Raw genomic sequence first — 72,089 nt, 5'->3', positions numbered from 1 at the left:
GCCTACACTCACCCACCAGAATGGAGAGAAATCATTGCCAATGATCATGACATGGAGCCTTGTTTTGATGAGAGGTCAGTCTAGGGTTTAAACTAATAAACCACTTTTTATAAACATGAAAAGCAGAATCTCAGAATGCATAAGTCACTGAGAAATGCTTTTCTTCTCACTGCAGATGTAAAGGTTGATTATTTTAGTTTAGTTATTTTAGTTACTCTATCTTTATTTTTTTTCCCCTTCAAAAAAACAACAACACTTTTTTTATGTTATCCTGCATTTGGGTCTTTTTATTCATGAAGACACCCTTGTTCCTTGACAGAAGGACTCAGCCATAGACAGACCCAGTGGGATAACCTCAAGGCATTTTTCCAATCATGGAGCTTTTACTCTGGGTTATTTTTCTGGCCTTCAGGATTTTTTTTCCTGGATTTTTATTTTCCCTGTGGACTTCGCTCTGCACCTGTTCCTATCGGGGACATCGCTTCACTTCCTGTTTTCATGTGGAGGATGCTGCCTCACATCATGCCTGCGGAAGATGTTGCAGGCCCGTATCTGATTTGCTTTATTTATTTTTTTTTGCTCCTCCACCTGCCTCACTCCCCCACCTCCCTTTTCAGGTTTCGCTCCCGCACCTGCCTTGCCGTGTGCCTTGCTCTCTCCACCTCGCTCGTCGTGTGCCTTGCTCCCCCCACCTAGCTCACTGTGTGCCTCTCTCCCACCACCTGCGTCGCCATGTGCCTTCGCTCTTCCCCGATTCTGACTGGGATCGTTTCCCCTTTGGACTTTGGACCTTGAGGGGGTGGTTCTGTTGGGAATGGCTGTGACTATTCCCTACCTGGACACTATTTGGACATTCTGGCAGTTTTTGTGTCTTGTTCCATGTGCTTTTATTCTCTGTTTCACCTGTGTTTTCCCCGTCCGATCCTTTATCCGTTCCCACCTCTGCACACATGTTCTTTTTGTTTCAATGATTCTTCTCCTTATTTATACCAGTCGTCTTGTCTCTTGTTTGTCTTTGTTTGCTTTGTTTATTTGTGTTTCTGGCCCTTTGTTATTTTTTTTCACCTTCAATAAAACCCCCTTTGTTATCCCTGTTTGGGTCTTTTTATCCATAAAGACACCACCGTTCTACTTACTAGGTGCCATGTTAATAAGGTAATCAGTGATGTTAATGTTATGGCTGATGTTTTTCATTTTTTTAATGTGTTTTTTACATTTAGAGATAAAAAGGCAAACATGAAGAGTCTGACGAAGTCTGGTTTTATATTTAATTGTGCTCGTCCAACAGCAGTGCCTTATTTTATCGTGACATTTGTGCAAGATGCTATTGTTGTATTTGCTCAGATTTAATGTTCTGGATCTTTAGGTCTCAGCTAGTAAACCAGAATAGACTTCTCAAACAGACTATTTTTTTTATCAAATAGATGTGTTGCCATGCTCATTAGAGTATAAATGCACATGATCTTTTCATGTTAGGTGAAAAAGCATGAAATAGCTTCAGTTTCTATAGGTTTGGTGAAATGAACACCGAGCTGAGTTCACCAAGGATGTCGTGTGGGTGGCTCGATGCCAAAACAAAACAACCTGTCTTCTGTTGATCTGTTGACAGAAAGAAGAACGGGGAATCATCGTAAAAAAAAATGAAACCATTGACTATATCTACAACACATTAATCCAGCTCAAAATAGACTTTATTTTTAATTTGACGTTTAAAACGTCACTGTTAGTGTTTTTAAAATTGTATCTTATAAAGAATGAAATAAAAAACCCAACAATTAATTTAATCTGTAAGTCATTGTGTTTACAATTACTACTGTAGGTGTTATGAGTGATGAACAAGGGATCAATGACATCATATACAGAAAAAAGAGGGGTTTGGCCTGTGACAATTGGTTTCAGTAGTCATGGCAACAACAGTGTTCAGAGACTGGCAGAAGAGTAAACTGAAACAAAAGAGTTTAGAAGTGCATTTTGTTAATTAGTTCCTTCAGGATTTTGCGATTTTGTGATCACAGAAATGAACAGAAAAGCAGGTCAACTTCACGATATTCACAGGAATTTGTAGTTTTTCAAAATTACCACCGATTTTTAGCAGATTTGGGCTAAGACATGACGTTTGACACCATCACAACTCGGTAGCAAATCAAGGATTTTTGGCAGCAAGAATCATAAAAAGTTTGTAAAATCCTGCAGAGACCGATTAATCATAATGTCGATTTTTTTCTACTTAAATGGCTCTGCTTAAGTCACAAATATCTGATATATAAACAAGCTAATTTGGGAAATAATAAGTTTTACTAACACACACTCGTTTTATATAATCTTATATAAGCTTTCTCATTATTTAGATTTATATCTTGTCTGTAAGTAGCAGAAATGTGCTTTTGCAAATGTAATATCTGCAATTCATCTGTAGTAACTGACACTTGTAATTTGCCTTGTACAAACACTAACAGACTTGGGCTCATGAGAAGCCCGTAGACCCTTCTGTTAAATCAGCTTGTACGTTTCTTTGATAATAATTGTCCTTGTATGGTTCGTCTCCAGTCTATTCTTCATAACATCATTGTTCTAACTTCAGATCTGATTTCTTGATTATTTCTGCAAACCAAAAAGGTCATGACAAACCTCTTATCCCCCACCACATATGGTTGAAGGTTGTAAGTTCAAATCCCAGCTCTGCCTAACTGCCCCCACTAGGCTCTAGAGCAAAGCCATTAATCCTCTCTGCTTCAAAGGCTCTGAATCATGGATGACCCTGTGCTCTAAACTCAGCTTCCTAACAAGTGTGGAGGAAATCATTTCTGTGCTGTATTTCGAAACAATAAAAGCGTGTCTTTTCTCTTTCGCCTACTTTGTCATAATAAAGACTCTTTTGTTTCATTTTTTTGTCTGATTGCCCTCTGCAGGAAGTAACTGTATTTTTCAGGGGTTTTTTCCATTCTTAAATTATTCTAAAGTGTCAATAAATTTGCAATGAAAAGAAGGCGACGGCAGACGCGAGCACGGAATTCTGTCAAGTGCAAAACAATTAAATTTGTGAGCACAAAACTTGTGGACCATAAACCTGAACAGAAGATACAAGGCGATACAGAAGATTCCTAATAAAATTTCACCTTACATGCAACTTTAGGTGGATCACAGGCATAAATAAAAATATTCAGTGTAGACTATAATGATTTGTATTTAGAGCTCTTTGTTCTAACTACTGATTTTGCTCCAATTGCTTCAGTTTTTTACAAAGGCTGATTAATTGCTTATTGTGATTAAGTTAAGCAGAATTCATTTTCATAAACTGTTCTAAATATTTTAGTTTCGGGGGAAATCAAGGGGAAAAAAGAAAGGCCTAAAAAAACCCTATTATTGTATGTTTACAACAATTGTTTCTCTTTTCACATTACTGCTGCATTTGGATTATTTAAATTCTTAATTTTAGGTTTTAGCATAATACTTTTCTCATTATCACCTCTCCCAGGTGGAAGTGAACTGCAAGGCTTTGAGTGGTGAAGGTGTACATTGTGGCAGGTTTTTGTAGCACAGGCAGATCTTCAAGAAGATACCAGTAAAATGAGAAGTTTAAGATGCAAATTTCCAGTGAGTGTTAGTTGTGTATCTAACGACATTTTATTTGTTTGTTTGTCTCAAGTCATTGGTGTTTGTTACGTTGGGATTTTTTTTGGAAACCTACATGTCTGGTTGGACATATTACATTAATCCACTAAAGAATTTACTCGCTAAATTTACTCAGATTAAATGAATTTACTCATTTGTAAATTCAAATGAGTAAATTTGAATGTACTCAGATCAATTTGATCTTTCTTGTTGAATTTACACAGATCAAATGTGTACATCGATTCAGTGTGAATTGAGTACTGTTAACAACTGGTTTCTGTTTTTGGATTTTCAGACATTTAATCTTTCCCAGGCTCTTTGTCTGTTTTTAAAATCCTCCCAATCTTTAAATGGCTGAATAAAATATGCTGGACACCAATATTTTTGTAACCTTCCTCTTGCTTTAGACGTAATTCTCCAGTTCCCTCCTGGCCCCTTAAAGCAGCACGATTCATCCTGCCGTGTCCTGCTCCAGGCCTTTCCCTCGGGCTGGATCCATACGAGGTGAAGGAGCACAGCTGATAGAATTCAGTCTCAGTGGGGACCCTCATTCCCTAAGGCTTGCCCAGAGGACATCTTTATTTCTGTACAATGTTGAAATGCTATCCAAGAAAACTTTATAGTCTGAGATAACTTTATGGACAATCTGCAGGCTCCGATCCATGTATATGTCAAAAAAATAAAATTCTCAGTTTGTATTTTGTGGCATTGGAACTAACTTCTCATGGGTCACTACATAAAATATTCTATAGTCTAAACACTCAGGCAACCTTTGAGGGAGAGTTAAATGTTTAAGTAATTGTATTTCTTTATGTAAAATGCAGAAAAAAGAGGACATAAGTAAAAGATCTCACACACACACACACACACACACACACACACACACACACACACACACACACACACACACACAAAAACATTAGCAAACAGAAACAAGTACAAGACAAAGTCAGAAAAAGAACCAAATGCTCTAAAGCAAATACTGCACAAAGTTTAGAACAAAGTAATACAGTATATGATTTCCTTAAACCATCAACAACAGTATGACAGTATACCTAAAAGAACAGATGCACTTTTAAGGCCCAGCTTTAATTACACGGCCCTACCAAATACCAATTTTATTAGTTTTGTCATTAATTGCCCTTCCTGCTGCAACCCTTCCATTTTCTACAGGCTTTAGCGACTGGAACAAGAACTGGTTGCTTCCCTGCCCAGGAACCAAAGCCAGCACCACGGCTATGAGAGTGAAGGTTTCTTAGCCATTGTACCACCAGTGGTGCACTGTTTTCTACTCCATATATTAATTTATTGTCTGGGTTTGAATTATTTCGCATGCAAAAAAAGGCTGGTAGCATGGTAGCAAGCAGGTTTGCTTCACACCATCAGGGTTGATTCACACCATTAGGGCTTCTCCCTGTGCTATGGAGCGTTTTTTCCAGATACTTTGCTATTCCAAAGACATGCACTGTAGTTGACTTGCATCTCCAAATTGTCTGTAGTATATCAGTTCATGTGTGTGAGTGTGCTGTGAGATTAGTTGGCTCCCTGTTTAGGATATCCTCCACCTTGTGCCCCGAGTCTCCTGGAATAGAGCCCAGGTTCTCCCCACAACCTTGTGTAGGATAAGCAGATGGTTAAATACATACTGGCTGCATATATCTTGCCATCTTATACTGTACACTTACTGGCAAGGTTACTGTTGTGTATCTTTTTTTCCTGGGTTTGTCCACATAGGTTTCCTCTAGGTTCCCTGGTTTCCTTTCACCTCTAAATCTTGGTATGTTGACTGGGCACAATAAATTGTCCATAGGTCTAAATATGTGTGTGTGTGTTTTCTGGAATCCATCAAGACCTGTACCAGAATAAAGTGTTTAATAAACATGGATGAATGATAAATTTATTGTGTATTATACATATTTCTGAAAAGATATACAGTAGGAAGGACACCAGATATGCCAGTGAATGATATGCCATGAATTTATTAATTGATTAATTTATTTTTTAAACAGAAAGGGACTTACTGCACACAAACAATGAGTACATCATAAGCTTCAACTAAAATCCCCAGCTTTTCAATAGGTCCCACTACAGTGTGCTGAAAACCGTTTAAGTCTTTTTTTATTTTCCTGCTATAAAAACTGTATTAACGTTCTCCAGTGAAGAATAGCTGACAGGAAGTGCCATGCAGAAGTATTTTGGAGTTGGATAACAATCTCACTAATTAGCAAAGCTGATAATGAACTAGTGACTCCATAGTAAGCTGAACTGTCTAGAAGCAAAATGTGTTAGTGTAACAAATTCACAGCTGGGAAGATAAATAAAACATGTGATGCTCCTCCAGGGACATTTAGTAATTGAGGCTGTATCATTTAGATGTAGTAATATTCCAAAAAAATCCCTGGTACAGCTTTTGATGCTAAAACATATAAGGGCATTTTTTGTATTATTATTTTGGATTAAAGCCTGAAGCCAAAGAACAAATTATAATTACTACCATTTATGAAACAATTACTGACTTAAACCAAAAGTAATATTCAGCAGAAATGATAAAGATGTGTAAAATAACTGCTTTCATTTCTCAGCATTAATGTACAACCTCTCCTATTCTGTATAATTATGAGCAAGGACGATTCTTACACTTACTAAGCACTTTCCTTCTTAGTAAGTGTAACTTTCTTTTTTTCTTTTTTTTTTCTTATTTATTACATAATGCATTTCAGTATAACAGGATGTTAAGCTACGATTTTCATCTCAGACTGCCTTGCTGCTTAACGTCTTACATATGCACCCTGATCGATCTCTCATGGATATTAGTCATAAATTATACATGGATAGGATGTCGGCCTTCCTGGATTCACATAATACACTGAGGTCAAGGGAAAGGCGATAACACGTCTGAGATATGCATGCCTCATCTAACAGCATAATATTTTCAGTAACTTAAGAATTGACATTCTAATCAAGAAACACTTTTGTAGGTAAAAGCAAAGCAAATAGTTGTTGTTGTTTTTTATCCTTTATAGCACTGTTAAATTCTCTTCAGTTCAGTTTTATTTGTATAGCACTTCTCATAATGGAAACTGTCACAGAGCAACTTTACAGAAATATATCAATTCTTGATATAAATGTTAAATATATCTCTAATGAGCAAGCCAGAGGCGACAGTGTGAAGGAAAAACTCCCTGAGACGATATGAGAAAGAAACATTGGGAACCCATCGTCATCTATGTGACACTCCATAGAGTGATAGCATCATAATATACATAATGTAACCAGAAAATTCATTCCATTTCAAACATGAAGTCTGTTGTGTTAAAGTTATGAACTGTTCACTGATGGAGACTTAAGTCAAAACTCTGTAGTAATTGCAGTCCAAAGCTTCTGTATGGTTTTTAAGTAGGACCATATACAACATTCCCATATCTCTATAGACTGTAGATGTGGATCCATCCTCAGCAGTGAGTTATGTGACTCCAGCCAGAAGTGGGGCATCAGGACGGATCAAGAACACTGGAATCTCAGGAGTAGCATGTGTAGCTTGACAGAGAGAGAGAGATAGATAGATAGATAGATAGAGAGAGAGAGAGAGAGAGAGAGAGAGAGAGAGAGAGAGAGAGAGAGAGAGAGAGAGAGAGAGAACAAACTTTTAGGAACGCATATCACACACTGGTTTGTAAGTTTTCTAAACCAGCAAATCACTTGAACATTAAAAAGATCAGATGTGCCTGAAGATAAGTTGAACTTTTTTTTGAGGAGATTTTTACTCAGCATTTATAAAACGAGTCTCTGGTGTTTGTATTAGTCAGAAGTCAAGCTATAACTCTTCTGGACAGTTAAAAGACCTTATATAGCACGATGAGCTTTATAATTTTGGTCATAACAACTACAAGACAGGAAAAAAAGCTGGTGAGGTAAAGGCTATAAGTGATATAACTGAAAACAGGATTTCAACATTATATAAACTATGAATGGATAAAAAAATTCTGTCATTTTGGAATAAATAAACAATTAGCATTGGCTATAAACTGTATACACTGTCGTATACATCAAAATACTTCCCAGATATGAAAATAATCATCTTCGGTGTGGTAACAGTAACTCGATTTAAGTGAAATTTAAGTTCATTTCTAAAAGATCAGAATTAAATTAGAGCCTGACATAAAAGAAGGAATGTATGAGTTGTTTCTGCTGCTATATGTCACATGCCTTATAAACCGGCATCTGGCACTGTACAGGAAAATTCAGGAGAAAAATGAACATACACTCAACATTTTTTTTCTGTTTAATCTATTGACAAGCATCCACAAGCTGGCATTATCTCAGCCTGGCTGTTTCTGCTGCCAGGATCTTATCACCGCTAGCCAATTATAAAGAAAGCAAGTTAAGCTGCTTTACGCAAATGTCAGTATCTCAGTAACCTCTAGCTTCTTTTATCAGCTATCAGCAATCCCACATGATGGGTTAGAGCTATGGTTCCTCTGCATCTAGAGCCAGACCAGCAAGGATTATTTAAAAAAGGGGATATATTCACAAGCCACCTTTTGAAATTTATCTCCACTTATAACTAAGAAGAAAAAGCATGAAAGCTAGTGAAAGGGGTTAAGCGTACAGGAAGCGCTGATTAAATGTGCCTCACGGTGAGACTTTCAAAAAATTTGAGACAACCTTCCATTTGTAACTTCTGTTCCCCCAGCGGGCAACACAGACTACAGTGGGCAAAAGTCATTTTCTTGTTGGAAAATATTGGGTCCAGTGGAATGAAATATTAGCTTTTACCTGCATTTACCTGTCAGTCAAATAAGATATGACACTCACCATATAAATTCTTATGTATGACTTGTTGCCATAGGAACAGTACTAAAATGAGTGCTTTCATGTAGAGTAAAGGCGATTTGAAGTAGCGTTAGAGCTGCTGCTTTTGAAAATGATCTTGATAACCAATCAGAATTGAAAATCCAACAGTATTATGCTTTAATAGTACTTGATACATAACCACTTACACAGGCTGATTATTCAGTACTGCTGTATTAGACTAATCTACTATACTGATTTCCTGGACCAATGTATTTGTCCATTAATATACATTTGTCCTTTAAAATATATGTGATTATTAAAAATGGTATAATTTTACTCTGTTTGCTGATACATCATAGCGCAGAGAAAAGAGCCTGTTTTTGCTGTGTCATACCCAATATATGGCAAGAGACAAGCTCACAACTGGCAGGTGACCAGAGGGAGATAAAAACAGACGTGGCGGACGGCAGTGTTTGAAATGAGATCCGGAAGCTGTGATTCATTCTTAAAATGCATTTGACCCTCAACAGCTGAGCACAGTTAGTAATCTGTCACAAGGCCAAGATTTAATACATGTTCATTCTTAGTCATTCCACGACTAATTATATAGCAAGCTCTGCAAACGTGTTAATCTGTGATATATACATAATATGATATTGATAATAACAGTCAGAGAAAAAGAAGAAAGGATGCAGTGGGGAGTTGCAGCTGAGACAGACGTCTCCTCAAAACCCACAGTCAAGAAGAGGTCGAAGAAACGAGGATAGAATGAGGGATAAGAATAAGAAAGGTGCTCATTAAAATGCCTGGATTGCCTGATGTGGGTCAGCGTTGAGGCAAAGCACCGAGAGACAGGAGATGCTTGCAGCATTCATTTCACCTGTCACAGGTCACACAGGAGAGCAGCTATTAAAAATTCCTAAAAAGTCTGCAACGATAGCCTCATCAGTTGCTGGGAGTCAGAGACAGTGAGATAGAAGGAGGAAGAAAACCGGTAGCAGAGGCTAAATTCATTATTTTAGTCCTGGACACATGAGGGATGAGGTAGCCCACATACTATACAGTCACATCACACAGCACAAACAAATGGTGTCAAGTGAAAATCGGTGAGTTGTTGAATTTAGATAATACTGTATTTATCACTATGGCATTTTCATCAAGTATAAGCTTAGTAAGTGATTTTCAAACATATGCATATATTCATTCTAAATATTTAATGGTACACAAGTTTGATATGTTCTAAACATAAACGCTAGACATTTATAGAAGAAAAGATAGAAATACAAGCCAAACAATCAAAGGATTTTCCAACCTGAAACAAAAACATCTTCAGCCTGTTTTAACAAATTTTATAATGAGAGATAAATTCAACAATTTTCAAGATTAGATCAATTTTAAATAAATGATATTCAAGTTTAAATAGATGATATTTAAGAAGTTCTGAGAAAATTCTGAGCTTAAATGATTAAACACAAAGAAAAAACGAACAAAACAACAGAAAAATAACAAAATCATTACAAAACCACCAGAAACCAATTGCCCTGATAATATCTGATTATAAGTAATTTTCTTGCAACTATTTTTTACTACAAAATTACATGACCTATCTTTAACACAGAAGAGAGCTTTCACACTTTACAGATAACATCTGATAATATTTTTAAAATGTTTCAATGGGCTACTAGAAGAAATTTAGCTAACGAAGCAGAAGAGACTAAATATTCTGTTAATAATTAATAAGTCAAGTGAAGAGACAAGGTTGAGGCTGTACCTCAGGTAATAAGACAGAGAGTGATATAGGTGATGATGATGATGATGATGATGGTGGTGGTGGTGGTGGTGGTGATGATGATGATAAAGTAAGTAATTCTTAAATTCTTATTGTAAACTTAAATTTTGACAGCGATGTTATGTCTCCATGTAAAAAGGTATAATTATTCTGAATAACAAGAAAGGTATATTTTATCCTGAATAACTTCACTTGAAGTGTGAAGAAAAAGAAACATTGAAAAGAGAACTTGAGTGAAAATCGAAAAGTATAAATTCAAAGTAAAAATGTTTACACTCTATCACATGAGATGATCATTTGAGTCAGCACTTTATTGTAAAACACAATACTATACTGAAAATAAGAATGTGCTCTGATTGGCCGTTGAAGCTGAGTGACATCATTCAAAGTGAAAGGTGCATCTATAATAATAATAATAATAATAATAATAATAATAATAATAATAATAATAATAATAATAACAACAGCACAGAGTGTGTTCAACGATATTCACTCTACCTCATGGATATTGGCTCTGCTTGTGTGGGTTTTGGAAACCAGGATTAAAATTCATTCTGACACCCTATATAATAAACCAGATTTCCGCCGCATACAACAATTTGTTTGATTTTAATATTCCTAAGAGGCTATGAGTGAACATTTTGTCTGCATAATTTCCTTTAATGAATAAAAAATGCCATATCCTATAAGATCAGTGATTGCTGAAACAATATCTTCAATTTTCACTTCCAGGTTTACTTCCAGCAGTGAGTGAGGAAAGTACATTGGACCTGCAGGCAGGTCATTAATAATAACAAAACAACTGTTTAAGATATCAGCTGCTACAAAAGGAGGTTAGGATAGATCAAATAGCGACTCTTGCAATCATAGAGTTTTCTCTTCTCTTCTCTTCTCTTCTCTTCTCTTCTCTTCTCTTCTCTTCTCTTCTCTTCTCTTCTCTTCTAAATAATAAAAAACTCCCTCAATGCTTGAGAGCTTCCTATTTTATGTCTTTGGTGGATTAAGCCTCTTTCATCATCATTGGTGGTCCATTCCATTTCCATTGCAATTTTCAGCTTCAGGTACAGTATCTGTTTGTACGTATGTGAGTGTGTGTGTGTGTGTGTGTGTGTGTGTGTGTGTGTGTGTGTGTGTGTGTGTGTGTGTGTGTGTGTGTGTGTGTGTTGTTGGTGGAACTTTATATAAGCTTTGATGTATGGTGCTGTGGTTGTGGTGTGCCTCTAGCCATTGGTGTTTTTATGAATTAATTGTGGAGAAAAGCTGGCAGCAGATCATATTCGTACAATGAGTAGTAATTACATCAACTGTGCATGAAGATCATTAAAAACATCATTTTCTGAATGTCTTTTCACTAAAAGCCAAGGTTTTTTTTTTATTTTTTGTGTCAAGTCAGTTGAAAAAAAAAAATAGCACTCATGGATCTATCATTTCGTTTCCTATCCGATGACGCCAAACAGGAAGCTCATCTACTTCAGCGTTGTTGCCTTTAAAGTAATACGACGCTCTTGCAAACTTTCAGCTTTCAACTTTTCTTTTATTCAGATTCATTTACAAATCCACAAATCCTAGCAGGTGCTTATCATGGAATATGTTGTTAAACAAAGATCGGAAGAGAAGCCATGTGACTGTACGTGATGTAGTTGGTTTATCGCTGAACTTTAATGAACTTCTGAAGATTGTATTTGGCTTCACAATTTGTAAAATCTGTGTTTATTTTTTTCCTAATGAACAGATTTTCCTAATGAAGATTTTTCCTAATGAACAAAATGTGATAAAAGTTTTCTGCAAAAATCCAGAAGGCAGAAAAAAAAAATCCTATTGGATTTTTGTCAAGAGAGCCAGGTGAATACGAACTTCTTCTTTGGCCTACAACAATACCTCATCCCTGCAGCACTCTATACATGCCTAATGAAATATATAAAAACAATTCTTCAAATGGACATATAATCGGGTAACTCTTGAGAACAATAAATCATTTAAAACATGACTTGGAGCTGTTTTGAAGCAGAGCGGAGATTTTTAGTTAAGGTTTTTATTTCCTTTTTGTACAATTTAGCCACCACTACATTGAAAGTACATGAGTGATCACTGTTATTACAGTTACTAAAATGTGTAAAACATAAAGGAAACGCCTTAAACGTGAGTAATATATGTGCATATTTCAAGTAATTTCTAAATAAAACACTATTGCACATAGCAAACAGTGTTCTCAACCACTATAAACTGTTCACATGCCTGAAACATCCCGTTTCTTGAGTCATCCATTATAAGTTAGGAAAAATGGTCATTTTGAGTCCCACAACATTCATGCTCCATGGGATACTATTCAAATGACATGAAATTTACCAGGACATTGCATCATCTGACTTTCCTGAAGATCAAGGGAGGAAGAAAAACAGATCATGCTCATGATTTAACTTCTATATTTTCATCGGCACTATGATATCGGTTTATTAGGTCAATTTGATCATTACAGAATGTATTTTGTGTCCTTGTGTAATTAGTATGAATGCTAGTTAACTACATTTTGTGTATTTGCGATTTACAAATTTTTGCAACAAAATCATGACATCAGTCAGTACAAATCAGAAATAGCAGCCTTACTTTTTAACTTAGACTCGGCTACTTAGATGGTTACTCTGATGTTCACTAAAACCGCCTGCTAGGTGAAGTGGTAGCTCAGTGGATAAGATTCATCCATCCATTTTCTACCGCTTGGATAAGATTCAATTCAATTCAATTCAAGTTTATTTGTATAGCGCTTTTTACAATAGACATTGTCTCAAAGCAGCTTTACAGAGCATAAACATAGAGCAGAAGGTAAACATAATTAATGATAAAGGAAATTACGAATAATAAAAGTAAAAGAATTGACAGAATAAAAAATTCTAGATTATTATTAGATATATATATATAGTTCACAGTGTGTATGTATTTATTCCCCTATGAGCAAGTCTGAGGTGACTCAGGCAGCAGTGGCAAGGAAAAACTCCCTTAAATTGGTAAAGGAAGAAACCTTGAGAGGAACCGGACCCAAGGGGGAACCCATCCTCGTATGGGTGACACTGGGGGTGTGATTGTAATATACAGTCAGTTAAATGTTGTATTGGTGTAATGGATCATGGACTTCGGATCTCCTTAGTATCACAGAGTCTAACTGGAGATGTCTCAGGATTCTTAGATCGGCCTCAGCTCAGTGGACGTCCAAAGGCTTCGTCCCACAGAGGACGTTAATGTTGGAAACATGTTGATATTGAAAAATGTAAAGATGTTGGACTACTGCTCGAAAGGTTGTGAGTTTACATCCCAGGTCTATTGATGGGCCCTGGAGCAAGGCCCTTAGCCCACAATTGCTAAGTTTTATAAAAATTTGTTTAAAAAAAGTTGCTTTGAGTAAGGGCATCAGCCAAATGCTGTAAATGTTTATATGGATTTTAATCATGTGCTTTCCATGTTTTTGCGTACTGGTTCAGTAAGCAGTCCTGCCTTATGAGAAAAAAGATTAGCATTACCAAGACTAAGGGAAAAGTAATAGTTAGTCTCCAAGTTTATTAGCCTGTAAGAACTGTAGTGTGTAAGTGGGATAGTAGACAGGAGCATGAAGACAATAAAGCTTCAAAATGATGGTTATAAGAAAAGCTGTTAAAATCACTGTTTATGATTTGCTTCACAACATTAAAATACTACTCACCTTAACACCTCAAATTGCTAGCTAAATTGTGTCAGAAATGGGAGAGCAAAATGTATGCAAATGCTAAGTGAGCTGTGATGAATATTTTGAATGATACAAATCCAAATCATGAAGTAAACTCAAAAGCAGACAAAGGCCAGGTGATGTGCAAAAAGGCCGGTACAGATAACCAGTACAAGACAAAAAAAGACAGTGAAGTACTACTTACTGAGCGTTTCTGTTGTGTGTGAGACCTTTTCATGGTGTCTAGTGTAAGGGGACACAAGCGTGAATGATTAGAAGTCTGGTGACTGCGAACGTGTATTTCAATACACGTGATCCATTATGACCATGTGTGTAGGCCACAGTGTATTCATGGAAAAATAGTTCTGACAATTTGCAGTTTCTATCTGAATATATACTGTACAAATGTACACATATAAAGACTTTTTCACTTAATGTTAATATAGATGCATAATTCACATTCAGTGCTTATTTCTACTTATCCCCACTGTGCGCTGTATCGATCTCATGTATCTGAGATCATGCAGATATCGCTTAAAGATTTCCTCCTCGAAATGCAATACCAGTTAGACGTTTATCTACTATGTGGCACTGGGCAGGTGGCTGTTGGAAAACCGAGCAGGTTTGAATTAATTGAGGGGAGATGAACCCAAGGTCAGCCTTATTCGTGTGGAACCACACTCCTGCATTTGACTCCACTTTAGAACAACGTGACCTGTGTGTGATGCATAATTCAGCACAAAGACCTACCAGGAAGAGTGTTATTCCTCTGGTACTTAAACATTATTACAGAAAGGGTGCTTTAAATCAGATCTCATACATATTCATCTGAATTCCACTCACAGATGATTGGGTGTATTTCACTCTGTTTAATCTTTATGGGTTTTACCACCTCATGCAGACAGACACATCTCATCTCATCTCATCTCATTTCGTCTCGTCTTATCTCATCTTGTCTGATCTTGTCTCTCACATATTAGAGCTGTCAGTTATAAAAAGCCAGGGGCAGCTCTCTTTATTTCCCAGTCTTAGCATTGTGAGTGCCATAAAAATGTTCATCTGACACATTTTCTTGTGTTTAGTGACGTAATGTTTTTTTAACGCTTTTAAAAATTTCCTTTGCAAGCTGTCTATTGTATATTCTGCCCTAAATGTCAAATGGTTTTCATCATGTCATACATCAATAAAGTACATCTTTCTGGAGTCCACATGAACCGGAATTACATTTCAGATTGGCTCTGGGACACCTGGATAGTGTCTAGATGATCTCCTTGTGCTGTCTTCTACACGAGTAATGGATTTTGACAGCTAGATAAACACCTTTCTTTCACCAAGTCTCCATAGGTAGAATGATTGCTATCCATGGGTTTATTATTTACAGTAGGATGAAAATGGCTGGAACTGAAATAATCCAGAAAGTATAATCACTTCAATTGTCTTACATTTGACAATAAACTAACACAAGCCTGGCTTAATAAACATCGTTTTTAACCAACATGTCTTTTTAATGCACAGTGTGTACCGTATGTGCTTGACTGGCATGGAGCACTTTAATCTCCAGATTAATGTAGATGAATCGTTCTTAACATAACATCATGTAGCTAGCATTATAAATTAACTGACAGAGTTTAGCTATGAAATGTAATGAAATGTCACAAAATAATAATGTACATACACAGTAAAGGAATGTATAAAAGATGAAAGATACATACGGACGATGCTACCACAAGCGTTCGATGTAAGCAGATAGATACTGATAGTTGTTGGGGTTTGAAGGTAAATAATATTTCCATAATGCAAAATGATAATTTACTGATTTCCTGTTTGATTAATATTAATTGCTATAAATTCAATTAGTCAAATAAAGTGAAAGCAAAAGATGAAGATGGCCACACATAAACAATAATAAGTAAAATTGACAAGTTGATAGATAGTGTAGAACAGGAGTATTAAAAAACTTCAGATGCTGTACATACTCTGCCTGTGCTGTCCACTAGTCAGAGAATAAAAGGTAAATAAAATTACAAAGCTAATTGATCTTGTTAAAACTCTCCTTTTTCTCAACTAACATCTTGTTACCCTGCCACCCTGTAGCTAGACTCTAGTTCGATTAGCTGCATTCAGATAAATGTTTTACAAAAATGCATATGATTGTCTGCAGCAGAGGATCTGTAATCAGAAGCCACCCCCAGACTTTTTTTTATATGACTATGAGTTTTTCTGCAGTATTTTTTCATATGATAATTTAGTCTGGTCAGATATTTTGCAGGATCTTCATCTGGCCAAAAGTCCACCAGCTGACAACCTGTGATCTCTAAATTATCAATGGATCATCTCCAAAACATCTACACAGAATATGATGGTGTCATGGAATTCCCATGAAGTAAATAGTTTAATGGTTAGTTGAATATCCAAAGATATTGTTTCTCTAGGACTCTTTGGCATATGTCCTTGGTACCTCAGTAACAAACAATGGTACAATTTAGAATCACTGGTACTTTGTGAACTGTCAATGTGGCTCCTGAGTACCACTCCATCTTCAGAAGATTCTGAGTTTGAATCCCAATGATTCCCCAGCTTTCCATGGCTGGGGTTCTAGAGAGTGTAATTGACCATTCTCTTTGAGTGAGAAAGATGGCATTAGAGTTTTCCCTGTCAATCAGATCAACAGAAGCCAACTGTTTCTGTCTGTGAGCTCTTGCATGCCGACAAGGTTAATTAGATGTCTGTATTTGTTGTTGTACAAGCAACGGATTGAAAGACTGTGGTAGCTGGCTTTATTTGTCTCAGAGGAAACATGCAGTGGAGATGTATGTAGTGGGAGGGAAGAGAGAAATGGATGATTTTGAAAGAACTAAAAAAAAATAAGCAAAAAACTAGGAAGAAACTGTGAATGTAATGTCACTCAAGCCTACTTTTTTTCCATCAGACAGCAACACTAAAGCATTAATAGTAAATAAAATTGTCACCCAATAAAGTCACTGATAATCACACATTGTTCAAAGAAACTGTCACAGAACTGTCACAAAAGCGACACCATTACCTTTTACTGAAGACACCCAATATGAAGCTCAGACACTAAAACACTTTCTCTAAGACAGTGCTTGTTTGGTTGAGTGTAGATTTGCAGTGAAGGTTTTATTATTGCCCACTGCTTGTCAGGCGATGAGAGACAAAATAGAAAAATGGGTTAAAGTGACAGTGCAAACATGCTTGCAATATTAAATAAAAATGCAAAAAAAAAAAAAAAATGAAAAAAAATCAAGATAATGTAGCTAGCTAAATGATTTATTTTTATCTTAGGTGAACAATTTTCACATCGCTGGATTTGAGTTAATCTGTTGATCAAAGATAAGATGGCTAGGATAGAATGCTAGGTGATGTCATGAAGCAGACACAGAAAGTTGGATGCTGGTGCATGGTGTTTTATGACAAAAGACACTAAATTAGGAACAGTACAAAGGGTAACTTTACATTTAACTGTACCTTTGGAAATGGTTAATACAATATTTTACCTAGTTACTTGCCATATTAGAAACATACAATGGATCTGAGCATACTGTATATGGTTTCAAAATATGTCCATTGCAAACACTGGTGCACATTTTAAAGTATAAAAGCACTTAAAGTATATACTGTAAGTGCAGTTACAACATGATCTTTATTGTAAAAGCAAACAAAAAAAAGGCTTAAATGTAACCAGGCAATATAAAAAAAGAAAGAAAAAAAAGAAAAGGAAAGCAAACAAAGTCAACTAAGGACTAATACTAAGAAGTAATACATGTATAAAAAGACTGGATGAGCTGCAACTTTCTATTGTTAAACTCCGATAAGACTGAAATACTACTCATAGGTCCAAAAACCAGTGCACATAAACTCTCACAACTTAACTCCCATTTAGAGGGATGTACTATTACAAGTAGCTCGACAGTGAAAGACCTCGGTGTTATATTAGACAGTAACTTGTCTTTTAAAAATCATATCGCCCATACTACCAAAACAGCCTTCTTCCACCTTAGAAACATTGCCAAGCTGAGAAACATCCTGTCTGTATCTGATGCTGAGAAGCTAGTTCATGCGTTCATGACCTCTAGACTGGACTATTGCAATGCATTACTAGGTGGTTGTCCTGCATCTTTAATAAATAGGTTACAGTTAGTCCAAAATGCAGCTGCCAGAGTTCTCACTAGGACAAGAAAGTATGATCATGTAACCCCAATTTTATCATCTCTACACTGGCTACCTGTTAGGTATAGAATTGACTACAAACTGCTGCTACTTACGTACAAGGCTCTTAATGGTTTAGCTCCCATGTATCTAACTAGTCTTCTAACACGTTACAATCCTTCACGCTCTCTGAGATCACAAAACTCAGGGCTTCTGGTAGTTCCCAGAATATCTAAGTCTACTAAAGGTGGTAGAGCATTTTCTTATTTAGCTCCCAAACTTTAGAATAGTCTTCCTGATAGTGTTCGGGGCTCAGACACACTTTCCCAGTTTAAATGTAGATTAAAAACTCATCTCTTCAGTCAGGCGTACACATAATACATCCCATAATATCATGCACCAGTACATCAGACCAGCGCATTTTTATGAACGGCAGATATGTTAATCCCTTTCCACTGCTTTTCTCTTTGTACCCATCCCGAGGCATCCAGACACTATACCAGCTCCCATCGTCCTCTGTGGGACGAAGCCTTTGGACATCCACTGAGCCGAGGCCGACTCTAAGAATCCTGAGACATCTCCAGTTAGACTCTGTGGTACTCAGAAGATCAGAAGTCCTTGAACCTCACACCAATACAACATTTAACTGACTGTATATTACAATCACACCCCCAGTGTCACCCATATGAGGATGGGTTCCCCCTTGAGTCCGGTTCCTCTCAAGGTTTCTTCCTTTACCAATTTAAGGGAGTTTTTCCTTGCCACTGCTGCCTGAGTCATCCCAGACTTGCTCATAGGGGAATAAATACATACACACTGTGAACTATATACATCTAATAATAATCTAGAATTTTTATTCTGTTAATTCTTATTTCTTTTATTATTCGTTATGTCCTTTATCATTAATTATGTTTACCTTCTGCTCTATGTTTATGTTCTGTAAAGCTGCTTTGAGACAATGTCTATTGTAAAAAGCGCTATACAAATAAACTTGAATTGAATTGAAAGTATACTTACTGTACACGTGTAGTTGAATGCAGGATCTGATGTCGATTGAGAATTGGGACACCAGTAGGGAAACCAGAGATACTTAACTAAACAAGGCTAATTATGGTTATTCAATCTTCTCATGCTTCATACATTAGTTTATAGACCATTTCATTGATTAGACATACAGGACCCATGACCCAATGCTACTACAGTGCAGACCAACTTACCGCACCTTTGTAATATTAACAATCCTCAATGCAACCTCACATCTCCCGGTCTCCCAGTTTCTATTCTCCCACATGGCTTTATGTAGAAAGATCTCTTCAAGAGCAAGAAAATTGTACTGTATAACCTTGGTCAAAGAATTCTGCACTCACCTCACCACTCAGCAAGCAGAATAACTCAGACAGCAAACTTCCAAGAAAGCTCATACATAGTGAATGTCCTGTGGCATTGATAACTTCAGTATTCTGCAGAACTCACAGTAGGCAACAGAAGACAGAGGTCAATACTCTCGCACAATACCTGGAAAAGTTTTAAAGTCTTAATATTCCCTGTTCTTAAAAAATACTTAAATATTGTTCGCGTATGTGTAATAGTGTGGCAAGGGAATGCACTTATTTCCAGGGATTTCAGAACAGCATAACGGATATTGCCTCATCGGGCAGGCGTGGCCTATTTGATAATCTAACCCTAACCCTAACCCTAACCATAGTTTTTGGTTGTTTATTTGTTTTTGAAAATAGGTTAACTGTAAGATAATAAAGCATAATAGATATAAAATCTAAAATATATCTGTATGACTAATTGTCCTTCATTATCCATTTTTTTTTTTTGAAAGAGGGTGATTTTCCAAGACTTCCAGAAACACGCCCACTTTACGTCGTGGAAACAAAACACCTGGAATTTAGTGAATGCCAGTGGGGCATGGCATATAAACATGCTTTGCCTCAAAGACTGGATCAGTTAAAATTCTAACACAATTTAAATTATTGTTTGGTGTTTGCACTGACTTGCTTGTGGTGAATAGTTTGTACAAGCTAGATTGTGGTACAAATCATAACCAAAGTTTATTACAGAGGTAAAAGTAGAGGCACAGTTTTATTATGATTAATCAGTAAACAGACACAAGAAAAAGGAACAAGGGGCAAAAACTGTAAAATGCCCAACTAGAAGACACTTTGATATACAAAAAAACAAGACTTGGACTTAGCAACAATAATACGGCAAGACTTTTCTATGATATGCTTACACAACATGATATACATAGCCAAACTAATCAAGCAGTAATACAGAACAGGAGATCACAATCAAATAACAAGCCAAAGACAGAGCAGCAGCATCCTGCCAGAATCCAAAACTCAAGCACAAGATGTTTCTACCCATCCTGAGTCATCCAGAGATTGTGCCAACTCCAGTTGTCATCAGTTTCATGAAGATGAAGATTTTGGACCTTCAGTGAAAAGAAGCCAACCCTGTGAGGATCCTGAGGCATCTAGAGATGTACCAGCTCCAGTTGGATTCTCTTCATGAGATTTCAGACAGTCAAACAGGCTCACTTCAGGCTTGTTCATTAGGCGTAAATACAAACACATTTAAGTATAAGTCTAATATTAATCTTGAACTTTTGTATTTTGTACAAATAAAATTGGATTGAATTGAATGTTCTTCATGAAAAAGGCAATGCAAAGAGTGGAAATTAAAAGTTAATCTTCCCCCAACTTGTCCTATTATGTCTTATGCAATAGTAAGATTTAAATAATGGTAAGCAAATATTTGCTAATTAATTAAGATTTAGTTTGACATGACCATTTTTAATCGATTTTAGTTTATGTCCACATCAGTTGCTCTGCATTTATTTAGCCAGACTTCTAATTTGCAGTTACAGAGAAATCTCCTACTTTAAACACTGCATAACAAGCAAAGCAATTTCATATCAAATCAGAAAGTGAACACAGACTAATTTCTCTTTTATAACCACCATAATGCATTGGAACATATTCATCAGGGATTTTATTCCCTCTCATTTCTTATTCATTATGCAATTTACAGTTTAGAAACTGCTTGTGATAATAAACTACAGCTCAATCTTAAAGTGTCTGTTTTTGATAATAATACACAGGGTAGCCTTTAGAGCAGTGATGTTTTTTCTCGCATATCTTTTCATTATTTTATGCTATTTACGGTAATTCTGCAAACATTCAAAGTCTAGATTATACATAATAACACCAGCCATGTTTGGCACACAGAGGGTGAAAAAACCTACATTTTCAGCTATGAAACAGCTATTAAATCCTGCAGAGGCTAATTCATCACTCTGACTGGGAAGGTGAATATGAAAGTGGACTTGTCCAGCCATAAAATTCAGTTGAGCAGATCTTAATGGAGAACCCTTGTGAGGAAAGTCATTTTTGCTTCATCATGCGATTGAGATGACAGGAACAATTCATTTAATACTAGGATAAATCATGCCCTGTACTACAGGCAGGAGCAGATCAGTGATCAGTTGAACCTCAGTGCTGCTGTTAAGTAATGTGAGATATGAGGACAAGGATGACTGTCTACAGCTTTTCAAAAAAAAGTTTTGCTCAGCCTTCAATACTTTAAGACAGTGCTAGTGTAATGCATGATGAGATTGAATTGTGCCGATGTGGATGTGTAAAGGATGAGATGTTTGAAATGTAAGGAACAAACTAAGAGTTTCTGTGTACAGCCAGCTACAAAATGAAATGAAAAAACAAAGTAGATGGACTTCATTACAGGGTAATAAGGGGACAACTTTGTGTTGACTTGTCTTCACTTTAAGGGGACAAATGGATATAAAACATTGCAGCATAGTACAGCAAATCAGAGTCAATATTTCTGATGCCTAAATAGATAAATATATAGACAGAACCATGGATTTTTGCTATTCATGATCATCCATGCTCTGCTCCTTTATCTCTCTGATTAACTCCCAGCTCCAGTTGTCTTCCACTTCATAAAAATGAAGATTTCAGACCTTCGGTGAGAACAGCCAATCCCTGTGAGGATCCTGAGGCATCTAGAGATGTACCAGCTTCAGTTAGATTCCGCTTCATGAGATTTTGGATTCGTATATTACTATAGAAAGGACATTATTCATAATAACACTCTCTGGTGTTTATAACAATTTATATTCACACCCTTCAATGTCACCCAAATGAGGATGAGGTTCCCTTTGAGTCTAGTTTCTCTCAAGGTTTCTTCCTCTTCCATCTAAGGGAGTTTTTCCTCACCACAGTCACCTCAGTCACCTCAGGCTTGTTCATTTGGGATAAATACAAACACATTTAAATATAAGTTTAATATTAATCTTGAACTTTTGCCTAATATTAATCTGTATAACAATCTTCATGTACAATATTTCTTATATTCTATAAATCAGCTTTGAGAAAATGTCCATTCTTAAAAGTGCTATATAAATAAAATTAAACCGAATGTTCTCCATGAAAAGGGCAATGCAAAGATTGGAAATTAAATGTTAATCTTCCCACAACTTGTCCTGTTATGCTTTATGCAGTAGTAACAGTTAAATAATGTACAGAAATATTTGCTAATTGACCAATTTTAACTGATTTTATTTTATGTCCACATCAGTTACTCTACATCTATTTAGCTATATAACTTCTAATCTGCATTTACATAGAAATCTCTTCCTTTAAACACTGCATGACAACCAAAGCAATTTCTGCATTGCGTCTGTTGCTGTCATGAATGGCAATGACATTTGTTCTGCTTTGCTCCTTTAACTATGTTTGCACTGTTTGGTGCCATTGTTCGGACTAGTCTCGGTGCTGCTCGACCTTCTGTACCGTGATGTGCCTGTGCTCAATTTGTGTGGAGCTTGTGCAAATTCAATTCCAAGTTAACATTTCATTTTAAAACACTCCTTTCCCAGCAGAGCTACGGCTGCTTCATATCTGTAATCCAGAAAAAATCACTTGAAATAAATTTGAATAAATCTTAAATTCCACATGACATAGAATACACAGACAATCATAGATAAATTATAATTAATTTGCTCTTTTGTATATTGTGTTAAGGAAAAGGTTACATTTTTCTAGGAATATAACGCTTTTTTATTTAGGCCACACCCACTTCTGAATCTGAATACTGAATCTCGTGGATGTTTGGACTGATTAACAGATACAGATACAGATTTGCATGCAGTAAAGTAGACCTTAGACCTCTTAGTAAAAGGTTCCAAAATTTGCAATTGTTTATCTTTTGTCTGCTACCATCATAAAACCTTACCATATAGTGGTCATTTATGGTATATTATTGGTCCTTAAAGATCATGATGGACTGTAAGTTGCAATACGTTTGAAGTCTTTGATTAATTTACTGACTTACAGTAACTGATCAGCTCACAATAGTTATTGAAGAGGATCATGGATCAGCAGTGAAATGATTTTTATGGAAATATTTAATTACCTACCTGCAAATACGGTTCAATTAAAGTGTTACCAAGATTTCAAAGTACATTTGGCTGACACCTTTATCTATAGAAATTTACAGATGAGACAAGATCAGCAGTTGAGGGATAAGGGATAACGGCCTTGCTTAAGGGCTCAGCAGTGGCAGCTTTGTGGTGTTGAGATTTGAACTTATGGCCTTAAAATCAGTAGTCTAGTTGCCCAATGTCTTAATCTCTTAGCTACAATTGTCAAGCTGAAGGCTGGCAGATAATTTTTATAAACCATAAGGACAGACAGGTTCAAAGCCAGAAAACATTAAACGCTTTATACCAGACAGAAAAAAATGATAAAAAAAAAAGTTATGTAACTTTTCTTAAATTAAATGTTTAAAAATGTATAGATACTTCATCATGCACAGGTAAAATATATTATACATATACTTTAATTAAACATCAGAGTGCAACATTGGTCCCACCTTTAATGCTGAAATAACCAAAAGCATTAGTGAGATCAGGCACCGATGTAGGGTGAGGAGGTCTGGGGTGCAGTTCAGAAGTATTCCAGTTCCCAAAGGTGTTCAGTGGGGTTAAGGTGCAGGATATTTAAGTTCTTCCACTCCAACTTTGTCAACCATGTCTTCATGGAGCTCACTTTGTGCACAAGGGCACTGTCATGCTGGAACAAGTTTGAGCATCTTAGTTCCAGTGTAGAGAAATCTTAAAGCTACAGCATACAATGACATTCTAAATAATTGTATGGCAACAGTTGTGAGGCTTAAGAACCACACATGATTTTGATGGTCAGGTGTCACAAACCTTTGGTCTTATAGTGTTTATAAAATGGCCAAAACAAAACATACAGAGAAGGAGAACAATGCTAGACATCTAGGACTAATGTAAGTGATTTAATTACCCATATCCATAAATCTCTTTCACAAACATCAAGCAGAGTTTGAACTCCCCTGCTGGAAGAAGTGTTATTGTTTATGGTAAAAATTGTGTTTAACAATGTAACAATGCATTGTGAGCTAGTTAGTGAGTTAAGTGCATTAGTACAGTCTAAAAGAAATGGGTGCATACTATATGACTATTACAGCCCACAGCAACAAAAATGACACCAACAGCCAACAAGCTTGTTGTTCTGTCCTCACATTTCAAATCAGTGCTATTTAGCTTATTTTCATCAGTGGTTTCTACATACATGTTTCTTTTAGGCTCAGAAAAGCAAATCCTAGTGGCTAATTTGGGTAGTGCATCAGGTATTATGGTTCAGAACAAATGACCTAAGCTATATTTTAAGAGATGCATAATAACACCAAAACACAGTAAGTTTACACATAAAGAACAAATGAAAACTTTTGCAAAACCCTAACTCTGCAAAACAGTTTAAAGTACCAGGAAAAGTAAAAGTAATGTTTTTGTTCCTGGTATATAGAGAGCATAATGTACTAATTAAAGGAAATGTGTTATACAGGCAAATTGTCTGGAGATCAAACTAAATCTCTGCAGGTAAAGAGCTAAGCATTGATATGTCAAATGAAGCTGAATAAAAGATGACTATAAGCTGGATTGTTACACTATGGAGTCTATATCTCTTCTGTGCCTGACTAATAAAGTGTGTTATGTAAAACAACCAGATGTGATTCATGCTGAAAGATATGGACTTGATCTCCACTTGAATCTCTAAATTGAAATCATCACACCATTTAAAACGCGTTTCAAGCTCATTGGTGGACACTAATCAGTGTGACAGGTGTGGAAGCAGCCACTGTTGATTTTCATTCATTTTCATTTCACTCAGTGGGCATTCATTCATCCTTTAAAGCCGGGATGATTAAATGGCAACCCACAGACTGGATCCGTTTTTTTTCTGGCTACAACTCATCCTCCTCCAAACTTTACTTATTATATTGAGTTTGAAAAGTGGGTGAAATGTTGAATACAGTCCTTTTACTGAAAAAATAATGAAATGTATAATTACATCTAGGTGACCTCATTAAAGTAGAACTAACGTGAAGTCATACACACGCTAACAGCCGAAAACAGTCTATCATTAGCTGGAAAATACGTTGGATAAACAGCAAGGAGTGAAAATGTAAATTAGCAAGCAAAAGCTGAGGCAAATCTGGATAGGAACATCTGTTTTAAACAGAACAACATCAAGACCAAGTTTAGTGTAAGACTTGTCACACATAGAATTTCTAAAGATAACATTTTAATTTATTTCATGTAAATATGTTAGATGCATTTTTACATTTCATTCAGCTTGTTTTCCACCACTTTTTTCCTATTATTGAATAATGCCATAAAAATATATAATGAACATGGTAAATATTACAAATACTATATCAAACCTTTATATTTTATGACTCTACATAATAATAATCACTCATTATTTAATCACCCATTTGACTCATACACAGAAATATTTGTAATAATTACCATGTTTATATTTTTACAGCATTATTCATATACTCTCTCTCTCTCTCTCTCTCTCTCTCTCTCTCTATATATATATATATATATATATATATATATATATATATATATATATATATATATATATATATATATAGTCATAAAATATTAAGTTTTGATATAGTTGTCAAAGAAATAGCAAGAAATGTTTGTAGTTGGTTGTTATCCAGAATAACTGCATGTTTTCTTAAGTTTTTAATTATCTAGTCCAAATCTTTAATTATCTAGTCCACATCTACTCGTGTGAAAAAGAGACATCCAGTTTGCAGTTACCTAAAAAATCTGAAATGGAAATGACAGCTACAAAATACCAAACACAGTCAAAAAGAGTTTAAAAAAATTCAAAGCATGTCGGTTTAGACTTTTGAAATGCCCAGAAAAACACAGAATGGTAGGCAGTAGTGAGAAAATTTTTTTCTTCTTCATTTACTACTTGAAGTGATGTTATAATATTTTGGCTGTTCGTTTCTTTATTTTTATCATAGAAAACCCCAAATGCACCCCTTACTGTATTAGAGAAAACAGAGACATGCATTATCACTGATGTGAAGTCCCATTGTTACCTACTGTAGCATCCCTGTTGTTAGGATACATAAATTGTGTGTTTAATATCAAGCAGTTGAATTGGAAATTTATACTGAAAACAAACCCATGTGGTCTCATACAGTAAACATCTGCACAGCATGGTAAGAAAAATTAGAAAAAAAAATCAGTTAGTGAAATGTAAACTTTATGATAGTCACCTTATATGATGTCATGATGTCAACTAATATGAACACAAAACATGCATACAGTATGTCTGATCTGGCTCGTAACTAACATTATGTTGCTTTACCCACAAGGTCTTGTATGCAAGAGAATACACATAGTTTATCTAATAATTAACATATTGCTTTTGAAAATGGCTTGATTGTATTATAATGAATTTAAATTTTCAGGTTTAAAGTTTATTGTTGGGCATAAAGAGTGTTTAAGCATTTATATACAATGAACCTCTTAGGTTACGTTTGCAGTCTTACGCAGACACAGTTCAAAAAGTAAAGATGTAAAGATGTGAGTGTGTCCAGCCATAAAGTGTTATAGCGGGAGATAATACACATATTCAGTACTATAAATTGTTAACATAATGTGGAAGGAAATGCACAGGCCTTAAACAGAGATTCAGAGACTGGTATAAGTGCAGAACAGTAAGATATATGATAACTGATATATTTATAATATTTATAGCTTCTAATTTCTTCTTGTACTTTCGTCTTTTCCCTTTAGGGGTCGCCACAGCGAATCATACTCAGCATCCTCTACTCTTACACCAATAACTTTCATGTCCTCATTTAACACATCCATATATCTCCTCTTTGTCCTTCCTCTTCACCTCTTACCTGGCAGCTCCATCTCCAACATCCATCTACCAATATAACATCTCCCTCCTCTGTACATGTCCAAACCATCTCAATCTGTCCTCTCTGTCCTCGTCCCCAAAACAGCCAACCTGAGCTGTCCCTCTGATGTGCTCGTCCCTAACCCTGTCCATCCTCGTCACTCCTATAGAAAACCTCAACAACCTCATCTCTGCTACCTCCATCTCTGCCTCATGTCTTTTCCTCACTACTACAGTCTCTAACCCATACAGCAGAGCAGCTCTCACCACTGTCTTGTTCACCTTTCCATTTTATTCTTGCTAACATTCTTCTGTCACCCGCCTGCACTCGCCTCTTCACCTCTTTTCCACACTCCACACTGGACGGTTGACCCCATTGACCTCAGCCCCCTGTAACCTCACTGTTCTCATTATAATATTTATAGTTGTTTATAAATAAATTGTTTTAAAACTATTTTTAAAAGCATTAAAGGACAACAATAAATGATCAAAATGCTATGGTAATGGTACTAGAGAAAGAAACACCTCAGAGAGTGCTGTTTATAGGAAAAAATAATCATCAATCATCTTTTAGAAGCCTGAGAAATATAAGCATCAGTGATGTGAAGGAGATCAAGTCATCTGGGAATTTCTGGCTTTTTCATTGTCATGTTTTTTTAACAGTAAAGATGCACATGCCTTTAAACATGAAAAAAAGCAATTTATAAACCATATAAACAACACACTAGAACAATATACAACATTGGCAATTATATCTAACACTTCTTAGATTGTTTTATTGTGAGTTGATAATAAATTACATTATCGGAATTGACTAAAGACAAAGCATAAATTGTTGACATATTTATTGATATGTTGATAGGTTGATATTCCACTGTATGGAAATAATTGTTTGTGCTGTATATATATATATATATATATATATATATATATATATATATATATATATATATATATATATATATATATATATAAATATGAATATAAATATATATAGCTGCTACACTCCCTTGTGGTGCTAGGTATAATAATGTTGACCAAGAGAGAAAAGTCTCCAAAGGTCACAAAAATAAAACAAATTTTAAAGACTAGCGAGTGATAAACTATTACCACTTGAGTGACCTTTCTGACAGGATTTCTGTGATTGTTTGGCTCAGATGAAGACCGAAGATTACATCAACAGATGGCCATGGCACACACAAACACACAAACACACACACACACACACACACACACACACACACACACACACACACACACACACACACACACACAAAGCCTCTGGTCGCCGTCTATCTATTAAACCTTCGTGTCTTCTGATTCAGGGGCAATGATAATACACAGTGTAGGCTTAGCGAGAGAGAGAGAGAGAGAGAGAGAGAGAGAGAGAGAGAGAGAGAGAGAGAGAGAGAGAGAGTGTATAAAAAAAATACGCTATTAAATATAGTATTTTGATCAGTTTTGAATACGCTATTAAATATAGTATTTTGATCAGTTTTGATTGAGTTTAAATTATTTACCCCAAAGTATTTTTTCATTTAGACCTAAGGAGAAGCAGTGAGTAGTTTGGTCTATTAGGAAATCCTCCTGGATGAAGCTCCTCATGCAGCTAGTTAATGAGATGCTGAGAGGTTCTTCAAAATCAGCAGCTGTGATGACACGTATAATATTTATGTATTCAGTACATGTTCAAAAAAGGAGAAAATAATAAAAATGAAAGAATGAGCAGGCATGCCACCTCTGACTGGTAGTGTCTGTGGCTCTGTACTGACAGTTACAGTAGTTGTAGCTATAGGAGGACGAGCTCATCTACACACAGACCCTGTGGATGTAATATCATGTCATAACACAGAGCTGTAGAATCTCTTTGGTCAGAATGTGTTGAATCAAATTCTATAATAGCAGCCATCTGAAAAAATAGACTCCTCTCTATTATGGTCAGGGAAGCGTTTTGTCTCCATGAAGACAGAGATGAGGAAGAAGAATGAGGAAGAGACTCAGACTTTCAACCAGAAGAACATCTAGAGCTTGGACATTTTAGGAATTGTCTGCAAAACTCCCACAACCCCAAAATTACCTTTTTTTTTTCTTTTTTTTCATATACTGCACACACATTGCACACTTATGCTCATAAAAGCATTTAAAGGTTTAAAGCACTGCATGTCTTACTGTGTACGATTGTGTCTGTGCCCAATAAAATTTGAAGTTCTGTTTGCAAGACAAATCACAGATATATACAAATTAAGACTTAAGACATTGTGGTTTCTATAGTGACTATATTCACAGGGATACAGTGAAATTCTCTAAGGAGATTTAACATTTATTCATCATTTATGGAAGGAGTCTCCAGTGTCAGAGGTAAGGTTAGATACTGTAGGTAAAGTTTTCTTTTCCGGAATGTCTACATGACAGGCGATTATGCAAGTTGTGATTTATTGAAAACACGACAAGCTGTGTTTTTTATTTGATTCAAGAGAGGAAGAAAATTGGGGGAAATTAAAAAGAGGGAACAAAAAATGTAATCTATAAATTGTCTATAACAAGCGATAATAGAAACTTGTTTCATGGAACTTTTACAATATGAAATTTAGATTCCTAAAAATCTCAGGACAAAATATTTAAGAAATTCGGTCTGAAACTTTGGTGTGAAAGCAGTAACTTTGCTTTGTTACCACTCAAAGTCACTATTGTGTTGGTTGTTTTTCTATAACACATCCAAGTGTCTTATCCCTTACCTTTTAAGATTCAACCATTTCAGATATCACCTTCTGTGGAATTTAAAGCACTTTACCTACACAGTTGGAATGTTGTGCGCTATGCTGCAATTTGCGATCTCAATATTTATTAAGGTACACTGTAATCCTTCACTGGCTTTATACTGTACGTACAAAAAAGATCAGCTGATGGGAGAAAACACTGCATGTGACAAGCTCTTCTTCATTCTTGTGTGTCTTTGTTTGTTTTGGTTTCTTTTAATACATGGATTAATTATGTATTTCAGTTCTATTGTACACTTCATTAAACATTTCATTTCGTCTGTAATTAATACATTAATTTAACAATGAATTCCCCAGAAAGGGAAAATGAGTAGCTGCCTTTTATTGTTTTTACATTAAGAGTACTAGAAGAAAAAAATGCATTATATATTATATAGATAGACATAATTATACTTATAGATAATTCACACATCACTGCCATTTTCAATTGATCATGATCAGTGCATACTAGAACAGCTATTCAATTCAATTCTGTTACATTTGTAAAGCGGTTTAACGATCATCACAAAGCAACTTTACAAGAACTAAAATTTATAGTTTAATTTATCTTTAATGAGCAAGCCAAGAGGCAATAGTGGGAAGGAAACTCCCTGAGACGATATGAAGGAGAATCCTTGAGAGGAATCAGACTCAATAGGGACTCAATCAGGGGGACACCAGAGCGTGTGATTATAAATCATTTTCTTTCCGGAAATGAACACTATATAGTCAAGTGTAATCGTGTAACAAGGAGCTTTTGAGCTGCTTAGAAGTATAAGCATCATCATAATTTCTGAATTCACTGAAGAGTTCACATAAATTCTTTCCCATCAAAGCCATTAAAGTGAAGCAACAGTGTTCAAAGCCACTGCTATGATGTCCAAGTGGTGTTATCCACAACAATCCCATGTATCTCCAAGCTGTCCATGTGGATCCGTCCTCAGAAGCAGTAAGCAGCCGACAGGTGACGAGACTCCAACCAGAAGTAATGAATCTGGACAGATCAGGCAGTTCTGGAAAGGAGAACCATTGGGATCTCTAGAGCACTATAATTTGTGCTTTCTTTTAATGATTAAAGTATGAAAAATACATTTTTTTTTATTCATTGCCAAAACTACATCTTTAAAGCCTCCAGTATACAACACAACCTACATTCATGACCTGAAAGACCTTAACACACAGTTATTTCAAACTCACGTTCACGTTCATCACATTACTGATCACACACACACACACACACACACACACACACACACACACACACACACACACACACACACACACACACACACACACACCTATTATTTAGAGACTGTTATTTCAATGGCACTTGTGGCATTAGTGCTGTATACCCTCTGTGGCAATTTTTACCTAGCCATTGATTGCTCATTTTGATTGCTAACCTGGTTTCCGTCTAGTCTCTGGTTCCTTAACTTGCTCTTTTCTACAATTTTCTATGCTGTTTGTTGATAGACAAACGTTTCACCTTGCAACTTGACCTTGCCTTTGAATTCTGTTCTTGTTGGATTATTAAATAAACCTGTCAAAATGGCTGCATGTGTGTATGTGTGTGTGTTCTAAATATGTGATAAGTTACTAAATATGCGTACAGTACAGTACAAAAAAAAATTGAGAGAGAATCTTCTGAAATTTGTAAACAAGTGAAAAAAAAATCACTAACAGCTCTGATTGCTTTTTAGGTGCTGATAAGTGCAAAGTCATGAAAGTAAACAGCAAAATATCTCACAGAGAGAGAGAGAGAGAGAGAGAGAGAGAGAGAGGGAGAGAGAGAGAGGGAGAGAGAGAGAGAGAGAGAGAGAGAGAGAGAGAGAGAGAGAGAGAGGGAGGGAGAGAGAGAGAGATTTTTGCCTCATAGAAATGGCAAGATCATAAAGTGTAAGCTAATATGAATACATTAGTGTCTTTTTTTTTGTCATTTGACTGTGCAGATTTCATGCTTTATTTACCACTGTGAAATGCTTGTAGGTAAAACATTTTGCATAAAATAATTTACATGCATTTATTTAATGCTGATGTCAAATATTTAGTGCAAAAGGGTTAAAGTAACGTCTAATTCAAAAGACAAACCAGTCTTTATGGCACAAATGAACATGCTTGGCTGCAAGGACCGTAGTCACAAGCTTTTTCCTATTTAGTTATTTGTGTGTGTGTGTGTGTGTGTGTGTGTGTGTGTGTGTGTGTGTGTGTGTGTGTGTGTGTGTGTGTGTGTGTATAAGCACCAGATTGCCCAGAGGAAATGCACTCCCCTTCATGGCAGATGGAAATTATGGCCTGATGAATCAAAATGACAAGCAAGAGGTTTTAATTTTCAGGATCAACAATGTCCGTAATAACTTGAATTTTGTCATGCTATTGATTTTGTACAATGGGGAATGTTGGGATATCATCATGAGAGAGAACACACCAGAATTGGTTGACATGCCAGGCTCAACCCTTAATTCCTAACATGCTTATCTCGGGCGTGTAGTCTTCTTTCATATAGTTTAGATTCAATCCAGCTGCGAATTTAAGAGGAAATCCTAAAGTAATTATAAAACCATTGGCTTTTATTTAGAGAACGCTGCTCTGAGTTGTGTAACAGTGCATCATGAGAACAACACAATGCTGCTTTCCCAGAGTCTAGTGGAGAGTAACGGCACTGAGTTATTCATCGGATAAAAAAATCCCACACTGGCTATATTTAATCTTTACAATTTTAATGTGTCGGATAAAGCGGGAGAAAATGAGTGAGTGAGTGAGTGAGTGAGTGAGTGAGTGAGTGAGTGAGTGAGTGAGTGAGTGAGTGAGTGAGTGAGAGAATTTTAATGTGATCTTTAATGATGTCCAGTAATCATTTTGTTATGAGTTTTTAGTTGAAACATCTTTCAGCATTTTGGACTATTTTCACTCTGGTTATCGGTTTCTGAAATGATCCACAATGCCTTTTACCTACCTACTGATAATGTGCTAGTGATATTTATTTCTTGCTTCTTCTCTACCTAAAGAAAGCAATGCAGCTGCACTAGTCCTTTTTAGTTCGTCTGTCCAGCTCTCGCACATCCTCATCTGTAAATTCTGCTCAAACAGATCAGCTTCCAAACCGTAAACTTTAATGTCTTCATCACCAACGAAGGTCTCTATGAATTAAGCCCTACTTCATATTCATGGAGACATCACAGCACATGAATTAAATAATCTAACATGAACCGAACAAACAGCAACAGTTAAACTCTTAAACAGTGATTCTTTGTACAATGCATTTATGTCTTTACATACTGTAATGATTTTGCATGATTTGGTGTCATGCACTACAATGTGTATAGCAGATTGTTTATTGTGTTGTTTATTTTAATATTTAAAGTCCTTATTTGAAACAATGTCAAGGTTTTGCAGTCATTTTTTGTGTCACCAAACACACAGAACATCAAACCATACAGACTATGAGTGAGGCAGAGCATGACAATGAGATTCAAAATGAGGCAGACCTTAATAGTAGTGCGAATCAAAATGAATCGAGAAACCTTAAGTGATTAGTGTGACAGGTGACAAGGAATCATGTAAGGACTGGTAGGTAATGTAGTCAAGCACCAACCGATGTGGCATAAGAATGACACACGGAGCATACTTCCCATTGATTTATAAATCCAGAGTATGGAAAAAACTCTCCTCAGTCCAACTTATATATAAAGACATTGCATGGCATTGCATTGGATGCTGGTAGAATACATAGTCATGAATAAACAATGAAGTGTGATCCTCATGAAGTCAGAAGCTAACAGGAAACTGTGATTCATACCTATTCTATTCATTCTCCTAAATGATTATCTCTCACTCACTCTCATTTTCTACCGCTTTACCCGAACTACCTCGGGTCACAGGGAGCCTGTGCCTATCTCAGGCGTCATCGGGCATCAAGGCAGGATACACCCTGGACGGAGTGCCAACCCATCGCAGGGCACACACACACCCTCATTCACTCACAGACTCACACACTACGGACAATTTTCCAGAGATGCCAATCAACCTACCATGCATGTCTTTGGACCCGGGGAGGAAAATTATTATTAAAAATTAAACTTCGTGTGACATTTCATACAAGGCCTAATTTCTTAACTACTTCTAAATGACTAAATCTGAATTGAGAAATACGTTGTGGTAGGAATGATTATGCACAGATTTACAAAGCAATGAGGCAAATAAAGCAATTACCCTCTGGCAGAAGGTTTGCAGCCTAGTCTAATTTGAGGAGTGTCATTGTACTCAACAGAAGGCATAGGCTTAGGCATACTCATTGAATTTCTGTCTGCCTGTACACTTGTACTATTTTTTTTTTGTCTAAGCAAAAGCAACAAGAAAGGACTCAAATACCAGGCAAAAGGAAATGAGGAAACCAGGGAAATATTATAGGCCTGCTTTTATATCCGGGCTTTTGTGGTCTGTGAGTTGATCATACATTCATTACTTTGTCATTTTGAATAGAAGTATTACATTACACTGTCACTTATTGAAAGTGGCAGATCATCCTTAAGGGCAGGTTGAGCAGAATCTCAATATTCACAATGTAGAGCCATTCAGCAAATATTAATCTTCATAAATTCCTCATTCACAATTCAATAGACACTGAAACACTCATTACCTCTTTAAACTGACCAATCGTTAAAAATGCCATTTGACACATGTAAGCTGGTGTTCCATTGATTTGTTTGCCTTTCAAAGTGTTGTGCAATCACGGAGCTGTGTGCTGAGTGTATCATTTCGAGTTAATATTGTACCTAGTGGTCAAAATAGGATCTACAACAAACATTAAGCAATAGACCTTCCCGGGGAAGGAATTACGCTGCCCATGCTATCTGTCTAGCTATATACAGTACGCTCAGTAGACTGGACCAATGTTGTTCACCATAAATGCTAAGATTATAAGTTGTTCAAATGTGCATAAGTAACAAAAATTACACGCCCAGCCCACGTCCCACATTCATGTCTTATGTCTTATGCAGTGAGTATGATGAAACACTGGGACACCGGCATACAGACTGGCTTGCAAAATCACTACAATTCAATCTGTGGGAAAACGAGCAAAATATCCAGTCTTTGAAAGTGTTGAGTAAACATTAAAGATTCTCTTTACACAGTGAGTGAAATAAAAGATAACGATTTGATTAGACATCCAGAGAGTCCAAACAGATTTACAGCATTTGTCAGAAGAAATCCACCAAAAAAATGCTTTACTGCTTCTTACTTTAAATGATTTAACATCATCTAAACATGAATGACACATGTAACATACCAATGGTTTCTTATTAGATTTCTTATTTTGTTTGAGGTACCAACCAAAGCTGTATGATACAATACAAACAGATATGAAGGGGAGAACATTGCAAGAACATAGCACTTTCAATTTCAATACATTTACAATTCAATACAAAGTAAATACATAGTAATCTCTGCTACTAGGCATTTATAATTCATAAACATGTGTTTAGCCACATGTGTAATAGCTGTAGGAATAACTACTCACTGTGTAAGAACACTGCTGAATTCAAACCCCCTTCTTTATTCCCAACATTGGGACAAGGTCTGGTCGAGTGACATGCTCACTATAACAGCAATACACTTAGAAACAAGCCTTGAAGTCAAAAACAAGGCACATGGCACAAAAACATTACAAACAACACTTAATTAACAAATGATTAACACCTCTGTGAATCTGGATAAGCCTGAAGTGGGGTGTTAACATTCACTTCCTCTAAAACAAATACAAAAACAGATTCGCAGGTTCCAGGTATTGGTCTTGAATTACATTATATTACTGTAGTTAATGAATAATTCATAGTCTTTATTAGTAGCTATTAAATAATGTACATGGAAATGGAAGCATTCAAATGTATGGAAAGTCTTTGTATAATGCAGCTGCAAATTTTCCCTTCGCCGGGACTAACGCAGAATATTCGGATTAACTGGAATGTGAACTGCTTCTCAGGCTTCCTCGCACATCATCACATCATATATAATCAGAGTTACGAGAATGATTGTCATTAACTGTCTCAGCTAGGGCTTAAAAATGTAATATTGAAATCCTTAACATGATTCTAACTTTAGTTGCTATTAATGTTTCTCTAAAGATAACCATTAGTTAAACTGTGACAGAATATTCCCAAATCCACATAAATCAAGCTTTAATTGTAATAAAATGAATAATAATAAAATTTAAAATACACAATGTGTATGTGTCTCCCAGGTCATTATGTTCTGACCCACCAATTATTTTGCTAAACGGTGAATACGGCTAATCTCATACAGAAGACATGGTCCGTATGGTGATTTGTTGTGTTCTTAAATGAAAAATAAATTAAATTTAATGTCATTTCTTGGCCACTTGAGTCTGCTGAATATTAATACAATGCCACAAGAACAAGCTGGATGCTAGAACACTAAATAATAATCCAGTGAATGGGCAGAAAAATTATGAACCTCAAAATACAGTATACTGTATGCCTCTCATGATTACTATAAGATCCCTAAATATTTGTGTATTTAAACAAATCTTCAAACTTCACAAAAGAAGCAATTTGTGAATTGTAATATGATTAACTCATTTGTTTTTAATTGCAACATGGAGAACGTTCAAAAGTCTGCAAAGGTACTGAGCTGAAACAAGCACAGGATAGAACCAGAGTTAAGCACCAATTCTACTGTACATTTATTGTGTTATTATAAACAAATCCACAAATTAATGTTGTAAAATGTTAATGCAGTCGGTGTGGTGCATGAGACAAGTCCGGTAGATGATTGCACAGTGTAAAGCTAAATTATCCATATTAGAACATTGTGACAATATTTGAAACGATACCTGTGAATTTTCTATTTATTTTTTTGGCAGGGGAGAGAGAGAGAGAGAGAGAGAGAGAGAGAGAGAGAGAGAGAGAGAGAGAGAGAGAGAGGTGCATATGGTGGACAGATATTAGCAGACGGTTGCAATGGAAGCAGGCATAATGTTACTTGGGTGTCTGGGAGTTTTCAAACAGTGTGTCCTGGTGATAAGGAAGCACTCAAGCATCTGACATGGGATTTTGTTATCAGTGTAATGAATTGATTCCATAAAATGCTGAACAGCCTTTTTAAATGTCGGTTTTTCCAAGGGAATACCTGTGGAAGCTATTCAGATCCTATTATACAAAAATGGGCCCCGAGCCGAGAAATTAGCGGTTTAACAGATACCTCCATGTTTTCTCCACCTTTGTGTCTGCGGCCATGGCGCAAGTCTGGGGAAATCATTTTCAGCTGTTTCTAATGACCAAGTGGAGGATTTTGGCAGGTTAAGGAGTTGGCAGCATTCACAGACAACACGTTCTAGCACAATAGAAAATAATGACCGATGGAACAGACAAGACGTAAATCACACCTGCAGCAACGGTTCAGCCATCAAATCCCAACGCCTTTAAATTCATTTTTAATTAGCTGACAATTCATCTATCATCTTCTCTGCCCAGCATACTGCACTTAATCCTTTTACCGCATCTGATTTCTGGGGAAATCCAAACCATTATTAACAAGCAAGTATGATTAGCATATAAATAAAGTTGCTGCTGACTCTTACCTTCTTTTTCATATAATTTTTTTCATGTAAATTGAGTGGTGAGAATGGCTCTGTAGGTTGTTGCACTAATGTCTTTCTGAGAGTTTGCCCACTACAGCTCAAGGTGATTAAAAGTGGAAGGCAAACTGTGGGTGTGACTGAAATGGTGACACAGGGTGCAGCCCAAAACACTAACTAATGCCTCCTTGGTACTAGATTCTGCAACCAAATGGAAATCAATTGACGTGTACTATCTCTAAGGATGTAACAATTCTTTAAATGCACTGGAGGAATCAAGGACAGAAGAGAATTCTAGGACATACATTATAAATGCCCACATTATTCACAAATTCCTACAATTATTCGAATAAATAATATTAAAATAATAACAAATAATAATCTAAACAAAAAATTAAACCTATGGCTCAAAGTCAATTAAAGTATTTACTTTGACCAATCGTATGGTTACATTCACCATGGTGCACTGCATTAAATAAAATAAATAAAAAGTAAACAACAACAACAACAACAACAACAACAACAATAATAATAATAATAATAATAATAATAATAATAATAATAATAATAATAATATTTTTTCCTCTCTCTTTTTCTGGGTTTGTTTGTTTGTTTGTTTGTTTGTTTGTTTGTTTATTTATTCGTTACATATTATTTCCTATTATGTCCCGAAGCAGCTGCAAGAAAAGAATTGAAAGGAAACAAAAACAAAAAAAAACAAAAATGGTGTGTGGTGTTGATACAGAGACTGATGCAAATGCAGTGCAGTGTTTAATAGTTTGAAAGATAGAAAACTGTAGAAAATGAACAATACATTAATAAACATGGAAATGTACATGAGCCATGAAGTAAAGATGACAAAATCTAAAAAGTGAGTACTACCAACCAAAGAATACAAATGCTCATTAGATCATAACCTGTCTCAAGTGTATGTGATTAACGTGAAGAGCCGGTACTGATGGGAAACGTATGTCTGCGTTACTTTCATCACTGAACTGGCAGTAAAATGAATGTTTGGCTCCTTGAAGTCTAAAATTGTATTCACAGGACATTTCTGACCTTTAATCTAGTTTACTACTGTAGTGGATTTTATTGGATTATTGGATATCTATGTAAGATTTATTGTATATTGGATACTCAGTGACTGATTAACTGCCTAGCCTTTCTCCCTTTCTTTTACTTTTATCTCCTATTGTTTTATGCTTGTTTTTATGGTCTCTGGCATGCCATGGACATTATTTACAGTAACGCAGCCCGGAAGACGTAACTTTCAGAATGAACTAAGGATGGATGAAAATGTAGTCTTTTTGTTTTCCAACAGCCAAGAAAAAAAAGACTAAGCAAAAAATAAAGAAGAAAAATGCAGAGAAACACAAAGCAGATGTTTAGCAATGGAATAAAGAATTCTCGGTAGTTATATGGACAGAATTCAAGGAGAGACACAAAACAGGAGAGTGTAATCAGAACAGCAATAATATGACATAATCCTGTGTCTAGTTTGTAGGCAGATGGCAGCGAATGGTGATGAATCGCACACTAACATGACATTAACCAGATTCTACTCTTAGAGTGGATGTCTGGATACAAACATTTATATGGCTAAAAATGTACTAAATGATCAGCTATGTTTCAGCTAAATAAATCATTGCTATTTTTTATAAGCTAATTGAAATTTTAAATGTTTAATGAGTCACACATTTTTTTCAGTAGTAAACACTGTGACAATTCATTCAATTATATTTCTATAGCACTTTTAACAATGGACATTGATGCAAAGCAGCTTTACAGAATACAGAAATTCAGAAAATAAGAAAAGAAAAACTCCCTTAACGATTATGACCTCAAGAAACCTTGAGAGGAACCAGACTCAAAAGAGAACCTCCTCCTCACCTTTTGAACACCAGAGAGTGTGATTATAAATAATTTCCTTTGTAGAACTGTAGGCTACTCCATATAGTGGAACATTAAACATTTGAGCAACTTATGAATATGAGCATCAGAGTAATTTTTGAATGTATCCTTGTTTTACATTATGACATTTCTGTTGAAAATGTCAAAAGTAGTACCATCTACAGTAATCCCATGAATCACCAAGTTGTCTATGTGACTCCATCCTCCATCCAGAAATGAGCAGAGAGTTAGCCAATTAGCACTGATGAGAATCCAGAGGCTGTTGATTGAAGGCTTGCCCTTAACCGTTTCTGCTCCATGGGCACTGTATCATGACTGACCCTTCGCTCTGATCCCAACCTCCAGAGTTCTATCCAAGTAACCAAGTAGAGCATTACGATGATCCGGAGAGCAGAAGCAGTCAGGCTCACTCCTGGTATCTCAGGAGTAGCATGTGTAGTTAGACAGAGAGACAGAGAGAGCATGACACAGAAAGACAGAATATTAAGTATTATACTATAACACTTTTGATCATTTAATGGTTAAGGACAATGTATTTTGTGTGCAGAGTGCAAGCAGGGACTCTGGCACAACTAGCTATGAGAGCACTCAGAAGGTGACACAGAAATTAGGGTGTCCTGGGACCTAAAGTGACCAGCACTCCACTGTCAACAAACCTGAATGAACATGGGCTAGTGTGTATGTGTGTGTTTGACAACATCCAAGCATCCCTCTTCACCATTCATTTAACCACCACACTTACAAATTTGAAGTTACTCATAATTTATTATGACAGATTTCAGATAACAGATAAACCCACAGAGCCTTGGCTTTAACATTCATTTAATTAACACTTGGTTAATTCATAATCTGAGCATTAGCTCAGCATAAAGCTTCTGTTGGTTAGGCTAGGCTAATGGTTTATTGGTGAATGAGGCACTGTGTAAATAAAATGCAGTGTGATTTAAAGCAAACTTCTTATTATTACTTTCATGCATTAAGTAAATAAAAATTTTATACTAAACTCATTTAGATGTGAATATGCACTTTGTATTGAGTAAAGAATGTATCTACTTTTAACACATTTGACTGTCTCTAACACATCCACAGCCACTGTGGAACCTGCCAATATGAAAAAAGGGTAAAACAGTACATTGTTTATAGATGCATTAAAAGCCAAATTTGCAGTAGAAAGTGTCCTTTAGAAAAAAATCTTGAATATTTTTTGGCATTTCAGCTGTTTAAAGTTTGAATAGCTGATATTTACCAACAGAGAGCTTTTCTACCTGCTCGCAACCATCCCATTTTGCTCTGCTTTTAAATGTTCTTGTCTGATCTACATCTGTCACAATAAACAACATAATTAAAGTACCTCTGAGGATTGGGAATTTTATTACATATCTCATCAAGCATGTTTACTGCTATAAATACACAGCCAGGCCTGAAATACAGGCTGAAATATGAAAAACACATAGTGTACACTTTCAACAGAACAGACAGGACTGCATTAGTCAGCTAATACAGCCTAAGAAAGCTCTAATGGGTTTTTAAAATGGTTTTAAGCATAATGGTTATTGACATCTGAAATGAGCTTTAAATCTTCCCACCCTCAGGCTTCCCAGATTTAGTGACTAAAAGGAGATGATTTTAATATTTTAACACATACGTCATATTGATACTCTGTTTTCCTGTAAATGGATACTGATCAATGAAAATGCAGACTGATTAATTTTTAAAATGAGAAACCAGGTTTGTTTATAGCACACTTGTAGCAACTTATATATACAATATATAACACCAAGACCTGCTTTGATAGTCTAGTCGATTATTACGCTATTGTTCTTTTCACATTGCGCTTGATAACAACTCAGATCAATCATCGCTCTAAACCCTGGATATAGGAACAATTCACACTTGTAATTAAAAAACAGGGTTAGCATGGCTTTTTACCCAGTTTTATGAAATCCTGCTCTGAAGCAGCATTAGCAGTTTGCTGTGTTAGCTGTGTTAGCCCCACACTGCGATGCCAAAACGTGTACAGTGTGAAACAATGTGGTGTTAGAATGTTACAGCTACTGTAGCTGCTTAGCAGCAGAATCAGAAATTCGACAGCGTTTGAAAACTAGCATGTAGCAACACTTTACAAAAACAACTCGTTAAATAGAGTCAAGTGCTAAAACACCGAACATCACAGAATTATGTGCTGTTGTGAAAGAGAAGTATATGACTGAAAAATTAGCTGAAAAGGCCTAAAAAGATTAGAAAGCTGTGAAGGACAACATTAACTGTTAAGGCACAAAGCAGCTGATTTTTGGTACCTTCACTGATGCAAAAACGCAAGAAGAGCCATTATTTAAAGCGGTCACATGCTGTATTCATCTAATCATAGTTGTTGATGATGCAAATACACAAATAGCAAAGTTAAGCCAGAGTTTAGGAATATATGATGTGAGCATCAGATTATGAATAGCCAGAATTCATTGTAAAATTATTAAATCAACACAAGATAACTGAGGATTTCTTTTTACTCTGGGTTTTCAATTATCAAGGGTTAACCTTTATATGGACACCTGATCATCCCACTCATATGTGCTTATTGAACATCCCATTCCAGATGTGGTCTCTTGCTATATATAAAAGCCTCCAGTCTTGTATGAAGGTTTTAAACTAGATCTTGGAACATGACTTTGGGGACTTATTCCACTAATAGATCTTGCCTAGTGCACAGGGCCACTGTCATGCTGGAACAGGTACAAGCCCTTTAGTTCCAGCAAAGGGAAATTGTGCTACAGAAATTATAACAATACAATTGTGAAAATTGTAGCAACAATTTGGCAAAGAAAGACATACAGTAAGGGTGTGATGGTCAGGTAGCCACATATTTTGGCTATATAGTGTGCATTCATTCATAATAACTGTAGAGAGCATTCAATTAAATGATGTGGTGATCTGATGTGGCCTTAATCAGTGCAGGTCAGCTCTTAATGATTCAGATTCAAGGATCTCGTGGGTCTTTCATACAACTGCTTTGTAATCAGTAGTATATCCTTAAATAGAGTATTGTGATTCACAGATTTTGCACATTTATTTATTTGATTGATTGTTAACTTTCTTTGTTAAGCGTAGCTGACAAATCATTGGAGCCATAATTTAATTTGTAGTACATGTATATGATTGAGGTCCTTTTTTAGGTGCATTTGAAATTTGAAAGCTGCTGTTAAATATAAAAATAATAATGTCCGAACAAACTTCAAAAACTACTGACAACTAGTTGACAACTTTTCACTTTTAACAGTGCAAGACTGATAAAAAAAATTATTTTTGCAACCTTAATATACAACTATATGTTAGCACATATGCTTACTGTCTCTCAGTAGCACACCTCCTACAGTATAAATATCAGGGGTATTTCATGAAGCTTTGCTAAGATCTCTCTGTCTGTTTTTCTTATTGAGTTTTGCTAGTCAAGTTAAATCTGTCTGGTGATCATCTGATCATCACACCAACCTGTTTACTGACTTTGATTTTAGTTTGCCCTTTTGAATTAATCTGCATTCAATAAAACCCTTTTCCGTGTCAGCAATACAGTGCTAGAGACTTTTATTTCCAAGAATTAGTCAGATGTTCAGGGTGTTGTGTAAATATTTCATATAACTTTTTACAACATTTTATTTATGTAAATTTTACAGCGGTGACATACACATGCAATTGTAGGAAATTAAAAATTTATCTATAAATTGGAGAAAAAAGAAACAATCCTAGAAACATTGAGCATCTCAACCAAGCTGAATGCAATAACAAAGGTTTTAAATATAGAGCTATTCACTTAGGAATGGAATTAAATTGTAGGGGTCAAATTGTTCTCACGTTATACCATGTTAGTCGTTATATAAGATGACTTGCATATTGCTAATGCATTTTGGTCATTATGCAAGCTGTTACATGGAGAATAGCTACAAAAATGAAATCAGAGACATTATGCAGCCACAGTTCAAGGGGCAGTTGTTCACTGACAAATTCAATTTGCCTTTTTAATTTTTTTTTCCTGCAAAAGAAAAGATCCTTAACACTGCTAAGGCTTTTATTAAGCAATAAAATATTACTGGATATTGTGCAAAATATCACTAAAAGGTTCCATAAATAGAAGAAAATAAATGTATTTTATGAAGGTCTTAGCTTCAATATGTTAATACTGTACATTTAGCCAAACATTTAAGTTCCAGAAAGTTCACAGTGTTCATAACTCACAAACTTAATGATAAAATCCTGACATACAACAGTTTATCACATTCTAGAGGCCAATATGTGTATTCCCAAATTGTGATAAGAAATACACCAATATTTGTGGTTCAACAAGAAATTGATCCTGAAAATCTTATAAGACCTCGTAATCTTAAACATTTCACTACAGCTGCCTAAAGAAGATTGAAAATACACTTTAATATCAACAGCGGACACCAGGAAGAGCCTTTCATCTCGCTGTGGTGGGTCTCATAACACATTAGACATGGCACAGAGGACACTGTCGATCTCCGTCTGGCCCGACCGACTGCTGGATTTCATTCCTGTGAATCGTTCAGAATGATTAAGTGGTGAGTGGAATTGAAATGGTGTGGTTGTTGCCAGGGTGGTGCAATTGTACAGGGCGTTGCAATTCTCCAGAGGACAGCATGGACACACATGATGAAATGGAAAAATAACAGCCAAGAAGCCAACATGGCTGAGAACTTGACACGGTTTAGTTTGAAGTGAACCAAATAATGGGATGGTTTGGGGGGGGGGGTTCCACTGACAAATTTTCACTGACAAATTTTCAAACTATCTTAAATGTAGACATTATTCCTACTTCAAAAATAGCTTAATGAACAGCTATCAGCATCATACAAACCACACCTCATAATTATATTTATATATCATAATCTGGCTATCGCATAATGGGAAACATATTACAAGGTGAAAGATTTTATTGCCAAAACTTCCATACAAATCCCTAGCGACTGTAGGTTTGTTCCTGCAACACAAAATCAAAGAAGCATTGTTACAAAAACATTAAACCTACTGTGATATGTAAATAGAGCATGTGTTAGAAATAATCGGCTTGTTGATTTTTTAAATTTGATTAGTCAGAGTTTAATGATTATTGCAGCTCTGACACTAGCACTAGCTGCAACTGAAATCCAGGTTTATATTAATTTTTGTTCTAATATGCTATTATTTCTATAGTAACAGCTTACATAATGTAGGCCTAAAGCTACATCACATCATGTACAGTGATTTAATCGCTGCAAGTCTCCAGTCACTTAACTATGATGTTGTTAGCAGGTTATCCTACTACTGTTTTCCATAGCGATAGCGTTTCTCCGTGTGTGGTGAAGCTAGCTTTTCAATCAACAACAAATTAGTTTTCTTGCATGAAACATTCTGGTTCGAGACTTGTTATTTGTAAGTACTGTATGTGTGCTGTTTGTCGCGAATCAAGTGAGTTTTACTGTCTTTTTAACTTTGCTCAAATTGGTTGCATCTCCAGACATACCCACATCTATTCTCCCATGTTTGCTGTCACTCATATTGCTGGAAGCCACCACCTCTCATTGAGAATGAATGAACCCCGGCAACATGAGTTGTTTCATGTGAATGTAAGGGTGCTTTCACACCTGCCTTGTTTAGTTCGGTTGAATCGTACCAGAGTTTCGTTTGGTGCGGTTCATTTTGGGCAGGTGAGAATGCAGCAATCGAACTCTGGTGTGCACCAAAAGCAGACCAAATAAGCGTACCGAGACCTCCTTGGAGAGCTGGTCTGGGTACGCTTTCAAACGAAATCTGGTACGGTTCGTTTGTGGTGAGAACACGGTCCTAAACCAGCTGCCGTAGTGGGTCGTTGGCAATATTTTCGGAAGATGAGCATGTCACAGTTTCGCAAAGGTAATGCTCGCCGCCTCCTGAAGTGTCTTGTGATGCGTCTTCGCCGTTCGCAGTGCATTAAAATTATATTTTAAAGCCGCATCCGCGCATCATTCTGAAAATTAAAACTTTGCATAGAATGCTGTATACAAGCGATGTAGTAGATTACAACCACGAACATAATTGCAGCGCGCGGTCGTCTTTCCATGGTGTACCGTATGCTGTATTTTCCTGTACTTTCCTCTTTTTGTTTACTTCCAGAGTTTCGTTGAAATTTCCCGCACGTTTATTCTGACCAATCGAGAAGCAGTTTAGGAAATACGCTCAAAGACATGTGGCCAATGAGTGATCTGGATGTTATCACATGACTGCATTTTGGTTCGTTTCAACTTGTGCCGAACAGAACGATCAGTGTGGTGTGAAAAAGAACCAAAACTGCTGAAAATATACAATGTATCATTTATTTGCTTTTGGTTCGGACCAAATGAACCGAACTATAGGTGTGAAAGCACCCTAACATAATAAATGAATAGAACAGTTTGATCGACCAAGTGTGCACACAGTGGGGAATAACACATAAAAATGAAATATAATAAAGTAGAAAAGTGGGGTAAAAATAGAACAATATAAAAAAAGACTTATATAACCAATTACAATATGTCCAACAAGTACTGTACATTAAAAAAAAGAAATATTGCAAAAGTGTCAGTTACAAGGCAGCAGTAATGTATTGCATTAAAAACTAACAAAAAAGCACTTAAAAGAAGATTAGTATCCATAGTAACAGTTCATGAGGAAGATGGCCTGTGGTTAAAAAAAAACAACAGTTTTTTTCCTAGTTGTTTTGGTGCATAATGTTCTTTAGTGCCTACGAGAGGGAAAGAGTTCAGAGAGGTTTTGGCCCGGGTGTGTGGGGTCTGTGATGATTTTTTTTTCTATCTGCTTCCTGACCCTGGAGGTGTACAAGTCCTACAGAGTGGGCAGGGGTTACACTGATGATCCCCCCAGCAGCCCTCGCCGTCTGTTGAAGCCTTCTTTTGTCTGATTTGATGGCTGAATTAAAGTGCACAGAACAGACTCATTGATGGCTGAGTAGAAATACTTCCAGCTCCTGTGGAAGGAGATGAAAAAACATGCCATTTAATAAAGTAAAATTAGTAAATTAACAACATTGTATAAAAAGCATTGTAACTGTAATGAGGAGGCATACAGCTGGGGATCCATTTGCAGCAATTTATTGAAGATATACACAGACGAAGTCAGACAGGCAATGATCAGGACGGGCAAAAACACTAATAGAACAGGAAAAAGGCCGTGGCAGGCATCAAACAATCAGAAAAGTCAAAATCAGGAAACAACGGGGAGAGTCACAACGGGGAGATCAGAACACAGGTAAACGCTCAGAATGACAGTACAAAGACAAGTCAGACACACTTTCCCAGTTTAAATGTAGAGTAAAAACTCATCTCTTTAGTCAGGCGTACACATAATACATCCTATAGTATCATGCACTAGTACATCAGACCTGCACATTTTTATGAACAGCAGATATGTTAATCCCTCTCCACTGCTTCTCTCTTTGTACCCATCCCGAGGCATCCAGACACTGTACCAGCTCCCAACGTCCTCTCTGGGACGAAGCCTTTGGATGTCCACCGAGGCCGACTCTAAGAATCCTGAGACATCTCCAGTCCAGTCCCCCTTGAGTCCGGTTCCTCTCAAGGTTTCTTCCTTTACCAATTTAAGGGAGTTTTTCCTTGCCACTGCTGCCTGATTCACCTCAGACTTGCTCACAGGGGGATAAATACATATAGATTGTGAACTATATATATCTAATAATAATCTAGAATTTATTATTCTGTCAATTCTTTTACTTTTATTATTCGTTATTTCCTTTATCATTAATTATGTTTACCTTCTGCTCTATGTTTATGTTCTGTAAAGCTGCTTTGAGACAATGTCTATTGTAAAAAGCGCTATACAAACAAAGTTCAATTGAATTGAATTGAAGTCGAGACCTCGCACTGGTATGAAGTTCAAGTGTGGTTTTAAATAGAGAGCGGAGATGAGGAACAGGTGGCGATGTAATCAGAGTGAAGGATGGCTGATGGGAAGTGCAGTCCGGAAGCGCGCTAATACTCCGGGGACGTGTCTCTATGGTGACGCTCGGACGGCGGTTCGTTGCTCGTGACAGAGCCCCCCTCCTGCAAGAGGCTCCCGACGCAAGGACATTTGCGGCGCCGGGGAGCTGCTTTGTCAGGGTGCCGTTGGTGGTAGTCGGCGGCGAGTGAAGGATCCAGGATGTCCCCCGCTTTCACCCACGAGCGTTCTTCCGGACCGAATCCTTCCCAGTTGACCAGATACTCTAAGCGGCCCCCTCGGTGTCTGGAGTCGAGTAGTTCGTGAACTTGATATATTTCCTTGCCATCGACTAGCAGTGGCGGCATTGCGGGGGAGCAGTGGCGTTGTCAGGATACTCTCTCGCTCATCGGTGGGCTTCAGCAGAGAAACATGGAAGGTGGGTGAGATGCGGTAGGTGGCCAGTAGTGCGAGGCAGTATGAGACGGGGTTGATTTGCCTTAGGATTCGGAATGGCCCCACGTACCTGGGACTGAGCTTACGGCAGGGTAGGTGTGGGCGAATGTCGCAGGTCGAAAGCCAAACCCACTGGCCGGGTTGGTACTCGGGATGTTCCCTGCGGTGTCTGTCAGCCTGGGTTTTCTCTGTTCTGACGGCTCTCCATAGCTGTCGGTGTGCTGCGGCCCACGTCTCCTCGCTCTGGTGAAACCAATCATCGACGGCTTGCAGATCGGTGGGTTTGTCGGACCACGGGAATAAGGGGGGCTGGTAGCCTAGGACGCACTGAAAGGGTGTCAGGCCGGTGGCGGGTTTGATCAAAGAGTTCTGGGCATATTCAGCCCACGTCAGGTACCTGCTCCACTCGTTTTGATTGTGTTGATAGTAAGTTCGGAGAAAGCAGATGATTTCTTGATTGAGGCGTTCGGTCTGGCCGTTGGACTGTGGGTGATACCCTGAAGTGAGGCTGACGTTTATATTTAACCGCCTGAAGAAGGCCATCCAGACCCGCGAGGTGAACTGAGGACACCTGTCCGAGACAATGTTCTTAGGCAGACCATAGAAGCGGAAAATGTGGTTACAGAGCATTTCCGCTGTCTCAAAGGCGGTAGGAAGCTTGGTTAGCGGGATCAGTCAGCAGGCTTTCGAGAACCGGTCGATGATGGTTGTTGGATCGAGGCAGATCTGTGATAATATCGATGTGTGACCAGGGTCGTTTTGGTACTGGTAGTGTTAGCAACAGGCCCATGGGGCATTGATGTGAGGCTTTGGAGGTGTGGCATACACTCTAAAAAACGATTCGTTGGCTGAACAACCAATACTTATAAAAATAAATAAACTAAACACAAATAACAAAGTAATTTTAACTTTTCAACCTCTACTTAGCATTTATAGTGTCTGTAACATAAATATATAAGTTACAAGGTGAACCTAAGTGTATGCCTAAATATAATGAAAAAACATAAGTCACGCCAACTAGTATTAAAATTACATCAAAACTAAGTAATTATAACATAATATTTTATAACACTTGTTTGTAGTGTTAGGTGAAGATATTTTCTGAAACACAAAGAGGCGAAGACGCTGAAAAGAGGTAAGATTTGTTGTTTTAATGTACATTCATTTATTTGTGTTAATGCGTTTGTGGTCAAGAAAGAAACTTTTTTAAATTGAATTTCTGAATTGCTACGAATTTCGCTTCAACAATTAGAAATGTGTTACTTAAATACTTATGAAAGTCTAGTTTGTACAAATAAGCTATTTGTACAAATAAGGAGGAACGAGTGTGTACGCGATTGTGCGACTAGCAAAAACAGTGTGACTCCATCGAATGAATGTTCAAGTGGTTAATTTGTTTATTTCAGAGGAATATGACCATGCATCGCGTTGGCACGTTTGCATTAAGATAATTCTGTTCCCGCCCTGGTTCGTGTAATATTAGGTCATTTTAGAATATACAATCCTTTACTGAAAAGGTCTATGTTAGTAAGACACTGCAATGTCTTGCCTATTCATACTAAATATAAAACTGTTTTTTTCTCCTTCTAGTTCAGAGCAAGAAAGTGTTGCAAAGGGGGCAGCATGAAGGAAGTGTCCTGTTGGAAGTGATCTTTCATTTATTAATGTGACACATTTGTTGTATATTCATGATGTGTGGTTTTAGGCTTCACCATTGCATTGCAGCCTGTTTCAAAAAATAAAGTGAAATGCTTTATTTTGTGTGATTTGCATGTGTAATTTATTTTAGTGAAGTGACATATGGTGACCCATACCTGTACTAGGAATTTGTGCTCTGTGTTTAACCCATTAAAGCAGCAGTGCAATATGCAGACCAATAGCTGATAATCTACAATAAGTAAAAAATTTTACATTGGTTCAACTCAATTAATTGTCTTTTTTTTAACATAAATGAGCTTAAATTTTAAGATAACTTAACTTGCAATTACTTAGTAGATTCTATCATGTTACATATATTTTTAAATAAACAATGTTGTGTGTACATATAACAACGGTGTTCTTGTTAATTTTTTTCCAAGTTGGGTTTACTTAAAAAGTGTGATGCAAAAATGGTGCATACATATTTTAAGTATATCCAACACATCATTTTTTACAGTGTACCGTGCAGCCTCGGACGTACTCGTGTGTGTCCATGGCCAGTGACGGCCACTAGAATTCATTCTGGACCAGGTGGGTTGTAGCCACGAAGCCGGGGTGACCGGAGGCCGGCTCGTGTATAGCAGTTCAAGGAGCGAAGTGCGCAGGTGCTCAGGCATGTACGTCTTGTCGGTCGGGCATTCGACCGGTGGCTGCGTTTGTGCGTTGGCTTGGGCGATCTTGGTCAAGATGTCCCACTGAATGGGTGCAACAATTCGAGTCTTGGGGATGATAGGCTTTTTGGCCGTTTGTTGGTCCGACTACCGGTGCATGCGTGACAGGGTGTCAGCCTTGGGGTTCTTGCTCATTGGTCTTTAGGTTACTGTGAACTGGAACGGAGTGAAAAACATGGCCCACCGTGCCTGGCGTGGGTTCATGTGTTTAGCAGCGCTCAGGTACTCCAGGTTTTGGTGGTCAGTGAGGACAGTGAATGGGTGCTGTGCGCCTTCTAACCAGTACCGCCACTCCTCGAACCCTGCTTTCATGGCCAGCAGCTTGCAGTCTCCCACATCGTAATTCCGTCCTGTTGGGGACAATTTGCGGGAGAAATAGGCGCATGAGAACATTTTATTGGCGGATCCCTGGCGCTGGGACAGTATAGCTCTGATTCCCGTGTTGGAGGCGTCTACTTTGACTATAAACGGCCGGATCGGGTCAGGGTGGTGGAGAATCGGTGCTGAGGTGAAGCTTTCCTTTAGCTGTTTGAACGCTGAGTGCGCCTCCGGTGACCAGGTGAGGTGGGTTGGTGCCTTTCTTGTCATCGAGGTGAGGGGCGCTGCGATCATGCTGAAGCCATGGATAAAGTGGCGGTAGAAGTTCACAAACCCTAAAAAGCGTTGTAGCTCTTTGATGGTCCGTGGTTTGGGCCACTGTAACACCACCTGCACTTTAGTGTCATCCATGGCGACCCCCTCTGCCAAAATGACGCACCCCAGAAATTACCTACGCGGTCTGACGAAACTCGCATTTCTCCGCCTTGGCATATAACTGATGCTGGATGAGGTGTTGTAACACCGGTCTCACTTGTTGGATGTGTTCTTCCTTGCTTTCAGAGTAGACGAGGATGTCATCGATATAAACGATTACCCAGCGGTCTAGCATGTCCCGGAACACATCATTAATGAATGATTGGAAGACCGCTGGACTGTTCGATAGGCCGAACGGCATGACCAAATACTTGTAGTGTCCTGATTGGGTCAAGAAGGCGGTCTTCCACTCGTCCCCCTGTCTGACTCCCTGGCGCAGCGGAGGTCGAGTTTCATGAAGTACCAAGCGCGACCGAGTTGTTCCAGGGCTGACGGCACAAGTGGAAGGGGGTACCGAAACTTCACTGTTATGTCATTGAGGGCTCGATAGCCCCCCGTCTTTCTTCTTGACAAAGAAGAACCCTGATGATGCTGGAGACACGGAGGAGCAAATGAACCCTTTCTTTAGCTCCTCCTGAATATATTCATTCATGGCTGTGGATTCCGGCTGTGAGAGGGGGAAGATTCTCCCTCTAGGTGGCGTTACCCCTGGCAGGAGGTCAATGGTGCAGTCACAGGGATGATGCGGAGGCAGCTCCATGGCCTTGGCTTTACTAAACGCCTCTGCGAGGTCTTGGTATCCGTGTGGGAGACCGGGGATGTCGGAAGATATTGGCGTGGTGTCTGTGGTGTTGAGCTGGTAGAGCTCCTCCGAGTCCCGGCGGTGTGTAGCACATGCATTGCCGCAGCTGGTGATGCGCAGCTCGGGCCAGGAAATGATTGGGTTATGGTGCTGGAGCCTTGGTAGGCCGAGAATGAGGGCGTGTTGTGGAGAGTGGATGAGGTGAAAGGAGAGACGTTCCAGATGTTGGTCCCCCACCTGCAGGCTGAGATCCCTGGTGAGGGGTGTGATGCGTCCTTCTCTAAGTGGCCGTCCGTCTATCGCCTCCACTACTAAAGGGGACACACAAGGGATTACCGGAACGTTATGAGTTTGAACAAATTTCCAAGACATAACTGAAGCGGCGCTCTCGCTCTTCGGGCGTGAGGTGCGTTTAGTCGATCTGCATTGGCTCAGGGTATTCGGCACGTGCAGGACGTGTAGCAGCACATGTGGGGGCGCGTGGGGAGCACATCGGGTTATCCAGCTGGTGGAGAGATCCACAAACTCAGACAGGCTCCTTCCCTCATCCCAGCAGGCAAGCTCGGCTTGGAGGTTCGGGTTTAAGCCCTTGTGGTAGAGCAGTCGAAGGGGGCATTCCTCCCAGCCTGCTTCCGCGGTGAGAGTGCGAAATGCCAGTGCATACTCCAGCCTGGGGAACCGGCGCCGGAGGATTCGGTGTTCTGGCGGCTCCTTGCAGCCTTTGTAAAGCCGCGGCGAGCTCTTGAGTGCGCTGGGTGAGGCACGTAAGCTGCTGGTTATGGCCGGTGAGCTGTTGGGCCTGACCGGTGAGCTGGGTTGCGAGCTGAGCGACAGTTGCTGGATCTTCGGTCAGCAGGGTCTCCTGTGATGAGGAGGCATACGGCTGGGGATACATTTGCAGCAATTTATTGAAGATATACACAGACAAAGTCAGACAGGCAATGATCAGGACAGGCAAAACACTAATATCAGAGAATAGGCACAAATTGGAATTGAGAACAGGCAAAAGGTCGTAGCAGGCAGCAAACAATCAGAAAAGTCAAAATCAGGAAACAGAGCCGCAACGGGGAGATCAGAACATAGGTAAATGCTCAGAATGACAGTACAAAGACAAGTCAAGATCTCGCACTGGTATGAAGTTCAAATGTGGTTTAAATAGCAGAGATAAGGAACAGGTGGCGGTGTAATCAGAGTGAAGGATGGCTGATGGGAAGTGCAGTCCGGAAGCGCGCTAATACTCTGGGGACGCGTCTTTATGGTGACGCTCGGACAGTGGTTCGAGCGTTCGAAATTCAAATCTTTTGTTGTAGTGCTACTAAAAAAATTTTCCCCACATCTTGCAATGAATCCTGATAAGGGCTTAAAGAAATCTTCACATTTGAACTGTCTGTGTTGGCCTACTGATGTGAGTCTTATTATTGTGGGCAATCTTTTTTCAGCACTGAAGCTGAAGCTGAGTAGAGCAGAGTGATGGAGAGCAGAAGCAATGCAATTACAGCACGCTGTAGTAACTAAGTGCTGGTCTCTGCTGCCTCCCTGCTGCTTCCCTTGTTAGTTCTTTCTGATTGTAATACTGATCGAGTGTCGTCCTACGGGGTTTTTAATTTCCTGTATTGATTCCGTATTGCAGATAAAACTAGATCTACATCTTTAAACAAGAAAAGAAACGACATGTGCTGATCACTCAATTCGATAACAAATAGCAGGAGGATATGAAACCCGGATAATCCTTAGACTTAGGTGTCTGACACGTTATTTCAGAGCATGTTCTTAAAGATCTGAATAAAAGCTTGTCTTTTAATTCATATCCATCCGTTTCTAGTTTAAATGTGATCATTTGTTAGAGACTCAGCTTATTAATAGACTTTAGTATTACATATGATATAAAATATATATAAAGCTTTAGTTAATTAATAGAAATTTTAAACATTGCTAAATACTGTTTAGAGTGAAAGGTTTTTGGTTCTAAAAGATTTCTGGCTTCTGGTGATAAATGAGTTATGACTTAAGGTATTACTGTGAATATATTTTTATTTGACCAATTTTATAGGAATTAAAGAGCTAAAACAAAGGTTTATTTCTTTAAAACTGTTAACATCTTTGTGTTAAACACATCTTCAAGATTAATGCAGGGATTGATCTCAAGTTAAACAGTTATTTGGCCGATTTGTAAATGGCCAATCATGTTATTAAGCCCAGTGCTAGCGTAAATGCCATTCAACCTGTGTTGAATACTGCATACTTCCTTATAGTAGTGTTGCTAGATTTTCAAATATTGACATTTCAGTGCTTTTTAAATACTACGACATGCCAAACCATCCGGTTCAAACTTTTTAGACTGTTATGTTATCTTTCCTGATGACCCAACTTATGCTAATGCTAATTTCACATGTCTGCAAGGGCTACAGTGCTATGAATTGTATTCGTATATAAATGTCCCTAAAAACAGCTTAATCCTAAAACACCATTCTACTTCAGTTTGTAACCTCAGGGGCAGCTCAGGTGTCATTTTTAAGAATCATATAGATCCCATCTTAAATCCCCGAGCAGTATACATTCTCAGAAAACCGCAAACATAGGGCATGCTACAGCAAAAATAGCCCAAGATGATGACCTGACCTGTGACCTATGGTATTATTAGTTTCCATCATATTTTTTAGTCTGTTTGGCATGACCTGGTGCATCAATGATTCCTTCTATGAAGAATCTGAAGGCAATTGTGAGCATGTTAGCTCTAAAAACAAGCATATCTGAGTCGGAATTTCATAGTAAACCAGCATATTGCCTATGAAAATAAAACTTTCATGGGTGTTTTATTGCAGTCCTCTTCTCTGTCCATCATAGTGAGCAGAAAGGTCTAGACTGGACACTTTATCTTGCGAATGAATGTGCTTCACTGTGCGGTCTCTATTGGCATGATGAAGGTGCAAGGGCATGCCTTCACAGATAAATAACTTCTCTGTACTCAGCAATGCTTTCCTGGGTTCAGTGTTTGCTGGCTGATATTGTAGAGACAGCCTCCTCTGTGATTAGCAGCCAGCACTGAGCAGCTCTGACAAACCACACACTGGGCAGCTGGGATGGAGTGTAATATAAATGGATGGATGTGGTTGCAAGGTGGCTTTGGGCCAATTCACTCTTAAATTTTTTTTTTGCAGAAAGAAACTCCATATGAGGCAGCAAAATCATCATGCAGCAGAGTTTAAACTGGATTTATGAGAAATAATAAGACTTCCATAAACATATACCACATCGCTGTCAAATTCCTGATTCTGATCTGAAGGAACAATGTCTGTGTTACTAAGCTATTATTTCTGTTTTAACTCAAAGGCCCCAGCTTATGGAGCATGCTCTATATAAATAAATAAAAAATGCTGAAGGTTTCTGTAAGGACATTTGTTTAATACTGCAAATTAGTGTAATGGAACTGTTAACAGAGATAAAGAAAGGTCTTGTAACATGGCAACTGTAACATGGCAAGCTTATTTTTGTTGTTGTTGATGTAATAATTTCAAGAAAGAGGAATACAATAGAAGCAACAATGTTCTATGTTGTTTTTGTTGTTCTTTCGGCTGCTTTCTGTTTCTGTAATAACAACAACAACAACAACAACAATAATAATAATAATCATCATCATCATCATCATTATAAGAACAACAATAACAACAATAATAATAATGTGATGTATAATTTTTGTTTTTTTTAATAACTAATGTTAAAAACTAAACTTATTTCATAGATGTTCATAAATGTGTCATTAAATGCAAATATAAATAGATAAATAAATAAATAAATAAATAAATAAATAAATAAATAAATAAATACCACAGTGCAATCATTTTAGGGCAGGTTATTACTGGAAAAAATCTAATTCAAACCATGCCATCATTAAATATTTTTTCTAAAGATCACACATCATTATAATTAATTCCTTCATAAATAATGCTATAACTATCCCAAGTATAAATCTAACCTCAACCTCCCTATACTTGAACATATCTCTAACCTTAGCATCAAAAATAAAGCTTTACATTATTTCCTTTTATATTCTTCAAGGAGCTCAGACAATTGTAATAACAAGTTCAAATCTGTCACAGGCTTCATTGTGGGTACATTTGGTTCCCATGAAGCAATAAACAAATGCCCATGATTTACTCATGAAGGTGAATAACTGTCAAAGGGTTTGCTTTTTTTCGAAAGAAAAGTGCAATAAGGCCAAACAGTGGGTAGTCTTTCCAGGCCACATGAAGAAAAATGCACTCAATTGACATCATAAACACATTTAACTTGGTTTGGCACAATCTTTTATATGCTATGAAAGAGAGAAATGGAACTGTCATAGCTGCTTTTTCTGTGACATTTCAGTGGCTGCAGATGCATATGCACAGGTTTTCATGGTTAGATAAGATTAAGTCGAGAAGCCAAACAGCAGGACCTGAGTATGACTATGAGATTCGGCATGAACACTGAGATAAAAATAAACTGAAGAACAGCATTTATTTTATTTTATTTTATTTTTGGTTATCAGAAAGCAAATATTAATGAGTTTGTACAGCAACAAATTAAGCAATAATTAGGTGGCATATAAACAGATTCTAAATTCCTACATTAATTGATCAGCATCATGACAATAAGTTTATTTCCAACTGACAGGAATGGACAGCGAGCGTTGATCGAAGCTGTCACCTATATAGAGCCAGTTGACAGGAACCTATACACTGTAAGACATTTCATTTGGGTTTAACCCGCTGCCTTAAAATGTGAGAAAACTCACAAATAGTCAAGACAATGGATTACTTGAAGTTTAGAAAACATATATTCAGCTCAGTATCAATAACCTGCCATGAAGTATTAAGAAGATGGAGTAAAATAAAATATTTTTTTCTTTGTAATCATGGACGCTACCTTTGGCTTAATTCTCTAATTTGAGAATATAAAAAATATATACTGTATGTGAATGTATCTATTTAAATGTTAAAGGTTTTGTAGTAGGCTTTAATTGGTAACTTCTGCATTAAGTTAGAGCAAAAAAAAATTCTAAATATCTAATCTAAATAAACTCACCAAGCAATTTATTAGAAACACATGTACACCTGCATATTTAAACAGTATCTAATCAGCCAATCAGATGGTAACAGAGCAATGCAAACAAATCATGCAGATACAACTTTCTGTTCACGTCTAACATCAAAAATATGTAAAGGAAAAAACTCCTTTACAACTAAAGAAAACCTTCCCAAAATGAATATCTAGTCTGAGGCAATCAGGGGCGCAGACTCACCCAAACTGGACAGTTATAGATTAGAAAACTCACCTGGCCTTTTTCCAATCTTCAGCTGTCCAGTTCAGAGTCTGTGCCCGTGATTGCCTCTGATTCCTGTTCTTGGCTGACAGGAGTAAACCCTGATGTGGTTTTCTTCTGTTGTAGCATATCCACTCAAAGGTGTGATGTATTGTGCATGCTAAGATTCTTTTCTGCTCACCATGGTTGTAAAGAGTGATTATTTATATCTATATACTATCTCCTTTCTCGCAACTCAAACCATTCTGGCCATTTTCTTCTGTTCTCTCCTATCAAAAAGGCACAACCTATAGCATCGCTGCTTAAATGGTAGAGACGAGCTGTTGTGTGTAATATTCACAAAAGATCAGCAACTTACTAAAATACATATTTTCTCTACAGCATTTCTGTCAGACACTTTTGAACAGGTTTATTTGATTTTGAAGACAAATCTTATATCACCTATGTTTAAAAAACATATTAACTTTTGGCTTTATTGCATCAAAAACATCACTTGCTCAATATTAATTTCTTGGTTACTGAATTGTTGCATAAAAGCAATACCACACTTACTGTTCTTGTCCCTACATTTGTGTTACTTATTAAATTTTGAGCTTTTGACTATTATTTGTCTAACACTAAGACATAACATGCTAACATCTTGGATACTGTCATAACACCACCAAAACTGTTACTTGGATATTTATGACAGATCATACTGTACATGTCATCATGAATGGTATATCCAGCCTTATCAGTATCAGAATGAGAATCAGAATCAGAATCAGCTTTATTGCCAGGCATGTTTTCACATGCGAGGAATTTGTTTTAGTGACATAATCTCCACAGTGTAACAGAATGACATATGTAGTATAGATTAAATTGTATGTACACATATACACATTAGCTTCTGTTCTGGCTAGATATTATGCTCTTTAAAACCGAGACAGATTCGATTCGGATTCAGGCATAAACTATTCTCTCTATTCATTTTAATGCATATTGTTTTGTAGTGTGTGGTGATAAACAACACATGAGTTTGTAATGTGTAATGTGCCACTAAGGGAAAGCTAGATTCCACTACAGGCTCAAAGCTTTGGGGCAACAAGTTTGCTTCCTTTTCTCATACTTACCGTATTACTCTAAACTAGAAGTCGTAATGCATAATGCCTCAAACCAGATAGAGGATTAGCATCAAGTGGACATTTATTTAAATGCAGAAAGAGTTCCTGGGAAACTCTGTGGAGCAAAGTAGAAGAAGAATATAAGAGACAAAAAACTGAAGTAAGTGTAGCCCGGAAGATGGATTAGTTATGACACTGGACACAGGAAATAGAATTTACGGGGATCTTTTTTTTTTTCAGACTGCACGTTAAGCGGTGCAGTGTTAATTATGCAAACATTTGGGGAAGATGCAGTTTGAAAGTTAGGACTAGTGATTAAAATTGTTGACAATCAAAAAGTCAGCTTCCCTCATCACAGTGTGTATATCATTTTTTCCCCATCCCAACAGTAAGGGACAAAACTCCTTGTTTAACCAAATAACATAGACAATGGTAACAGCCCCTGATGTTAGAAAACAGACACATGGATATAACATCTGAATGCACAGAGGACTGAATAAGGCTGCTTAAGTAACATAAGAGTACATGAAAATACAGTCCTTCATAACATTTGTTGTGTGTGATTAATGCATAATACAGCTCAAATATTACAAATATCATTACACAACATAACACTTGCTCTTACACTTAAACCTGGGTATTACAACACAGTAAATATCTTCAAAATGAGTTTATAGAGAGAATGAAATTAATTACAACATCTCAAACTTACCTTTTATCACCACTCTGGCACATACACACACTATCACAGCACATGATAGACTCGTTCCTTCTCCACATATTTTAAAGAAACAGAATACAGAACTTTCCTTTTACATTTGGAACACATGACGTTACAGCATTACTATAATTGCACTCATTTCAATGAAACATGCATGTACATGACAAATGAATTGTGAAATTATTAAAAGTGAACAACACTTACTCTGATGCTTCACACTCACCCAGAAACACACAGAAGGCTTACAAAGCACTTTCTCCCCTCTTGATTAAACAAAATAACTACATTGCAATATCACTGGTCCACATAAAATTATACACCAAACTGTCTTAAAACTCTTCTTATATTGATTATATTTAATCACTCACACTTCTTTGAGAAACAATCTCATGCTTTTCCACACCACACGAGATGTATCCCAACAGAACTTGCTGCCAATCCGCCAAATACACAATCATCCGAATAACAGAAATACTCAAGAGGTGTTTAACTCACTATAGTTTCCTATTTTGTCATTCCTTGTGCTATATGGCTAAATTCTCCACTGAACGTGCACCATTTAGACCACGTTGTGAAGAAGCGCTGTTCACCGGAAGCAAACAACCCTTTCCATTACAGTTCTGTTTCTTAAAGGGCGTAACATTTTAGCAATGCATGAAAAGGGGCATTAGTACACACTTTATGTGTCGCACACTTAACACAAGCTTAAATAATGTGAATGACATGTAATCTTTTTAACCTGGTTACATAAGTTTTAAATGAAATACAGCAAAAGAACAAAATAACTGCATGAGACTTTAATACGCTCCAGCGATGTCTAATCATATATTTTCAATTTCAATATATTCTAATTTAACAAACACATGCTGACTTCTATCACGCTGTGTGGTTTAAGAGTTTCAGAAGCAAACAAGCACATCAGGTATACAGTATTCTGTGAAGTGACTACTGAAAAAAACCAACAGATGGAATGCATCGAGTGGCGAGACACCGATCCTTGGCACTCAGGTGCTCAATGCTTTCACCTCTGTCCATGTGTTTTGACACTCCGAGTGATTTATTTATTTATTTATTTATTTATTTATTTTATGATCCTGTTCAAAGTGCTTCAGGGCTGAGTGGGATCAAGGAAAGCTCCATAAACAAACCGGTTTTGTGTATCTTTTAGAGCAGCTTGTGAAACATTACCATTACCTTTTATTATAACAGCTTTATATAAAACTTTAACTGAGTTATGAGATAGTTCGACTAGTCACAAAAAAACATGCAGCCAATAAATAATGTCAACTGTGACCTAGTGTGTTCAGGTGGACGTCTGTGGAGTTAATAAATAAATACATGGAATATACTACTATCTGTGCTGAGGTGGTCTGTGGCACTGATTGTAGACATAATCCATAGTTATAGGGTTCCCTGTCTATTAAATATCTCTGTTTTAAAGTGTTAGACTGACTACTTGTACTACAACTCAAACCATGTGCAATTATGACATTTGGTGTTTCATAGACAACGTACGTAGATGTGAATACGTCCTGAGTTTCAATTCAATTCAATTCAATTCAATTTATTTGTATAGCTCATTTAACAATTCACATTATTTCAAATTATTACTTTACAGAAGTATACAGAAACATTTTTTTTTAAAGTTTATAGCTTAAAATTACATTATCTCTAACATCCATCCCTAATGAGCAAGCCGGAGGCAAAGGTGGCAGGGAAAATCTCCCTGAGATGATATGAGAAAGAAACCAGACTCAGAAGGGAACCTTATCTTTATTTGGTTGATACTAAACAGTAAATAATACAAATAAAAATAATGTTCTTTTTTTATAAATGTTTGTAGTTGAGTGGAATAAGGCAACCAAGAGCTCGTAAGGAACAATGCAATTTCTGAGATGTTTCTCTTTTACATTTATCTCAACCAGAGGCCTTTATAATTCTAACTTACTCTACTCATTTTACTCTATAAACCTTAAAGAATTTCTAATTTTACAATGAGAAATGTGTGATCTTTGATTATCAGCATCTCATCATCACCTGAGGTAAAAGTTCTTCAGTAGATTTAAACACAAGCCTCATTATCATTTCTTCACTCCACTGATCTCTGTTCACACTAACACTGGTGTGGAAATAATCACAGTGACACTTCATTCTGTTCAGTTCTGTTCTAATGAATCAATTTCTTAAGATTAATGTATTTTATTAGGCCATTAAAACATATAAAAAAGCTATTATTTGCTTGGCAAATAATGTGTAAGCATGCTTCTCTGTTTTGATGATGATGTGCTGGTGCAGGAGTTTCACAGATGTTTTGATTTATGTCCATTTAGAGACTGCACTTTTGGCCGTCTGTGAGAAACTACACTCTGCTAGATCAGTCAAGATTTAATCTGTTCTTATCCTCCTCAACCTTACAGCACTCATATCAGGTAACATGGAAAGGAACGACATCTGCTCCACTTAGACTCTCTACAGGTGTCCCTCAGGGCTCAGTAATTGGACCTCTCCTTTTTCCCATCTATTTAGATGGGTTCTCTTACCACTGCTATGCTGTTGAAATCCAACTCATTTTCTCCTTCCCTATTCTAGATACCATGGCTTCTGCTTAGACATATAACCATGGATGACCGTGATTCATCCCCACTCAGGATCTTTAAAATATCCCTGCACAACAATTTAATCTGCCTTTCAGCCACTGTTTGCAACCTTGGGATAACCATGAACAATCATCGCTCCTTTTCCTCACATGTGGCTAATGTTACATACACATGTCGGTTTCTTCTGTACAATTTCAATTCTGTAAGTTTTCACACACCACCCCACTGCTGCACTCCCTCCTCTGGCTTTTTGGAAGCTACAAGCATCAGATTCAGAAAACTGATGCTTGCAAACAAAGCCAAAAATGGACCAGCTCCCTCTTACCTCAAAGCTCTTATCACTCCTCACACTGCACCTCACAGTCTCAGACCTATTCTAAGTAGGTATACAACAAGACTCTTTTCTGCTCTGGCACTGAGGTGATGGAATGAACTTCCCCTAGACGGGTGAAGACCTACCTTTTCTTTAAACACTTAAACTAGCTCTTATTTTCCCTGTTTGCTCCCAGCAGAGTTTTAGTTTGATGGTATCCTAAGTCTGAAACCTAGTGAACCAGTGTTTAATGTATGTATTCATTGATACAGACTTTACTCTATGTTACTCTGGATAAGGGCATCTGCCAAATGTTATAAATGTAAATTTTGTTATGGCATGTAACTACCAACTTAAGCCAATATGATAATGGTACACTTTGCTATTGAAGTTTTAGAAGCTTTTAGGAAGGCTGACTATTTTTACCACCATATTTAAAATCCCTTTTTGAAAGCAAAAAATGTTCATGTAAGAAAACAAAATGATGTGATATATGAGTGATATTTTTTGACCAAAATCTGATGAACAAAGGAAGCACTACAAATTCTGTCATATGGTTTTGTTTATTTCATTTTCATTTTTGTCTCCACCCCATCCTGAGTGTGATTGTTGTATTCTTTGTTACTGCTCACCAAATCGGTACTGAAAAACTGATGCATTTTGTACTTTGCACTGTTTGATGCTATCAGTCTGTTTTCAAACCTTTGCCTGGAATATTGACAATGATTATCATTAGGGTTACCCCTAAGAAACCTGACACTGACACATACCATGCATATTACACAATGTACAAGGAAATCATAAATCCTTACACATGACTATGATTAAAAATATTTATTAGTCTAGACATCAGTACTGTGAAATTACATACCATAACCTTAATAATTTATGTTTCCCATGTCTAATATCCCCAAAATCATACATACATGCAGTAAAATAAGGGTATGTTCTGGGAAATATTTAAAAAAACAACACGAGCAGAGAAAATCACCCTGAGAGAACTCATTACAGGGTCATTAGTTCTTATTTTAGACCAAATTAATAACTCAGACATTTATTAGAGGGTAATTTATGCTCCGCTGTATAAATTCATAGATTTATTTTTGTTTGAATCCTATTTCCTTGTCATGTGTATTCAAAGAACTGCTATTTTCATTTCACGATTTGTTTTCTCCTTAATGGCCTGATTACACTAATGCTGCTGCAAATGTTTTCCTAGCACCATCTGTATTTTAAGATTTAGGCAGGAAACTGTGTTATTATAATGCAGTATGCTCTTTTCAATAATGTGTTTTTCCCATGTGGGTGAAATCACAGAGGTAGGTAAAGAAAAGGCTTTATTTTTTATTTGGCTTTGTAAGCAAAATACGTATAATAAGGCAATTAATCACACCCGCTTCTGCTCTCACGTGTGGTTTATCTAAGTATGCTCGACAAAACTCCATGGTTTAGAGCTAAATTATTTAACCTAATTGATCAAGATATGTTTACAGTTTAAGAAGATGAAGAACTTGGAACTTTATTCTTACAATATTTGTATTGCAATAATATGGAAACTGTTAGATCTCTAAATGATTCATAGTTTGTCCTTCATGGGATCTGTGTATTGATAGTACCCTTGAACCCTTTTAGCTGTTTGTGTGGGTGGCATAGAGGCATCGCTGAGAAATCAAGTACTTTAAAGTGATCCCTTGCTGCAAGCTCATGCATGGTAATGAGATATAGGCTGCTCTATGTATGGAAAAAAACGTACCCTTGAATATTTAATGTAGTGTGTGAAGGTTAACATGTCAATCTCTATAGTTTTTCATTGGCTGCACTGTGATATTTTTATTACACTTGCCATATGTTGTTAAGCTTTCTTTCCCAAGCATTTACATTTTTTATAATTATGATGACCCTTAGAACCTTGCCCTATAAATACGAGCTTAATTCCAAAAGGCAGTCATGTATTATCATTTGAAATGTAAAGAATAAAACATGACAGGGTGTGCTGTTCTAGGAAAACAATCATAATGTGTGATATGGTCCCACAGGAAGGGGAGTTGCTGTTCTGAAGGTTATTTTCAGCATGTCCTAAGAAACTTTTATTACAATTTTGAATTCATTATTCTTATAGTTTTGTAAGTTTTGACAAGTTAGTTCCTATTATCATTTACAGTGTCATGCGAAAGTTTGGGCACCCCTGCCAAAATTTCTGTTAATGTGAAGAGTTAAGCATGTGGAAAATGAAATGATGCTCCAAAAAATCTTTTGTTTTTATTTACATCTTTTACATTAAAGGAAAAGGGCCCAGAGCAAAGGTTTGGTCACCCTGCAAAGTTAGAACCTAGTAGGATGGCCTTTGGCAAGTATCACAGTTTGTAAATCTTTTTGTAGCCAGGCAAGAGTCTATTTTTTAAATTTTCTCTCTTTCTTCCATACAAAAGTCTTCCAGTTTTATGAGATTCCTGTGCTGTTTTGCAAGCACTGCTCTTTCAGATTTTCAGTGATGTTTAGGTCAGGAGACTATAAAGGCCATGGCAAAACCTTCAGCATGTGCCTCCTGAGGTAGTCCATCGTGGATTTTGAGGAGTGTTTAGGATCATTATCCATTTGTAGAAGCCATCCTCTTTCATCTTTAGCTTTTTACAAATGGGGTTATGTTTGCGAACAGAATTTGTTGGAATTTAATTGAATCCATTCTTCCCTCTACTCATGAAATGTCCCCCATGATATTGGCTGCAATTCAAAGCATGATCGATCCACCCCCGTCCATAACAATTGGACTGGTGTTCTTTTCATAAAATTCTGTGCCCTTTGTTCTCCAAACATACCTTTGGTCATTGGGACAAAGAGTTCTATTTTAACCTCATCGGCCACATGACTTTTTTCCAAAATGCATCAGGCTTGTGTAAATGTTTTTTTTTTTTTTTTTTTTTTTGCAAAAATCAGATGCTGAATTTTGTGGTGAGGATGCAGGAGAGTTTTTCTTTTCTGATGACTCTTCCATAAAGGCCATATTTGTGCAGGTGTTGCTGAACAGTTCAACAGTATACTGTACCACTACTCCAGAGTCTGCCAAAATTTCCTGGAGTTTTTTTTTTTGCAGGTTCTGACTTGCTTTTCTAGCAATCCTACGAGAAGTTTTCTATGATATTTTTCTTGACCTCCACTGTTCCTGTTAACTGCCATTTCTTAATTACATTCCAAACTGAGGAAATTGGTACCTGAAAACACTTTGCTATCTTCTCATAGCCTTTTCCTGCTTTGTGGGCATCAATCATTTCAGGACCTTATTGCTTAGAGGAACACATGGCAGCCGATTGTTGGGACAAGGTTAGATGAGTCTGGGTATTTATAAAGCTTTAAAATTTGCATCACCTGGCCTTTTCTAACGATGAGCGATGACCCTAACAGGCTAATTAAGGTCTGATGACTTGGTCAAAGATATCTGAGAGCTCAAGTCATTCTTTTGCAGGGTGCTGCTTTCCCTTTTTCACTCTAAAACTCTACACTGATATTGCTTAAAATATTCCAAAAGAGTGTTTAATTTTATGCCTTTTGGAGATCATTTCATCTTCCACTTACATAACAGAAATTTTAACCAGGGGTGGCCAAACATTTACATGCCATCGTTTAACAAACATTCTTTCACCAGCCTTCCTTTTTCACTTTCTATTTTTTCTTGGCTTTGAAATGACTAATGAAAGGAAATGTAATGTTACTCAAAAAAAAAAAAGAAAGAAAGAAAAAGAAAAAAAAGAAAAAAAAGAAAAGAGAGTAAACTCTTTCCTGGCATATATTAAATAATAAATATAGGTTCAGTAATATTCTGTCAAAGTTGCTGTTGCAGAAAAAGAATAATCAGTCTTTAAATATAAGAACACAATAACACTGTGGTATAAGAATATTATACCTGTTACATATTTTGACATTAATCTAACAACTCAATAACTTAACCACACTTACGATAAGCTATAATGTAAAGTGATGTTTAGCACATAATGATGTTGTACAGAAAGATTATTATACAGATTAATATTATAGAAAAACTTTAAGATTAATATTAAACTTATATTTAAATGTGTTTGTATTTATCCCCAATGATCAAGCCTGAGGTGACTGAGGTGACTGTGGTGAGGAAAAACTCCCTTAAATGGAAGAGGAAGAAACCTTGATAGGAACCAGAATCAAAAGGCAACCTCATCCTCATTTGGTGACACTAGAAATTGTAATTGTAAATTGTTATAAACACCGAACAGTTTTATTACATAGATATAGTCTGACAATTCTGTGTTGAATATGAGGTGTTGTCCTCAAACACCACATGTACTTGGCATCGCCTTTTTGAAAGTCTGAAAACTCATTTTGTCCCTCAGTGTCCAAATGGACACTGTTTACATCCTCTTTTAACATTACTAAGCAGTGGATGAAGATTTCAGAAAGGAAAAAAGAATGAATATAACAATTATTTTCCATCTCCTGGCAACCACTTTATAGCATGCTTTTGGTGTCTGTAATTATGATAATGAGCACATTCATGTCTGGTTTGATAATTATCTTTGGGAGGGGGGGGGGTCATTTGGTGTCATTCAGGAAAAAGAAAAAAAAACTAAAAGGAGAATGAGACTGTCCAAATTTTGAGGTACAATGAACTATGGAAATACTTTATTGGTAGAAAATATTTCCAGTACTGCACTATTATAACAGCATTTGGATTTATTTTATTTGTTGTTGCTTGATGAAATATTTAAATTTCCAGCATTGTCCAACATAATGTTCATATCAATATTTGGATTACATTGACATGTTGGCCTATTTGTACTGCTACATTACTAAAAAAAAAACCATTGGATATCCTTCTGAATTACAGACTTACCTTTACTTCATCTCTTCCTAAAAAGAGAGATGCAAACAAGATTTGGTCATTTGGTCCATCCAGCTTTCTCATCTCATCATCTGCCATCTTCTGGAGTCCAAAATGTGCTCCATTGTCTATATCACTTCTATATTTACTTTTAAATTTCCATATGGATGGCATGGTTGCTCAATAACTAGCCATGCTGCCTCACAGCTTCAGGGTCCACCATTCAATCCTAAACTACGGTTATGATTTGTAAGAATTTTCTGTACATGTTTTCCTATCGTCAATGTGGGTTTTCTCCAACCTCCCAAGAGCATGAGTGTATTGTGTGTGACAGATTATGTTCCAGATAAAGATAGTTCCAAGTAGAACTGCTCTCAATCCAAAGTTCTACTGAGAACTCAAGTTTATTTTCTAAAAACAGAAGGCAAAATAACATTTCTACTGATAGTTCTGCTACCCATACTTCAAATGCTGCTTAAGCATACAGCACAAGATCAAATAATACTACGTACATTTTAGAGTTAGGAGTGAATTGATTCTTCTGAAGTAAATGAAATCTGGCTTCTATTAAACCCCAGCAGGGAATCAAATACATGGAGAAAACAACATAAATTAAGCCTCAGTGGACACCCATGAAAATCCTTAAGGTTAACCAACCAACATTCCTCTCTTTCCTGAGGATGATTTCTGTTGCTTAAGAAACTACAGTATATGAGGCAGTCTCGATTTCCAGTCATTTTGAATCCACAATCAGGTCTAGATGGTGTAGATTTTTGGAGTTGAAATCATTAGAAGACAATCTGATCTAGGGAAACTCCTATGATATCTTCTGAAAGGCTGCAATGTGGTGAACTGTATAGATTTGTATGCAATTGCTAGAGAAAGATTTTCAAGACCAACGTCTTCAAACAAGCACATCAGGTCAAAATAAACATTGAGACAATGACGACAATGTTTTTTAGACATCATATAGATTTTGTTACCCTTTGATGAACTCTAAATCAGCAGATTTACATTGAAGTGCATAGGTGTCCATTGGAAAGCATTGGAAATCAATGCACCATGAAAATGCACCTGCACACACAATCATGCTGAAAATCCTTTCCCCTTCAGTCTTATTGTTCATTTCAAATCGGTTCAATTCCATTTTATTTGTATAGTGCTTTTAAAATTGGAAATCGTCAGGAACAAGCTTTAACAAATATAAATTTTACATTTAGGTTTATCTCTAATGAGCAAGTTTGACAGAGGGAAGGAAAATCTTCCTGAGATGATATGAGGGTGAAATCTTAAGAGAAACCAGACTTAACAAGGAACACAGCCTCATCTTGGGTGATGCCGGATAATGTGATTATAAATCATTTCCTGTATAAAACTGTATACTACGTACAGTATATGGTCAAAAAGTGCAATTGAGCTTGACCTGAGACAAGATAATAGCATAAATGTTCCTTTACAGATGCTGAAACCTCTGTGAGAAGCTAAATGACTGGCATTGTCTGCACAACTCTTGGCTCTGTCGAAAGAATTTGCTGTTTAACATCCAGTCCACTGGTGGTAACAGGACAGTAGTTTCTAATGCCATTGATGTCTGGGTACCTACATTAGGTCTGGTTTGCTTCCCGGTTCCTTGACTCCTTTTATATGAGTCTAAAACTCTAAAAGAGTAAAATACTGATGAAGAGACCACCTCTTTATCAGAAACAAAGCTGTCTTTTGGAATAAAACAGAAGCAGATATAGTAATGCATTGTATTTTATTGAGGTATGGGATGAAAATTACAAAGGCAGCGAACATGAGTGAGTCGTGTTAGAAACATCTTCAGCAGGGATTTGTTTTATGAGATTATACAGAAAATATGCAAATCCCCAATCCTTTCAATTACCTTGGAAGAGGCAGTGAAGCTGAAGCATTGAGTAAAATAGCAGGGGATAACCTTCCTTCCAAGTGCTAATTATCAAACCTGAAGGAGTAAAATTCCAAATAAAAGCTTCTATTTTTAATATTCCTACAAATTATAATAATGCAAGGGTTTACAAGAAGTATTAACATCTCTCTCTAATCAAGAAAATTGTTACAACAAATATAGGTATTATAATGAAAAATATGGTTCAACAGTCATAAAATAAAAAGAGGACATATCAGCTTTTGGCTACAGTTATCTCTAGTTGGTTATGAGCATAAGTAGATTTTGCCTGAATAATGTGCAATTAAATGTCCCCGGAGTTTTTCCAAATTGTTAGTGGAAAAGTGGAAAAATGGCACTTCATAGAGTAGCATTGTGATTTGGGGAAAAAAATCCACATGCGAATTCCCACAGAACAGGCTGATATCATATACAAGCCAAAATTATACTGCATATAGTATGAGACAGCTTGTGTTTTGTAAGAAGCCGCTATATGATTGATAGACAGACAGACAGACGAATAGATACAACTTTTGTCATTGAATAGTAACATAGTACATAGCAACGAAATGTCATCTACCAGAAGTGCAAATAGTAGAAAAACGAACAAATGCAGATAAATATGTACATATATACATAGAACAAATAAATAAAGGAATTTCAAGTAGTATGTGTATAAGAATAGTACATGCATAAGAATATGTGAATGTGCTAGTTGTATATACAGTACAATATGTCTACAATAATATATTTATATATGTTTATGCAAATGTGTGCATTGTGTACATTACATGTACAAGAGTAACCAAGATGATACACAGTGTATGTACATATAATATACTGTATATAAATGGAGGTAAACCAGGGTAAGCAAGGAATATATGGTTATATACATTTATAATTAGGAAGATTTGGGAAGATGTAGGAAAAAGAGAAGATTGAAAAGAGTGCACAGGGTGGAGCAGAACTGTAAGGTGATTACGCATGCAAATGTCCCTGTATCTCAAATAGGTTAAACAATTTGTGACTAGGGTGGAAGGAGCCCTTGATGATTTTGTGTGGTCTGTTAAGACATTTACTGTGGTGAAGAGATTCATTGGCAGGACGTTGAGTGCCAATGATGTGTTGGACGGTTTTCATCAATCTTTTCAGTGATTTCCAATTACACACTGTGGAGTTGCCATACCCCATTGTGAGGCAGTTTGTTAGGATGCTCTTAATGATGCAGCGGTACAAATTGGTCAAGATCTAAAAGGGATAGATAGGAAAAAAGTTAGGAAAATTGTGCTCATACTGGAATGCATGATGTGTTTGCAAATCTAGGTTGGATGAACTATAAAATAAAGGAAAAACACCATATAAGTTTTTCAGGACACAACATATAACATTTTTCTTTCAGAAAGAAATGTACTAACTAGGATGGATGGATGGATGGATGTAATGGAGCATGGGTGAGATAGCAGTCTAATTGTCCCACTCCTATGCCTGGTGAATATGCTGTGCAGAGGGTGGTCCTCCCCACCACACCACAGTATAGTGTAAATTGTTAACCTGTGGCAATACAGGGATGCATGTGGTCAACAAAAATACCCAGAAAACCATTTAAAAAGATTGCCAGATTTGGTATAAAGGGGTTTAGTGACGGGCAAAAAAAACATTCTCCACAGCAATACCCCACCTCTGCTATCCTCCTGATATGTTTAAAACCTCTTAGGGATCGAAGTCAAAATGACCACTAGGGGATGACCCAGAAACAAGCCTCATTGCAACTTTAAAGCATTAAATCTTCTAAAAACACAAAAAAACTTATTTTTCTTGTAAAGTTTATACTCTCAAGATTTTTTTAAGCCCACACACAAAGCATAATGATTCATAGCCGTCATACTATTTGAAAATTTTTTTGGAGTAAACTGACCTAGGTGGCGCTAGACCGGTTTTTCCCTTACCTTTAGACGCTTCCCTTTCTTCACTGGGGTAATATTTTCCAAAACAAATAATCCACAAAAATCCCCAAAGGTCCAAGGAATTGGAATCTCTAAGCCTTTTAACCAAAAACGCTTTGGTCGCCTCGCAAATATTCCGTTTGTGTTCCGAAAACTGGAAACAGTAGTGCGCCACCATCTTGTTTTTCGGCTCTAACTTCTCATTGGGGGTTTCAAAAATTACACTGATGCATCATATTTATAGCCCAGGGCCTAACGAATCAAACAAGCCCTCACTTGAGCCAATCGGTGCTTGTATTGCAGAGATAGACGGCTGAGAAGCCAATGATGCCATGACATCATTTTTGGGAACCCTCCTTTGACTGACAATTACTCCTTCCTCTACAGCTCTTTAGCCAATGAGGAGACGATTCCAACGGTATGCAACATGCTACGTCTCCGAAGCCTGAGGCTGCGAAGAAAAGTTGCGCAAAGGATTCATTGCGCAATCCTCGACTTTTTCACACTCACACAGCTCAGGGTGTCAGGTTACAGGCCTTTTTTCACAGCAGACTTGTAGACAGAGAGGCTCTGTTTGTTTTAGGCCTTTTAAACTGAGCATGCAGTCTTTTAATTCAAAGTTATACAGTAAACAAGTACACAAGAAACACATGACCGGACGGACATGTCCGTAGAAAAATATTTTTACTGAAGCCATTTTTGGGTCTTTTGACTTGAATTTTTTTGGTGAAAGCCAAGACATATGGCTATGACCCTCAGTTGTTATTTGCCATGTTCCAGAGAAATAAGATTAATCAGTTTATCAGGTAAACAACTCAGGCGGAAATCAAAACCTTCCATTCTAGCCTCTGTAACTTTGTGCCAGTAAGGCCTAGAATCTGGCAACTTGTATCTGAAACTAGAGAATCTCTTCTTTCCAATGAGACCAGGCTCACCCCTGTGTGTCAAAGTATGTGGGAGCTGTACCACTTATTGTTGGGTAGGTCATGTAGGCGACAAACCTGCAATAGGGGGCGAGATCCCTAAGAGGTCCATAGATTCATGCAGTTTGTACAACCCAACTATATGCATGTTTCCAATCTTTCCAGTTTGGTTGAGCCTGTACCCAGTTTAGCATCAAAAATTCCTCTGTGGTTTGAAATAAATTGAACCTAATGTTGCCTTTTGCTGCTGCAGACTGTCTAGCTCAAAGTTTCAAATATTCTGAAGTATTCAAACTGAGTCATTGAAATCGCATTGTTTTCTTCATCCTGGTGTGTGATGCATCACTCTGCTGCCCCATGAGTGGCTGTTTGGACAGGTGCATGAATGAACAGGTGTACTGGTGTTTCTGTTCAAGTGCCTGAGTGTATATACAAAATTGGATATGCAAAATGTACGAAAATACAAACAGGAATGTAGCTAAAAAAAAAAAAAAAAATTTTAAGTCAAAAAAAAAAAAAAACATCCAGAAGTTTAACAGAATTGTAAAAAGGAGCACTGAGATAATGACGTAATGAGCATTAAGCTAATGGATACTGTTCGCAAATGACTTA

The sequence above is a fragment of the Tachysurus fulvidraco genome, chromosome 10 (genome assembly GCF_022655615.1).
Source record: "Tachysurus fulvidraco isolate hzauxx_2018 chromosome 10, HZAU_PFXX_2.0, whole genome shotgun sequence".
NCBI lineage: Eukaryota > Metazoa > Chordata > Actinopteri > Siluriformes > Bagridae > Tachysurus > Tachysurus fulvidraco.
The sequence above is the reverse complement of the archived record's forward strand: the minus strand, read 5'-3'. Positions refer to the sequence as shown.